This window comes from Triticum aestivum, chromosome 2A, assembly GCF_018294505.1.
Source record: "Triticum aestivum cultivar Chinese Spring chromosome 2A, IWGSC CS RefSeq v2.1, whole genome shotgun sequence".
Classification (NCBI taxonomy): Eukaryota; Viridiplantae; Streptophyta; class Magnoliopsida; order Poales; family Poaceae; genus Triticum; species Triticum aestivum.
Window position 1 is genome coordinate 202,448,320 of NC_057797.1, and position 72,089 is coordinate 202,520,408.

The 72,089-nt window shown below is 42.9% G+C and overlaps 1 long non-coding RNA gene across 3 annotated transcripts; it reads right to left on the bottom strand.

Annotated features, from left to right (window-relative positions):
- Positions 1-17,912: 17,912 nt before the first annotated feature.
- Positions 17,913-21,933, bottom strand: LOC123188353 (uncharacterized). 3 transcript variants are annotated; one of them, XR_006494584.1, is made up of 4 exons: positions 20,234-21,933; positions 19,582-19,778; positions 18,380-18,539; positions 17,913-18,275 (listed from the first exon to the last, which is right to left on the bottom strand). It is a non-coding gene; the product is annotated as an uncharacterized lncRNA (long non-coding RNA). The 3 variants fall into 3 exon arrangements; XR_006494585.1 differs by having other exon boundaries at positions 18,380-18,634; XR_006494583.1 differs by having other exon boundaries at positions 18,380-19,778.
- Between the last annotated feature and the right edge of the window lie 50,156 nt (positions 21,934-72,089).

Consider the following 72,089-nt stretch of genomic DNA (forward strand, 5'->3'; position numbering starts at 1 on the left):
TTATCACACCCGATCATCACGTGGTGTCTCGACACGACAAACTGTAGCAACGGTGCATACTCAGGGAAAACACTTATACCTTGAAATTTAGTGAGAGGTCATCTTATAATGCTACCGTCGAATTAAGAAACATAAGATGCATAAATGATAAACATCACATGCAATCAATATAAGTGATATGATATGGCCATCATCATCTTGTGCTTTCGATCTCCATCTCCAAAGCATCGTCATGATCACCATCGTCACACGCTTGACACCTTGATCTCCATCGAAGCATCGTTGTCGTCTCGTCAATTATTGCTTCTACGACTATCGCTACCACTTAGTGATAAAGTAAAGCAATTACATGGCGATTGCATTTCACACAATAAAGCGACAACCATATGGCTCCTGCCAGTTGCCGATAACTGTGTTACAAAACATGATCATCTCATACGATAAAATTTAGAATCATTTCTTGACCATATCACATCACAACATGCCCTACAAAAACAAGTTAGACGTCCTCTACTTTGTTGTTGCAAGTTTTACGTGGCTGCTATGGGCTGAGCAAGAACCGTTCTTACCTACGCATCAAAAACCACAACGCGGTATAGTGATTGCTTTTTGATTTTTAGAAAGAACCCTGTTCATTGTATCCAATTCAACTAAAGTTGGAGAAACTGACACCCACCAGCCACCTGTGTGCGAAGCACGTTGGTAGAACCAGTCTCGCGTAAGCTTACTCGTAATGTTGGTCTGAGCCGCTTCATCCAACAATACCGCTGAATCAAGAATCAACTAGTGATGGCAAGAAATATGTATGTACCCACGCGTGCAACTCCTTTGTGTTCTACTCGTGCATATAACATCTACGCATAAACCTGGCTCGGATGCCACTATTGGGGAACGCAGTAATTTAAAAAAAATCCTACGCACACGCAAGATCATGGTGATGCATAGCAACAAGAGGGAAGAGTGTTGTCCACGTACCCTCGTAGACCGTAAGCGGAAGCGTTATTACAACGCGGTTGATGTAGTCGTACGTCTTCACGATCGACCGATCCTAGCACCGAAGGTACGACACCTCTGCGATCTGCACACGTTCAGCTCGGTGACGTCCCACAAACTTACGATCCAATAGAGTGTCGAGGGAGAGCTTCATCAGCACGATGGCGTGATGACGGTGATGATGATGCTACCGGAACAGGGCTTCGCCTAAGCACCGCTATGATATCACCGAGGTGGATTATGATGGAGGGGGGCACCGCACACGGCTAAGAGATCAATGATCAACTTGTGTGTCCATGGGGTGCCCCCCTCCCCCGTATATAAAGGAGTGGAGGAGGGAAGGGGCCGGCCCTCTCTATGGTGCGTCCTAGGGGAGTCCTACTCCCACCGGGAGTAGGATTCCCCCCTTCCCTAGTTGGAGTAGGAGACGAAGGGAAGGAGGAGTAGGAAAGAAGGAAAGCCCCCCCCCCCCCAACCTATTCCAATTCGGCTTCCTGCCCAAGCTGGGCGCACCAGCCCCTTGTGGGCTGGTGTGCTTCCTTATTATGGCCCATAAGGCCCATAACTTCTCCCGGGGGGTTCCGGTAACCTCCCCGTACACCGAAAAAATGCTCGAACCACTCGAAACCATTCCGATGTCCAAATATAGGCTTCCAATATATCAATCTTTATCTCTTGACCATTTCGAGACTCCTCGTCATGCCCGTGATCACATCCCGGAATCCAAACAACCTTCGGTTCATCAAAACACATAAACTCATAATACCGATCGTCACCGAACGTTAAGCGTGTGGACCCTACGGGTTCGAGAATTATGTAGACATGACCGAGACTCACTTCCGGTCAATAACCAATAGCGGAACCTAGATGCTCATATTAGTTCCTACATATTCTACGAAGATCTTTATCGGTCAAACCGCATAACAACATACGTTGTTCCCTTTGTCATCGGTATGTTAATTGCCCGAGATTCGATCGTCGGTATCTCAATACCCAGTTCAATCTCGTTACCGGTAAGTCTCTTTACTCGTTTCGTAATGCATCATCCCACAACTAAGTCATTAGTCACAATGCTTGCAAGGCTTATAGTGATGTGCATTACCGAGAGGGCCCAGAGATACCTCTCCGATACTCGGAGTGATAAATCCTAATATCGATCTATGCCAACTCAACAAACACCATTGGAGACACCTGTAGAGTACCTTTATAATCACCCAGTTACGTTGTGATGTTTGGTAGCATACAAAGTGTTCCTCCGGTATTCGAGAGTTGCATGATCTCATAGTCATAGGAACATGTATAAGTTACGGATAAAGCAATAGCAACAAACTAAAGGATCATCGTGCTAAGCTAACAGATGGGTCAAGTCAATCACATCATTCTCTAATGATGTGATCCCATTAATCAAATCACAACTCATGTCTATGGCTAGGAAACTTAACCATCTTTGATTCAACGAGCTAGTCAAGTAGAGGCATACTAGTGACACTTAGTTTGTCTATGTATTCACACATGTACTAAGTTTCCGGTTAATACAATTCTAGCATGAATAATAAACATTTATCATGATATAAGGAAATAAATAATAACTTTATTATTGCTTCTAGGGCATATTTCCTTTACCCTTTGCTTTGCGATACTTTACAAAACCCGAAGTGAGATATATGTGTACCTTATTGAGTCATACACATGCTCACTATACCGGTTTCCTCGTTACCGGTTTTGTTCTTCTTTCTTGTTGACACGTTTCGGGCATCCTCGTGACGTTGTCACTTGTGTCTATCTAGATGATGAGAGGGCCCTAAGAATATCTCTTCATTGTCGGAGGAGCAAATTCCACTCTTGAGTTATCGTGTCCCTTGTCAAACTTTCCAATGCACCTATAAGTTGTCGTTATGATCACCTTTTCAATGCACCTATAAGTTGTCGTTATGATCATCGTGTTACAGATGACGTTTGAGCAATCCTATAGTACATCGTATGGTAAGAAGTGACTGTGACTTATGATGATATTATCTCAAAAGTATAACAAACAAGTTTGGGTTGACTCAATATGATCGTTCTTCTAACATCACATTCTCAAAGTTGTTTTGAGACTATCGTTATACTTAATGATATCTCAAGATCCAAAAAACGTGATCACGAACAACACTTGAGCTAGTCTTAGAGGTTAGACTAGAAATTTTATTTTACAGTTTATCATTCTACACATGCATACGAGTTTTCCACTGAATCACATATTCCAGGATCATAACAATTATAACATACTTCTTCCGTTCCTAAATATAAGTCTTTCTAGACATTTCAAATTGACTAAAACATACAGATGTATGTAGACATATTTTAGAGTGTAGATTCACTCATTTTGCTTCGTATGTAGTCACTTGTTGGAATCTCTAGAAATACTTACATTTGGAAACGGAGGGAGTAGAATATAAACTCTAAATTATGAACATGAAAAATATAATAATACAATACTATTACATCTAGGGCATAATTCCAACAGAGGCCCATGCGAGGCAACGCTCGTACTCCTTTCGTCGGGAATCCATTCCGTCCGTCCATATGACGCATGGATCCGGCACTAGGTGTGTCATCGCTGCCTCACCGGAGGCGGTGCGGTCCGTCTGGCGTTCGAGCAATGTGGCCGACGCGCAACCCCTCCGTTGGCGCGCCGAGGCCATGGACGCACCATGGGCGTCATCGACACAAACATGGCGTGGTGTGCCCGCCGTGCGAGGCAGCAGGCATGGGAGGACGCAGCGGTAGACATCAACGAGGCGGAGTTGCATTTTCCGACGCCCCGTATGGTGCACCAGTCCGGACACCGCAACCGCGTCGTGGTGGATGTCGCTGGCTCGTTTTAGGACGGATCCATCATCGACCTGACGTCCACCGTCACCGTCCGAGTTCCGGGCTCCGACGAGAAAGAGTAGGGCATGGGAGATGGCAGCGCCTTGAGTCCTGTGAGCCGACTCGTGTCTCATGTCTTACTCTACATTGCCGGCGACCGGACCAACACTCTGGGGAGCACATCCGGTCGTCGGACAGGGGCACGACAGAGCGGGACGAGCTCCGCTTAAATATTAGTTTATCTTCATGTAATAATATGAATTTGAGGTTTCTAATTTGAGATATCCGGTTGTAGAATCAAATATTTGAGACGTGACCGGTCACTGTCCGCCGGTGTTTGAGATGTCAAATTTGCCAAGTTCGGATGTAGATGCTCTTAGCATACAATTTTGTGTAGATATTTTCCCTTTCTCTTAATGAAAAACAGCGTTCCTGCTGGTTTCTTGAAAAAAAAAAGGTTCATGCACCAATCTGCTCTCTCAAACGGGAGGAAAAAGCACAGAAATATCTCCACAGGGCTGGCCGGATGGTCAGAAGATGGCAGGTCCGAGTGGCATCTCCGTCCACCTCCCGTGCGTCTCCCCAACCGATTCCATGTCGGACTCAAGAACCTTCCTCTGACCGGTGACCGGGCAAATAATTAGGAAGGAGGCCCCGACGAAACGAAACCATCCAAATAGCGACCTAATTAACGAAGAAAGATGCCAATCTGACAGGCCTGCAGATTTGATTAACCATTTCTCGCCCTGTGGCCAGCCGTGTTCAGATAGCAATGGGCGGACGTACGCTTTCTTAATGCTCGGCGCACAAGGCCAAGGAAATACTACAAGAATCGACTAGGAACTAGTACAATTGTATTTGTTGTACAGTACAGTTGCCGGGAGCAAATTAACCAACCCTAGTCTCGTTAGGATTAAGCTAACCACAAAGGGCAGTACTAGTAGTACTAGTACTAACCACTACCGGTACTAGTGCTAATCTAACGTTTACGGCTGGCTCACAGCTCCAAGCGCTGGCTCTTCCTTTGATTGCATCCTAATCGCACCATTGATAGGAGTAGTAGCTCTGGGGGCGTAGACCGAGCACTGCCGCTGGCGTGTGGGGTCAGCCAGGTGGTGGTACAGTCCTGACCCCACGTGTCAGTGACGGTTTTGATTGCTCACTTGTTCAGTAGGGAGCAGTTCTGGTGGCTTGGCCTGGCCCCCATCTCTCCTGTGGGAATAAACTTATTGGGTTTTGATTTGTTTCTAGGTAATGCCTCTGGGCTCAAGTTTCCTAATGATACGTCTTGAACATCAATCATTGAAATCCCCCTCACTAGTTTAATCAAGGACACTTTACCCCTATTCCAATCATACTCCGTGGCCTAGATGGTTTGCCTACTGGCTAACCTAACAAGAATCCAATATCCATCTACATACATACCATGGGGCGTATAGTTCTATTGATTGATATGATAACTAGCTATAACTAATCTCCCTAGAGTCGGTAGCTTGCATTGCATTGCAGACTATAAGGGCGGCTAGACGTTTTCATAGTCAACCGAGGCGTTTCGGAGCTCTGCCATGGAGACTTGTTTCTAATAAAATTCCACATACACATATGCATGTACAAACTAAATAACCCATTACAAATATTTTGAACCGGCTCCTCTGCCGTGCGGCGCGTGCCGTTAGGTCATTGACATGCAGGCCTACATGTCGGTGGTGGAACAACACCCTGCCATACGTCCGACGACCCTCGGCCGAAATATCTATGCCCTCGTTGCAATTTATGTGCAATTATCTGGTATGGATTGACAAGATTATTCTGGAGCCGGTTTAATCTCTCTGTCCACATTCATTAACCTGGTTCGAGAATAATCATACAACATAAAAGTAGTGTTTCATTTTTTAACACAGACGCAGAGGCTCATACTCCCTCCGTTTTCTTTATAATCTGTATATAACTCGATACAAATCTTATATGCGGAATAAAAAGGAACGGAGGGAGTACATTTCGAGTGCCTGGCTAAAGCACATAAAATAAATGCATGGACGGTCTGCGATTGCAGAACCACGAGGCACCTGATCCCCTAATTTCTGCAGTGATACGTGTACTACTTGGACATTGATCCCCTAATTTCAGCAGTGATACGCGATGCACTACTTGAAGGTATTATAGTTCCCCACATGTTCTCCTGTGACTGTTGAAAACAAACCTTTTTGTCTGACGCAACATGAAACACTTGGACAGATTAGATATGATTTACAACTTCCCTTAGGAGACACAAGATACATATCTTGCAATCTGTCCCAACTTACTTAGTACCAGCAATCTTAGCACTTTTAATGACTGTCCTTTCTCGTTTTTAATGTGTCACAAGCTTATTTCCTCCAGGGCAAACAGTCGTCATGTTTGGTGCAAATGTACAACTAAATCATTGCCTGTGTCTGTGTGCTCCTTTTCCAAAGAAAGCCATTATGTGCTCCTCTGCTTTTGGACTGTTATTGAGTGACTCTAATTAAAATCCAGAATGGCCTATTGCTTCTAGGCTTTAGTTTGGTGTTACGGGTTCAGGTTGTGGAGAAGCTCATGATCTAATTAAAATCAATAGTGGTCCTTTGTTGTATGTAAACTTGACATGCCAATTAGATATTCACCATACTAATGGGTGTATCTTGTGTAGATCATGAAAAAACATCTGCATCTTAATCCATCATGCTGTAAAAGAAAACGTAATCCATCAGAGTCACTAAAAGTCATACACTGCAAAAAGCACACAAGGCACCGATTGATAAGCTTGAAAAGCCAGAGCCCTAGCATGCCTTGAACTGGTTAGAAAAAAAGGGCAGATCCTTCACTAATTGTATTCTTGAATCAAACGTTTCGGATATCTGAAAGACAAAAATATATATAAAAAAATCCCCACAAAAAGAAAGGATAGGGTAACAAAAGTCACATGCTGGAGATGCACTGACTAGATACTCTTGTGATCCTGTCCTAGGTTAGACACTTTGTATTGCTGACATACTCTGGGAGAAACCCAAGATCTAGTCGCCTAATCGGCAAATGGCGATGCTATTTGCTTTGCTTGGCACTGGGTTCCCTCTTGTGGGCATCGTCTTGGAGGTGGATCCGGCCAGAGGACACATGGCTTATGGAGGTGGTGTGTGGCGGCTCGCGTAGCATTATCATGGGGGTGTGTGTGAGAGAGACCGTCGGTGGTGGGAAGCAGGAGCACTCTTCACATGCGAGGAACGTCAGATGAGCCAAAATGGTTGTTTCTTGTGGGATTAAAGAGACATATGTCTACCTGCTTTCAGGCATGCCGTTCCACTCGGTGTCGGCGAGGTTGACAGGTTTGCTCATGGAAGATTTGATCGATGCGTTGGTTTCGATGTGCACTCTCGTAGAGAGCGACGCTCGAGTGCCCAACATGTGTCACGTGGTGTCAGCCTATCTGGCATCTTGTATGTTATGTGGTGCTTTAGACCCAGTTTAGGTTTTCGCACCGTTTCCCTTCAATAAACCGAGCAACCCTTTTCTTTCTTCTTCATTTTGCACTAGTCTTTATATTGTGCTTTTCTTATTTGCGGTGTTCTTAGGGCATCCCCAACAGTGTTTTTCTAATCTGGCGTGGATGAAAGATTATTGGTCTGCGTGAAGGTCGTTTCTTGCCAAAGAAACGGCTTCGCACAGTTACGTAGGTATAAGAGTATGGTATGTGGGTCCACCGTGAATAAAAAAAGTTAGAGAGGAGAGTAGAAGTGAGTTAAAAATCAATTGGATATGCCCTTATAATATCTTTTTTAATCAATCATTTTGACAGTTCTCCTCCAAACATAACTTGTGTGTCTAAGTTGTATTGGATAGCTGGACCGATGTTTTCATAGAATAAAGAGCTTTATTGATCATATAGCAGGATTACATTCCTTCTATCATTATTGATAATGGCACTTATGTCGCAAGGAAGCACGAAATATAATTAATCCACAAATATCATTTCCTAGAGGAGTTACATTATTGCACGTCGAGATGTGCTAGTTCATTTGCTTCCCTCGCGTGAACACTATACGAAACTCCTCAAAATTCCTGCAAAGCCCTGGCTTTCTCGTTAAAGTGGTAGCAACCTCCGAGCGATCAAACCTGGACTGAGCTAGTCCTACCCCATCCTGCATCGAGCTGCTCCATCACTCACTTGCTCACCTAGTCACCTATGCAGCGGCGGAGCTATGTACAACAGGGGGAGGGGTTGTGGCGCCCCCGACCTTGGACCTAAGTGTGAAGAAAATTTTAAGGGGAGGGCTTACATGAGATTTTTTTTTAGCGTTTTGCACCCCCAAACACTCATGTTTTCGCCTCCATCTCCCCAGCATTATCTACGTATATCCGCCGGTGCACCCATGGCGGGTTGGCAAGTTTTGCTCATGGCAGATATGATGGATGTGTTGGTTTGGATGTGCACTCTCTCTTGTAAAAGGTTGTATACCGGAGGGGTGTCATTCACTCACAGAGTCGCCCAGTCACCCATGACATGCCAAATGCAGGCGTCTTCCTGTGAGCCTGTGACTCCGCATCGGGATCCCCGAGCTGGGCTTGACGGTCACGGCCTGCCATTTCTTCTTCCGGTGGCAGCAGCAGTTACTAGTCGGCTGCCGTGCTCCCGTCTGGCCTCCCGTTTCTAGGAAGCGGTACTACGTGATATGGAGCCTCCTGCCTGCTGCTGCTGGCCGTGTGGAGTGGAACAGTTTCGTCTCGGTGCCTGGCCGGCCATATGTATGTAGTCACATCCATCTAGCCTAGCTACGTGACGCGGATCTTCATTTGGGAGCTCCATCCCGTCGCGCACAGTACAGTTTGTCGTGCAGCCGCACCCGGCCATCTGGGCTGGGGGGCACAGTAGATTACTCGCAGCGATGGACCGACCATCTCGTCTGGCCGTGTAAAAATTCAGCATACGTCGTTTGGGGTTAAGCCGGGGAGGGGACGCACGTGGGGGGTCTGCCGGAGTTGATGATTAATTGGAGCTGGCCCGCCAGAGGTGTACGTGCATGCCGGCCGATGCGGACCCCGGCGGTGAGCCCAACTGTTGGGCGTCGTGCTCCCGCAGCAGGGCGGGCATGGGAGGAGCTTCTTTCCCCACTCTTTGGAGGTTTCAACCGGCGTTTGCTCCCGGCAGCTCACGTTCAGCCCAACCAGTGCGCTTCCAAACCGAAAATTGCGGACCGAATCTGGCTCTTCGTTTCTTAATTATATATATGTTGTCGCTGTGACAGGCCTCTGACACCAGCTGTTATTGCCGTGGTTAACTAGGATTTATATACGTGACTGCTCTGCTGCTTAAAACATAATATTCGCAATACCTGCACACCATTTTAGTCATCCATATTTGCTTTAGAGAAAACGAAAGCACTTTCTTGGGCTGGCTGGATGAGTTGATGTCAGGTCGTGCGTCTGCGTGCATGAGATGATCATTCCTACTAGTCCTTCCTAGCTAATTATGTACGAGGATTCATCACCTTACGTGGCGGCCGTCCAAGCTTGGGTTGTTGTGAAGTACTCCCTTCATTTCATAATATAAGAATATTTTTGATATTAATGTAATGTTAAAAACGTTCTTATATTTTGGGACAAAGGTAGTAGTTCTCACTTCAACTCACAAGCCATCATGCCGTCACGCTAGACAACGACATGTGATGCACCTTTCCTTTTTCTTTTTTTTTCTTGGACGGCCGGCGTACATATTCATTTATATATATGCACCTTCCTCCTGACTCACAGGCCCGGCCCTGATGGGGGGGGGGGGGGGGGGGGGGGGGGCGGCCGCCCCGGGCCTCCGAAATCCAGGGGCCCCTCCCCAGCCTACGGGCTTGCGTTAAGAAAACTATGGACCGTGGCCACGCGTGGATGACGACGGATGGTACCGGTGTCTTCCTACTTGACGAGAAATTGATTCCTTTCTATTCCATCATGTAGCCATCCCTAAATCATGCGCCATACCATACATGAGACATGAGTACGCCGCCATCATGTCCGCTATAATAAACCTACCGTCCTGCTCTTTTTCTCTTAATCCCGATCGCAAGAATGTCTAGCCAGTATTCAGTACGCGAGATTCAGACGATCGACAAGCACACGCACATCATCGCCGATCTGTCGAGCTCTAAATCCAGACGCAAATGAGTACTCATCGCTGAACCCCCGATCACCAACGCCGACCAATCGAAGGTATATTATATTGCCATTCTCTAATCCCTACTCCCCATACGTAGTATGTTACTGTTGGAAATATGAGCAAATTATTACGAGATTTAATCCGAATAAACAGAAAATAAATTATGACCACAGCAGCAGAGATTAAACTAATCATGCGAATTAGCATAGCAGATGAACATATCACATCTAGGGCACATACTAGAAACATGAATTCTACCACGATCTCGAACAGGAAGGATAGAATCACATACGGTGCAGCGGGTGCAGCACCGCCGGCGTTGACGTTGTCGCGCATGTCGTCGAGGATGAGGTTGCTGAGGTCGTGGAAGAAATTGTCGTTCGCGAAGTCGTCGCTGCCAGCAGTCGCGCGAGTGCGCTCCCCAAAAACCTGATCGCCCCTCTCCCGTACAGGATCACGAGAGGCAGGGTTCCGGAGGCCTGCTGTCCCTTCTCGCGATGCACGCCGGAAGGAGGGATGGAGAATACTTGCTTGGCGGCGCAATGATCTGGAACGGTGGTGAGAAACCATACGAAGCGGCGGCGGCTAGGGTAGACGTCTGCCTGAATATATAGTGCGGGCCGGGTAGGTCGTGGGAGTAAACCCCACGTCCGAGTCATCACGATCCAAAAGAATCAGAAACGGTTCACTAATTAACGCGTCCGTTAATTATTAATGACTCATTAATTTTCCCATGCAGCAAAAATATAGACAACGTGCATAGCTCTGTCCTCGGCTCGGCTCAATCCCGCAACCCGTCGTGACGAGGCGTGGCGTGGCGAGGCGAGCGAGGAGGAGGAGCGCGCGTGTAGGTCTCCTCTTCTCATGCTCATACAAGTGGTAGAAGAGCTCACCTTATAAAGAGGTGCAACTCTCTCTCAACTTCCGGGGTGGGACTAAACTTTAGCCTCACTCACTCCACTCACATGTGTGCATGAATGGGCCAAGAGAATTTCAGAATTTTAGTTGGGCTTTGGGCCAAAGGCCTACTAGCAAAATTTCAACAATCCCCCACAAAGTCTCATTGGCACATCTCATCATTTAGTTCCAAAACATTGTTTTATATATCGGTGCTTAGTGGAGACTGTGAAGTTGAACTTCCACTTAGAAATTTATGCTACACTAGATCACAACTTGAATAGTGGACTATGCCTTGAACTACAAGTTTTCTGTGAAACTAGTTTCACACAAATTCTTGACCGGTACTGGGCTGCCGCAAGGCTTCCCCACGGGTGGAGCGTATACGTCATACTCCAGGGCCTTTCATGAATTTATTAGAGAACACCTAATTCTCACAGACTGCGACGTTAACAGTCAAATTTATATAGATGTGTTCCTCAGAAGATGTTCTGCAGGACAACATCTCTGCTTACCCGAATAAGCCACTTGAAACACATTAAGATAAGTATCAACCTGCCATGCAGATCAGGAGAGTATTGCATCTTCACGGAGTGGGATAATTAATATAGGGATACTCTCCTCCCAGCTGACCAACAGCTTGTCTCCCACTTCTACTTCACGGGATCTTCGATCAAATAGAGTGGGTTACCACTATGGACAACTCATGCGGTGGGTCTCAAACCCATCTCCATCGATGCATTTTCTATCACATTACGTGATACACCCTTTGTGAAGGGATCTGCCAACTTTTTCGACGTTTGGATATAATCCAACGTAATAACTCCGGAGTTCCTCAATTTTCTGACAGATTTTAGTCTCCTCTTCACATGCCTTGAGGACTTCATATTATCCTTAGAACTGTTTATCTTGACAATCACAGTTTGATTATCACAGTTCATCAGGATAGGGGGTATTGGTTTTCAACCATAGATAAGTCCATCAAGAGTTCACGAAGCCATTCTGCTTCAACAGTGGCAGTGTCTAATGCTGTGAGTTCTGCTTCCATAGTTGACCTCGTTAACATGGTCTGCTTGCAAGACTTCCAGGAAATAGCGCCACCACCAAGTGTAAAAACATAACCACTTGTGGCCTTAATCTCATCAGCATCAGATATCCAGTTTGAGTCACTATAACCCTCCAGTACCCTTGGATACCCGGTGTAGTGAATCCCATAGCTCGCGGTGCCTTTCAAATAGCACATAACTCTCTCAAGCGCATGCCAATGATTATCTCCCGGTTTTGACACAAACCGACTCAGCTTGCTCACAGCAAAAGAGATGTCAGGCCTCGTGGCACTCGCCAAATACATAAGCGAGCCAATAATCTGAGAATACCTCAGTTGATCTCTAGCAATCCGTCGATTCTTTCGAAGCAACACACTAGCATCATATGGAGTTGGAGAAGGCATGCAGTCGCTATACCCAAAACGACTCAAGACCTTTTCCACATAATGAGACTGAAGCAGTGTGATCCCACCATTCTCATCTCTCAACAACTTGATGTTTAAGATAACATCAGCTACTCCTAGACCCTTCATCTCAAAACAGCGAGATAAGAAATCCTTAACCTCCTTGATTAAATCAAGTTTGGTTCCAAAGATCAATATGTCGTCGACATACAGACAAAGAATAACTCCTTCGCCCCCACCATAGCGATAGTACACGCACTTGTCACAATCGTTTACTACAAAGCCGGCAGCAGTTAACGTTTTTTCGAACTTCTCACGCCACTCCTTAGGAGCTTGTTTAAGGCCATATAAAGACTTTAATAATTTGCACACCTTTCCTTCCTGACCAGGTACTACAAAACCATCTGGCTGATCCATGTAAATTTCCTCCTTCAACTCTCCATTGAGGAAAGCCGTCTTAACGTCCATTTGATGAACGAGAAGACCATGTGAGGCAGCCAGTGATAGTAGCACCCGAATTGTGGTCAGTCTACCCACGGGTGAGTAAGTATCAAAGAAGTCTTCGCCTTCTTTCTGGGTATAACCCTTGGCCACAAGCCGTGCCTTGTACTTTTCAATCGTACCATCAGGTCTAAGCTTCTTCTTGAACATCCACTTACATCCTACAAGTTTGCACCCATAAGGACGGTCAGTGATCTCCCAGGTACCGTTAGCTAAGATGGAATCCATCTCGCTACGTACAGCTTCCTTCCAGTAGTCAGCATCAAGAGATGCATAGGCTTCTGAAATAGTCCTGGGTGTGTCATCCACGAGGTACACAATGAAATCATCATCAAAAGACTTTGCAGTCCTCTGTCTCTTACTCCTCACAGGAGTTCCATTGTTACCCTCAACAGGATTCTCAATGTGTTCCATCGCAATGGTGGGTTCAGGAATTACAGTGAATTCCTCACTAGATGGAGTAGGTATCTCCTGATTTGATGAACTCGACATATCCTTCATAGGAAATATGTCCTCAAAGAAAGTTGCATCATTTGATTCCATAATCGTACCAACATGCATGTCGGATACCTCTGATTTTATTATCAAAAATCTATAGCCGATGCTATGAAAAGCATAGCCCAGAAGAACACAATCCACGGTTTTTGGTCCAAGCTTGCGCTTCTTGGGAATTGGTATATTGACTTTTGCCAAACAACCCCAAGTACGTAGGTAAGAGAGTTTCAACCTTTTCCTTTCCCATTCCTCAAATGGAGTCATGGTCTTATGCTTTGTGGGAACTCGGTTTAGGACATGACACGCAGTCATTAGCGCCTCCCCCCACCATTCCTTGGATAGACCCGAAGTGTCTAACATGGTGTTAACCATATCAGTTAGAGTTCGGTTCTTTCTTTCGGCTACCCCATTTAACTGGGGTGAGTAGGGAGGCGTCCTCTCATGGATTATACCATGTTCCGCACAAAACAGATCAAATTCATTGGAAAAATACTCTCCACCACGATCGGACCTAAGCCGTTTAATTTTTCGATCAAGTTGGTTCTCTGCCTCAGCTTTCTAGTTTTTAAAGAAAGTCAAAGCCTCATCTTTTGATTTCAGAAGATACACATAACAATATCTAGTGGAGTCATCAATCAACGTCATGAAGTATCTCTTTCCACCTTTTGTCAACACGCCATTCATCTCACACAGATCAGAATGTATAAGCTCTAGTGGCGCCAAGTCTCTTGCCTTTGTAGTCTTATGAGACTTGCGAGGTTGCTTAGCTTGCACACATACTTGGCACTTGGAGTCTTTGACAGTAGAGATTTTCGGAATTAAATTCATATTGGCTAACCACGTCATGCAACCAAAGTTAATATGACAGAGTCGTGAATGCCAAATATCGGACTCATTATTGTGGCAAACATTATTAATAACTTTAGTGCAAATATCTGACAAAGATAGGCGGAACAAGCCTCCGCACTCATAGCCTTTTCCAACAAATTGTCCACACTTAGAAATTACAACTTTATTGGATTCGAAAACCAACTTAAAACCATCTCGACATAAACGGGAACCGCTAACGAGATTTTTATTGATGGACGACACATGATGAACGTTCTTCAGACGCACAGTCTTCCCCGAAGTAAACTTCAGATCGACCGTACCAACACCTCGAACGATGGCATGTGACCCATTTCCCATCAGCATGGGTGAAGTCCCTGTTGCCTGGTAAGAAGAAAACATGGAGGCGTCAGCACAAACATGTACATTGGCACCGGTGTCAATTAACCAATCAGGGGATTGAAATACTGAAAGGATGGTAGGAAAAATACCGTACCCTGGTTCTTTCATATCAGTATCACCGATGACAACATTAGCGGACTTGCCGCTCTTCTCATGTTCGCGCTCCTCAAAGCGGTTAGGACACTTCGGAGCCCATTGATTAGGATCACCGCAGACATGGCAAAGTCCCTTCCCCTTCTTATGAGAATTCTTCTTGAAGTTGGTAGAATGTGATGGCTTGTTCTTTCTATCAAACTTGCCTTTGCTCTGAGTTTTGTTCTTATTGTTTTTGAACTTGTTGGGCTGGGAGTTCTTCTTCTGTACCATGTGGGCACTAGAACCTCCCTCAGCAACTCGAGCACGTGTGTCCTTTGCTCTCGCCTTCTTTTCAACATCAAGAGTACCAATGAGATCCGCAACGGAAAACTCTTGTCTCTTGTGTTTCAGGGAAGTAGCAAAATTGTTTCACGAAGGTGGAAGCTTGGCAATGATGCCTCCGGCAACAAATTTGTCCGGCAACACACACTTGAAGTACTCAAGTTCTTTTGCAAGCGACTGTATCTCATGAGCCTGCTGTACAACAGGGCGCTCATCAGTCATCTTGTAGTCATAGAATTGTTCCATGACGTACAACTCGCTGCCGGCGTCCGAGGCACCAAACTTGGCCTCGAGCGCAGCCCACATGTTCTTGCCGTTGTCAAACGACATATATGAATCCACAATGGAGTCATTAAGAACACTCAGAAGAGCGCCTTTAAAGAGGGTATCGATCTTCTCAAAAGCTTCCAGCTGTGCTGGATTAAGATCGCCCTCAGGCTTGCTCTTGGTGGCATCATAGCAGCCCATGGTCTGAAACCAGTAGACTGCTCTCGTGCGCCACCTCTTATATTGCGCCCCTTTAAAGGCAGGCGGCTTCAGATGCGCAGCAAAACCACTCGGAGTAAATTGCCTATAATCAGGTTTTTGGATTGTTGGAAATATGAGCAAATTACTACGAGATTTAATCCGAATAAACAGAAAATAAATCATGACCACAACAGTAGAGATTAAACTAATCATGCGAACTAGCATAGCAGATGAACATATCACATCTAGGGCACATACTAGAAACATGAATTCTACCACGATCTCGAACAGGAAGGATAGAATCACATACGGTGCAGCGGGTGCAGCACCGCCGGCGTTGACGTTGTCGCCCATGCCGTCGAGGATGAGGTTGCCGAGGTCGGGGAAGAAGTCGTCGTTCGCGAAGTCGTCGCTGCCAGCAGTCGCGCGAGTGCGCTCCCCAAAAACCTGATCGCCCCTCTCCCGTACAGGATCACGAGAGGCGGGGTTCCGGAGGCCTGCTGTCCCTTCTCGCAGTGCACGCCGGAAGGAGGGATGGAGAATACTTGCTTGGCGGCGCAATGATCTGGAACGGTGGTGAGAAACCATACGAAGCGGCGGCGGCTAGGGTAGACGTCTGCATGACTATATAGTGCGGGTCGGGCAGGTCGTGGGAGTAAACCCCACGTCCGAGTCGTCACGATCCAAAAGAATCGGAAACGGTTCACTAATTAATGCGTCCGTTAATTATTAATTAATGACTCATTAATTTTCCCATGCAGCAAAAATATAGACAACGTGCATAGCTCTGTCCTCGGCTCGGCTCAATCCCGCAACCCGTCGTGACGAGGCGTGGCGTGGCGAGGCGAGCGAGGAGGAGGAGCGCGCGTGTAGGTCTCCTCTTCTCATGCTCATACAAGTGGTAGAAGAGCTCACCTTATAAAGAGGTGCAACTCTCTCTCAACTTCCGGGGTGGGACTAAACTTTAGCCTCACTCACTCCACTCACATGTGTGCATGAATGGGCCAAGAGAATTTCGGAATTTTAGTTGGGCTTTGGACCAAAGGTCTACTAGCAAAATACCCGCTGCACCGTATGTGATTCTATCCTTTCTGTTCGAGATCGTGGTAGAATTCATGTTTCTAGTATGTGCCCTAGATGTGATATGTTCATCTGCTATGCTAGTTCGCATGATTAGTTTAATCTCTGTTGCTGTGGTCATGATTTATTTTCTGTTTATTCGGATTAAATCTTGTAGTAATTTGCTCATATTTCCAACAGTTACTAGTTACTAGCATACATGATGCCTAGCTGTGGCATGGTTCAACCATTGATGCCATAGTGCATCTGACTGTCACATTGTCTGAAAGAATCTTTTGAAAGTTTAAATTCTTGAGGAACTATTTGAGGTGAACAATGACTTATTATAGAATTCAAACGGTTTGGCAACAATATGCATCGAGAAGAAGTTATTGGAAGAGACTGACTTGGACCCCATCATAAGTGACTTTGCGTCAAAAATGATAGAATTGTTTAAGGTAATGTGTATAATTATTTCGTATGCATACTATTTTTTGATGCATTTAAGTGTTTATAGGTAATTTTCATATATAAGTATATTTGTTAGTATTACTAGTTGAATGCCCGTGCGTTGCAACGGGATGATAAAAAGACATATAAAGACACATTAGACAGTTGTTCTAAATCAGAAATATGTGTCCAACTTGATTGCACATGATTTTCATTCCTAAGTGACAACAACTTCACCACTTGTTTTACCTTGTAGCGAAGACGGGGCAAACATTCGATGGCTTAATGTGGTTCAACCCATGAAAACATCACACTACTAATAAATGTTCCCTCTGTCCCATAATATAAGACATTTTGCAAACTAACATAATTTGTGAAAACGTCCTATATTGTGGGACGGAGGGAGTAGATTACTATTGAAATCAATGTGATGCTTTACATAGATTTGAAAATGTATAGAGAATGGGCCCGTGAAAACATCACAGAAGTAATAAATAGATTATATTGGAAACACATGTGATGCTTTACATAGATTTGAAGTTGTATAGTGAATGGGCCCGTGAAAACATCGCACAAGTAATAAAATAGGTTTTTAGTTGTATGAGAAATCGATAATATAACCAATTTGAAAAAGAGGGTATCATAAATTTGAACCATTTATAGAAGAGCAGCTAGCGTTATTATTTATTACAAATATCGGGACACAGAAGCATGAATCTTAAAAAAAAAAGGGCAACCTGGTGCATGTAGCTCCCGCTTGCGCAGGGTCCAGGGAAGGGTCCGACCACTTTGGGTCTATAGTACGCAGCCTTTCCCTACATTTCTGTAAGAGGCTGTTTCCAGGACTTGAACCCATGAATCTTAATTGTCTCAATTATATTTTGTGCTTGGAGTCTCAGTATCATAATTGAAGTTCCGAATCAAGTTAAATGAAAAAATAGCTTATGAATAACATTAAGTCCATAACTTCTAGAATTCATTGTCAGTGCTATGGGAATGACTCTAGAAAAGTTCAGTAAATATGGCTTAAACATAATAAATGAAGCGTACAAACATGCCAATGATTTCTTTGATATCAGATAAGGCACAAATAATGTTGCCCTAGAACATAAGTACATTCCATCTAAACGTGTGTGTTGACATACATGATACATGTCAAATGCTCCCTCGGTCCACAGAAGAACTGCTTTGTTTCTTGCTCTGGCTCAGCTCATGCGACCAGTCTTGAACTTTGCTGTACAAGTCAGACCAGAGCCTGAGCACTCATAAAACCAGAGCCTTTTTTAGCTCCTTGGCGTAGTATATCTTCACATTGTCATAAAGTGGCATGTGTAAACATAACATGAAGCATCAGGAGGATATTATGATAGTTCACAAGAATATAAGTTAAATGAGATGAGCAGGTTTACCTATGTCCAGCACAACTTGGCTTCTGAAAATTTTCTCCCACCAAAACACCGGAAAGCAAGTCACTGCTAGAGTATGGAATTTGCTTCTTAGAAGCATTAGATGTGTGTTCAGAAGCTCATGCAAAGAAGAGATCAATAAGAACCTGGGGAAAAGAATAGCCTGAGGAAAAGAAGAGCCATCAAATGAATTATACAAGTATCTCACTGGAATTGTTTCTTTTTCTGGCCACAGAAAACAACTCACTCTTGAATGTCCTACACGAAATGAAACTATTTACAAATATAACTTCAAGAAGCTAAGCTGCTAAGATGTATTGTAAGAGAATAAATGACATAACAGGCGTCCCTCATAGCTCAAACACATACGTAATTCAGAGATTTCTTCTTCCTCTGAGACAGCAGGAAAGAAAGAAATACACTATGTATTCTTCATGGAATAAAAAATGTCGAAAGCGACTAAGCTCGTTTCAGTTAGTGGGCATATGAAGAATATCTTTCGGTAAGAAATATGTGTTTACAAAATCAATTGTAAAAGAAAGTCATTATACAGAAAAATAACATTCCCTTGATAACTCCAGAAATTCAAAAGTTTATCAGGCAATTGAGATCAGTCATACAGAATCAAATGAACTGATGGTTAAGGAAAACACAAAAATGGAAGGCGCAAGAAACAAATCAAATGGTTTCATGAGAAAACCTTGGATATATTGCAACACATGGAAAAAAATTAGGAGATTAAGTTCTAAAAACAATTCTAGTCATAGGATAATTGGGTAGATTCAGCGAAAAGGAGAAAAAGAAACCAAGATACTAAACACATCCACTGCGAAGTATTGAAGTCTACAGGAAGAGCCAAGAACATATAAATGGTACTGGATGGTTGCATGAGAATCTGAGCATGTGTATCCCTGGTTTTAGAAAGCAAAAGTGTGCTACTTAATGCTACTCTTGTTCACTGTACATCAACCTAAACTAAACACTTTGACTTGAAAAGGACTTGAAACATGTCTACTTCATTTCTGAATTAGTTAGTCTTTAGTTTAGATTAGTGAGGTATCACAGAAATATTGTCTTGTGTCAGCATAAGTTCCATTGCACAGTAATTAAGTGATGTTGGCTATGTGTTCGTATTTCATCTTAAGACTGAAAGTACAGTTGTGTGTCGCTTCAACAGACATGCTGAAGAGGAAGATTGTAGTTACCAGTGCTGCCTTGTAGTACTTATAGATGTCCTCCATGTAGTTGACAACATCTGGTTCATTGTGGCCATCGAGCTTGTCGATATCATCCACGTAGGTTCTTGCCAATAACACGCAGTCAGACTTCAAATTTGTAATAATGGTGTCCTCCCATATCGCTGGTTTACAAGGGGAAAATACAACAATCTCGCTTCCATTTCCTAACAAAAAGAGTTGGCCAGATAAAATTTCATAAATAGTATCCTTAAAAAATAGATAACTAATTTTAATTCCACAGGAAATAATCCTTGTAGAATGCATACAAGCCATAATCCAGCCTATCATTTTATAATAATGTGTTCAGCAACTTTAGTTGTGCTGTTACTGACACATGTTTCAATTGGTGAATAAGAAACTTAATGAGACACCTGTTGTTTGAGGATGAAAGTGTTATTTCACTCCATGGAACAATTGCTTCAATTCTTTCAAAATGGAAGCATACATCAAAAGGCTTCAGAACACGAGAGGTCAACATACTCTAAATCAGTCTGTACAATTTAAAATCTACATTCAGTGTCTACCACCATGAAATTGCAGCTAGAAGCCAGCAAGTACGCTACAATGACTGAGAACTTGAACGATTGAGGGATAATGAAGAAAATTGTAAAGAACTAACCTCCAGTTGGAAGGGCACGAAGATGCCAGCTCCTTCTCTGCTATATCTTCCTTAATATCTATTCGAGTGACCATGTATGTTCCAAAGTTGAAGATAAAAGAAATTTAAAAATATGCAAATTGGCACACATATCCCTTCCACTGAACATATGCAACCCATATCTGTAAAAAAATAGAAATTTAGTACATGTTCATAAAGAATAAGTAACAACACATGGTGGTCTCAATATCCAGTGTCTCATGTTGGATACATTTTTAAATATGTGCAGTTTCACATCCGAGCAGAACAAAATTAATTGACAGATGTGATAGCTCTAAATAGCTAAAATGGCTCACAAAATCTTACAAAACAAAAACTATGAGATTTTCTTGACAGACTACTATGTATAGTTCTCCTGTGATACAATCCTGGACCACACAAATGCCTTGTATTAAACCTAAAAGGTAAATGCTCTAAATAGGATTGTAGGAGAAAAGAAGAATAAGTAGATCCGGGATGCAGTGGTGTGAATGCACAATGTATGTGGGATATAGAGCTCTTTGCTATATAGATAAAAACTCTAATGGTAAACCTCGTGAATCCTGATTCACTCAAGGTACACAAGTTGTAGGGCTAATAATGGGCTCGTCTAAAAGGGACATTTCACTATTTGTGTCCCCTTTTTTCATCCAAATGGTAAATTACAATGTTTTATGCAAATAATTTACAGAAGGATTTAAGAACACACAAATTAATTTCATTCTTGGAGAGGTGCAGACTGCAATAAAGGGAGCTGGCGTTTGTATGGCGTTAGTTTGCTGGTATAACCAGCTGGAGTTAATCATCAGTTTTACAGTAAAATTTTGGGCATAATAAGTGTTATCTCCAATAGATTGAAGATGATAGACATCAGAATCCTTACCGGACCGCGCTTTGCAATTCGAAACGAAAACCTCCACCCCGAGGATCTTGCAGACCCTTATTCAAGCCTGACACAACGCAGGTGCTAACCTGAGCCGATGCGTCCGTGCAACAAGTGGACCAGCGGAAGCATGAAGGCACCTAACGGACGAAGACCTGCAGGAGGTGGTGCGTGGGGGGATCCGGCGGCGTGGCTTTCGCCCGGAGCCGATGTGGCGGTGGGATGCGACCGCTCTCCCCTGAGCTGAGCGCGGCAACGTCCACTGGAGGCGTTGAAGGCTGCGGTCGGCAGCGCCGCTTGGGTGCACCGAGAACTGCTCATATTTGCAGAGAACAACGACCCAATATGCGATCGTGTCGGTGCCAAGGGATTATGAGGGAGGTGGTGGGAGAGGAGGAAGTCGCCTGAAGGGAAGAGGGCGAGCGGGTGTGGCCGAGGTCCATTACCACCTCCACCAGCGCGGGGAGATCCGGGTGGTCCTTCGCCCACCACCAGAGATCCCCGAGGAGAAGCTCCAGTGGCCTGCACAGCTCCTCCTTGAACCCCTCCGGCCCGGCGGACTTGCATTGCGCGGTGCGCACGGGAGCGTGGCCCCGGCGGCCGCAGCGGAGGGAGAGGTGGCGAGCGGTGGCTGGGCCACACGTCACGGAGGAGAAGCGGCGGGTGTAGGGAGAGGAGAGGGCGGGATGGGCTGAGGGAGAATCGGAGGTGGAGGTGGGGCGGCGGCAGCGGCAAGCGCGTGCCGGTGGAGGGAAAGAGTTCAGGATGGGGAGGAGCGAACAATTGTGTGGAGAGTGAAATCGTGCGTTGGGTTCGTGGGTTCCAACCGGCTCGTATTTTCTTTACAGTTTGACTAATTCATATCTAGATATTTTTTAAGGATGTCACATCTAAGCTCCCACAAATATATAGTGCAGCAACAAGAAATAAAAAAAACTAGGACAAAGAAAAACCACAAACAGAGTGATATGAGCTTAGATGTGACATAACTATGTCACATCTAGATATGTACTAGACAGACCTTTTCTTTAAAAGGAGGTGGGATCGTACGAGCGATTTTTTTAATGCGGGATTGAGGTCGAACCATCACGAAGTTCGATTCTCTTTTAATAGTAAAGATTTGTTGTTTATACTAAGGGCCCCGAGTTTTAATTTCACCCCGGGCCTCCAAAATCTCAGAACCGGCCCTGCTGACTCGTGAGGAAACACATACCGACGTACGTACGTTCCCTCCAGCAAAAAAAGAAAGAAAAGACGTGCGTACGTTCCTAGTAAATTTGACTTGAAACGCACACACAAATAAGCCTACCTCATGTAATTTGCTAGTACCATCAATACCGCACAGTTTTGCTCAAAAAAAAAACCGCACAGTGCAACTTAATTTTTTTCAGAAATGGAACTGATGGCTGCTGGTGACTGATCGGCAGCGCCGACAGATCTGAATCTTTTTTATCCTTTTTTGAAAATTATGAACAATTTTGAAATACTGAACATTTCTTAATAATGTAAACAATTTTTATATTCCAAAAAATAAAAAAAAATATTTCTTTACATTCGGAATATAAGGAAAACCACATTCGTTTTTTCAAATGTGAACACTTTACTGAAGTGCCGAACAATTTTCAAAAATTCTAAATATTTTCTGAAAAACAGGAAGATCTTTTTGAAAACATGAACAATTTTTTCCAAACGTTTTTAAAAACAAACAATTTCAAAAAAGACGATCAAAATTTGAAAAAATGAACAGTTTTTGAAAGTCCAAAGTATTTTCGAACTTTTCAAACAATTTCTAAAATTACAGATATTTTTTAAATTATGATTTTTTAAATACAAACATTTTCTTTGAAATTTCTGATTTTTTTTTAAAAACAAAATATAAACTTGAAAAATACATATATAAAGAAAAAGGATAAATCCTTACAAAACAAGGAAAAAAGACAAAATAAATGGTTGTACTACACATCGGCCGGTGGAAAGATCCGCCGGTTTACGAGCCGTGTGATCTGAAGCAATCTCCAGGTCAAGCGTCGTAGTCACTTTTGCAACACAAGTCGTGTTGTGAAAACACTTTTGCAACACATGTCTTGTTGCGGAAATATTTATAACAAAGGTTGTGTTACAAGGTTTTTTCTACAACAAAGGTCTTGTTGCAGATATTTTTGATTTTTTTTGAAACATATCTCTTGTTCAATTTTTTTGCAACGAATGTCTTGTTGCAAAAAGTCACCGCGTTGCATTGCTTGCGGGTCATGGCATCTAACAGAAGCTCGGTTTTGATGGGGAAGGAAGGAGGGGTGTTGCGCATCCGATGATGGTGGTGGTGGAGGCGATGCAGCATGGGGCCGGAGCGGCATAGTTGGGCGACAGCGGCGGGAGCGAAGCTTTGGCGTGCGCGCTCGAGCAACCATGGCCACTAATTGTGAGCGGACACATGGATACCGAGAGAGGTGACCTCGTCAGCGTGCTTGTCACCGGCTTCGGCCTCGTCCGCGTGCTATTGGCGACCTCGTAAGTGTGCTGCCTAGAGCGAGTAGCAATGGCGGTGGTCGAAGCAATGCATGGAGGTGTTGGCTTGACGAGGAGCTCGGGAGAGCGCAAGAGGATCCAGATCCAGATCCCGCAACACATCACTTGTTGCGGAGGGGGATTGCAACAACAACTAAGTTGCGCAAAACTAGTCGAGGCAATACGTTGCTCTTGAGCCATCCAATTAAAATCTGATCTGACGGCCATGAAGCCGATGCATGCAAGCATTGTTACCGATCGGGCGATTTGAATCATTCTCCCCACCCTCTCCCCTCAAAAGAAACCCACAAAAAATAAGACTTGAACCAGACCGGAATCTGCCGGAAGTTCCCAAAAGCAGGAACAAACAGGTGCAACTGTGTCTCGCCTTAAGCGAGATGGTAGGAACCCTCGCTTAAGGGGAGACCAAGATGGGCCGGCCCAGGAGCGAGGGAAGCCACAAACTCCTTTTTTCCTTTTTTTACGTTTTATGTTTCATTTTTGCTTTATTTTTTCATACTTTAAAATATTGAAAATATATATATTACAAAAAACACTGTATAAAAAAATTGAAAAAAATGTTCACCAAGCATTTGAAAAATGTTGAATATGTATAAAGAAAAAATGTTAAAAAATGGGGAAATGATTATTGTCGGCCGGCTGATTCAGCGTGGGGCGTCCGCCACCACTAGCGCTTGACGGGTGTCCCCTATGGGCCCGTGCACCGCTCTACACTTTCCTTCCTTATCCCATCCAGATCCCCTTTTCTCTCTATTTCTCTCCATCATCTCTCCTGCGTGGTCATGGGTGGACAGCCACACTCATGCATGGAGAGGTCGCCTGCACTACGTGAGGTGCTGCACCTCGCCGGGCCGTCAGCTGCGTCCACTACGACCACCGACGCTGTAGGGCCGTTGGTTGCAGCGGAGCACCCAAGCTTGGCACAGTCCTGCTGATCTCCTCCATGCAGTTTCCAATCACCACTGGGCAACTGCGGCGACGACGACTAGCGAGGGGATGCTGCTGTGACTTGCGTCGGCAACGGCGGGAGGCATTTCTGCAGCATCATCTTCACTGCAAAAATTTCTACAACATCAACTATGTTGCAAAAGTTTCTTCCGCAACATCATCTATGTTGCAAAAAGGCGAAGACAAAAAAACCCCGCAACATGACCTATATTGCAAAAAAAATCTGCAACATGACCTCTGTTGTAAATATTCCTACAACATTACCTCTGTTGCAAAACTAAAGAACGTCGCTCGGCCGCTCGATGGCAGATGATCTGACGGCTCGCGACTTGGCGGCTCTTCCAAAAGGATCCGTCGGCTGACATGTAGCATTGCCCTGAAAATGAGTATAATTTTTTTGATCATGTATTTAAAAATGTTAATCAAGCATTTGAATTTTTTTTGAACAAGTATTTCAAAATTGTTGATCAAGCATTTGAAATTTGTTAAATGTGTATAGAAAAAATGTTGACAATGTATTAAAAATGATGAATTTTTTTATTTTGTATATAAAAATGTTAATCAATCATTTGAGAAATGTTGATCAAGTATTCAAAAAATGTTAATTGTGTATATAAAAAATGTTGAACATTGATTAAAAAACAATGAATTATTTTTATGGTCTATATAAATATGTTAACCAAGCATTTTATAAAATGTTCAAGAATTATTTGAAAAATGTTGATCGGGCATTTGAAAAATGTTAAATGTCTAGACAAATTTTTTGGACCATGTATTAAAAAAATGATGATTTTTATGATGTATATAAAAATGTTGAAAAGTATTTGAAAAATGTTGATCAAGCATTTGAACAATGTTAACTGTGTATAGAAAAAATGTTAACCATGTATTGTAAAATGATGATTTTTTTAATCATGTATTTTAAAAGTGTTAATCAAGCATTTAGAAAATGTTAAATGCGTATTGAAATAATGTCGACCATGTGTTAAACAAATGTTGATATTGCATTCATAATACATTAATTAAGCATTTAAAGAAATCCCAAATGTGCATAGGAAAACTGTTGACCATGTATTAGAAAAAGTTAATCTTATATTTGAAAAATGTTAATCAAGCATTTGAAAAAATTTAAAGTCTGTATAAGAAAAATGTTGTCGATTTATTCAAATATGTTAAACATGTATTTGATTTTCTTAAATATGTATGGAAAACATGTTGACCATGTATTGAAAACTATTAAATTTCTACTGGAAAATGTAAACTTCTATTAGAAAAATGTTGCTGATATATACAAAAATGTAGAATGAACATGAAATAAACAAAGAAAATGCCAAAAGTAAAAATATAAAAATAAATTAAAAGTAAAAAAACAAAGAAACAAATACAAAAATGATGAAACAAATCAGAGAAGAAAAAATAAAAGAATGAAAAAATTGGAGAAGAAAATATAAATAAAATAGATAACAAAAAAGAATGAAACAAATCGGAGTAAAAAATGAAAAGAGTGAGAAAATCGGAGAAGAATAAAGAAATGAAAGAAAAGAAAATGGAAAAATAAAGGAAAAACAGAGAAGACTGGAGAGAAAAAACGAAGAAGGGTACGATTTTTCGTTAGAGTTGGGAAGGGCTAACTGCTGCGCAGGCGGACTGCGGTAGAGGGGATAGGTTTGCTAACCCTAGAACCCCACCGACCCCTTACATATAGCGCCGGAGGGATGGGTATGCAGGCCGCCTATAACTTTTTGATGGATCGGGTTCGTTTAGCGGACCTATTCGGGCTGAAAAAACAGGATCCTGCAAAACGGACTACATTTCACGGGTCGACAAGCTTTTGAGGGATCTACTAGAGATGCTCTAAGGGGTAATTCTTGCAAATGTCACTCCCCCCTTCACATGTGCTTACAGGTGGCACACTACATGCGCGCCACTTCGTACTTTCACCATTGGATTTCTCGTGTCGAGATCTTTGAAACTAGAACCGTGTAGGTTTCGATGAACTTTTTTTTTCAAAAGAATGGGTTGAAATCGAAAGAAAAAACCCACGCCAGAAACACTTTTTCCCCACCTTTCCCCCTTTCTAGGAAACATAGTTGTGCTTCTCACCGAAGTAAATTTGTGTCTCCACGAGAAGCAAATTTGTGTTTCTCATGGAAGCAAAAAAAATCACATTTTTTCCTTTCTGAGAAGCACGGTTGTGTACTTTTCACGGAAGCAAAATTGTGCTTCTCATGGAAGCAAATAGGTGCTTCTTATGCAAGCCAAAAAAATTGGCATTTTTATTGTGCTTCTCGCAAAAGTAATTTGTACAGAGGAAACTATATATGCATCTAATGGAAGCATTTTATTTTATGTTTTTTCCCGCAGAAGTAAATATGTGCCTCCACAAGAAGCAATATGTGCTTCATTAGAAGCAAATCTGTGCTTTTCATGAAAAAAATACATCCTTTTCTCCTTTTCGAGAAGCACGGCTGAATCAAATATGTGACTCCACGAAAAGCAAATCTATGCTTCTCGTGGAAGCACAAAATTTTTTCGTGCAATTTTTTTGCATGAAAACCAGGCGACAATCAAAAAGCAAAGAAACCTCAAAAAGCCCCATCTAAAATCTGAAAACACATAGAAAATAAAATCCCGAGGAGCGCCCAACACGCGACATGTGGCGGCGCCTGAACAGCCCACTTTGTGTGCTCTTAGCCCACAAGAGTGACCGTTGTGGTGCTCTCGCAAGGGGTAACCCTCGACTAGTTGTTCTTGAATCCGTGTCTTTGTTTCGTTCATACCGAGACAGAGGTATGCTTGCCTAAGGGAGCGTGCAAAGTGGTTCGGCCCACTAGTGTTAGTTTACTGTTTTGTTCGTTTTTTTTTCATTTGAAATATTCTTAAATATATAATTTGAATAATAATTGAGTTAATTGGCTTAAAGAGGTTAAAAAATGTGCACTGTGAATATGTCATAATGTAGTTTAGAAAGTTTGTTTTCATAATTTTAATAAATGTTCATAACATTCAAGAAAATTGTTTGTGACATTTAAAATACACACCCATTTTCAAAAATATATTTGACATTTCAAAAATATTATACAATGTAAAAACATTGTTCATGTAATCAATTTTCCCCTACCTTTCAAACAAATTTATGTTATTACATTTGAAATAATGTTCATGATTTTAAAAAATATGTCTTGATATTTTATAAAATATTTGCACAATGTAAAAAATGTTCCCATTGTTCTAAGAAATAGTTTTGTAACATTCAAAAATTGTTTCAACATGTATTTAAAACATGTTTAACACATATTTGGAAAAATGTTCAAAATACGTAAAATCTTGATCATGTATTTCAAAAACATTAAACATGTAATTATTTTAGGTGCACTAAAAATTATAGTGTTTATGAGATAAAATAGACATCAAAACATATATTATAAAAATGTTAAATTTTATGAAATAATGTGTTTGAGTACTTTTTGGACCAGAAGACACCTAGGAAACTAACAGCGAGGGCAAATTTAGGACAGTATGACTGTCAGACCAACGGATGAAGGATGGCAACATCTGATTAATCAGATGAGCAATTCAAGATAGGCACAAAAAGGATTTGATTTAGCAATAACTTAATCCACATTTAAACTTGGCCAAAGAAGTAAGTACTTCAGAGTATAGTAGTCTTTAATGATTTTTTGATGACCCAACTCGGTGGCATTTAATCAAGAGCTTGCTTCTCTTCTGTCATCCCTTCTCCCTCCTTAAACTAAGTAAAGATATAATACTTTAGTTTTTATAGTCTGCTTATATCACCTTATTGTACTTACTCTTATTCGGTTTGATCTCAGGAATGAATTCAATGCAAATAAAAGGTCCAAAACTGATCGAAACAAATTAATGCTGGCCTTGGTTTCTCTCCTCGAAACGAATTAATCCTCATGTATTTATATCCTTATTACCAAGGCACAACGTCATAGCAGATCGATCACAGCAAACGATTCCTCCGTCTGTCTCCCCGGAAACGTTCGATCCTCTCGGCCATCCTCAGGGACAGTTAGCAATGGCGTACAGCCTGAAGATGGCCTGTGTCGCCATCGCTCTCGCCGCCACCGCGCTCCTCTTCACCATCCCACGATCTCAAGGTATAACACGCGTAGCGGCTCGACATGCGCGCGAGCAAATATTTGCATTTTTTCTGTTGCGATCGCTGATTGTTTTTTCTGCCGTGATTGATGACCAGCATGGGATGCGGACATGGTGCCGGTGGGGGCGCCGGAGCACGCGTTGACGGCGATCCCGGGCGGCGGCGCAGGGACGTTGGCAGCGGGGGCGCCGGTGTGCCTCCAGTGCCGGTGCTGCTCCAGGTCGAACTCGGGCAGCTGCCAGATCACCAGCTGCTGCTCCACCTTCAACTGCGACCCCACCGGCAAGTGCAACGTCGTGCAACAGAAGTGCGGCTGCAACGGCTGCTAACCGGCCGGTCATCACCGTGCTAGCTGCCTCCGTGCCAATTTTTTCTATGGAGGAGCCAAATGTTTTCTTTGAAAAATAAAATCTCCCGTCTATTTTGTGTACTGCCAAATGAAATTGTTCCATCGTCGTGTTCGCGGGCCACAAATGCAGAGATATTACTATGTTATTACTGGGCCTAATAGAGGCCCACTATGTTATTGCAAGAAGGGGCAATTAAATTAGGCCACATTCTTCAGCCCGTGAAGTCTGTTGAAACCTCCCCGTGAATTTAGTATTATCGTTTTCAAACTCGCTTTAAAAAGGGCGGATTTTGATTTTTTTTTGCCACGATTTACTTCACACTTTGACAATTAGCCACTCGTTACTTTGTGTTTGCTTATTTGCCACTGGTTAGTTTGGACTTGGATGTTTTGCCCCTGTCACGAGGGACCCGTGTGGAAATCACCAGATTGCCCATGCCCGTCCAATTCACCAAGGAGATGAGCTCGTCTCCTCGCTCGTTCCCAATCCGTCTCTTGTCCGTCGCTACTGGTCCTCGACGGAAGACGGCGGCGGCTCGTCCCGGCGGTTCCCCGTGGTCCTCGCGTGCTTGTCATGATGCAGGTGATGCTGTTTGCCACCGCCGGTCCCGCATGCTCGTGCATTGCCGTCGCTCTGTTATGCCGCCGCTGCTTCTTCATGCCTTCCCGTACTATTGCTGCTGTTCGTGGCCGGCCCATACTGCTGCTGTTGTTCGTGGCCATGTGTGCTACTGCTGCTTACTGGTGGTCGGCGGAAGGCGCGGTGGAGGCGCTCGCTGCTGCCTGACTCCACTTGGGCGCCGTCGTGTTCGGCCTTAGCGTGTACGTACATGGGCGCCGCCGTCTTTGCTGCTGCTCCCCACCACTGCATGTTGCTGCTGCCTATCGGCTAGCTCGAGCCGGCATGCCCGCTGCGTGTAGAGGAGCGTCGCCGTCGACTGCCGTGCGAACATGGGATGAGGATTGAGTTCGTCCCGTGCGTCGAGTTCGTGGCAAACATGCACATAAGGGTATATTTGTCCACTGTATTGTGCATATAATATGCTTGTCATTTGCAATTATTGTTTGTGTGTGAAAAAGTGGCAAAAGATCAATTACAATCTAAGCAGTGGCAAATTGTCAAAGTTCAAAGTAAGTAGTGACTGAAAATCAAATCGCCCCTTTAAAAAAGGCATGTGATTCTGTTTTGCCGGCCGTTCTGATTTTCTCTCCCAAGTCCAAATGGTGCTCCTAGATCCATAATATATGCATCTCCACCATCGCGCCATTGTTGGCCCTTGGTCAGATCACCTTCCTGTCTCGACTAACATACCAGTTTCATGTAGTCTATTTTGATTGCATTGTTGTGCTTTTACATATTAAATCCGAGTTACACATGTTCGACTCAAATACCTAACTTCCAATATACACCAAGTCGAGTTGTAACGCTATACACATATTTGACACCAACTCTAACATCAAGCTAGGAGTAGAGTTACCTAAAAAAAGCTATAAGTACGAGAGTCTAAATATAAAAGCTTTGCCTAATGTTATTGCAGAGGTAATGGGGCACAATCTTCTCATGGAGCTTGACATGTATGGACACAAAATAACATGTTTGCATTTCCATAATCCGGGAGCCACCTAATTATCAACCAATCCTATTTTTCAGGCAAGAACCACATTTTGTAAGATAAAAGAGTTATACACGTGGCTTTGGTATTTTGTTTCATCATCTCTCGAGTCCAGGTAGCCGATGGATTCACCCAACCATTTTATTGGACTTTTTGAAGACTTCAATTGGTTGGGTTCTAGGAGCTATTTTAGAAAAACTTTTAGTTAGTTTTTCTGTTGAAATATCTTTGTTTGGATTAAAAAATCACTTGTAATTCACCACGATAATTAGAGGATCTCTTAGCACGGTATCTCTCACCCCATATTTAGGTATATTTAGTTATTGAAAATAAGAACAAGAGATAACTTATTCTACATGTATTTTTATTGACATCTCTAAATTATGTGACAAGATTAAGATAATGTTGTCTTATAGACCACGGTACAAGCCCATATGTCCTTAGAGAACCACAGTTAGTTAGCAGTTCTGACTGTAATATAGTATCCGGTTGTATAGATTAGAGTGGATCCGTTTAAACCAGCTATATTATAACTCAAGTTTGTACCATGTTTTCATGAATACACCATGGAGAGGTGTACCAGTAACATGGAAGAAGAGCAAGACGACAGATACAACTGATACAACGCCTTGTGGCACACCACACACATCTACCACAGTTACAAACGGTGCACAACTCGCCTAGTCCAACTCAAGCCATGAATGGCAAATAGGAAGGACACAGAGCCCGAGGCCGCCTCACAATCGATGCCGAACACGTCAGAAGCATGACGAAAACTCTAGGTCACACTAGCTCAATGTACCCTGCACGCTTGCGCCTAAGAGGCCGACAAGTGAGTGGGAGACAACCGAACTAGAGGAAGAAGTCACCCAACAGGTCTCGACGGCGATGTACATTGGCCCATGTGCCAACGGTAACCAACACCAAACACCACACCGCCCAAGCTTCGCGAGATCGACGAAGTAACCAACACCAGCCTCCACTGTGCTATAGCCCTGGGCACCTAGACATGACTTCCAAGGAAGGGATGACGCCGCAACAACGTCGCTGACGGGTCCGACGAACCGGACCTAAGGTTTACCCTGGTGCCTAATGGGACAATCAAGATCAAGAGAGTGAATTGAAAAAACCACCACATTTGGGGCATCATTTGCAAGAAACCACGAGGTCACTAATCATTTGCAAAAACCACAACGCATTTAGTAAACTTTTTGCAGTTTGCACTGATAGGACGATTTGATGCGTTTGAACGCGTTTCCGGCAGTTGGAGCCCGATTTCCCCCTACGTGGCATAACGGCTGGGAGACGGCGCCGTCTGCTCGAGACAACTTCGTCGGCTCGCGTCGGACAGACCGACTGTGCCGCCCGTCTCCATAGTTCTAGCTCTCTGCTCTATTTCTCTCTCGCGCTCTCAACCTTCCTCGGCCTCCTTTCCTCTCCGCTCGTCGACAGCCGCCATGGTGTCTTGGAGCAACAGCGAGAGCAGTGAGGACTCTGACGTGCAGTTCATCTCTTCCTACGCCTCCCCTATTAAGCACTACAAGAAATATGTCAACTTGTGACCTTCTGTTAGTGACCCTGGAAGAATTGGTCATAGATCTATGACCATTTCAGACCAATTGGTCAAAAGTTGTTCTGGGGCTCCAAAACCTAAACTATAACGACCATTTTGGTCAGAAAGGTCGTAATTTCCTTACACGAAATGGTCATAAAGCAGATAGCACTGGTTTGCTGCCTTATTTCTAACTGATCATGACCAATATAGATGGTCATAACCTTGTAAATTGTGGTGGGTTGCTATGACTAGGCGCCACCTCATCAGTTTTGCCTATGTGTCATGTCCATGTGGCAGTTTTGCCCTAGGTTGTGAAGCAACCTATATTTCTGTCATTTCCAAAATTCCCAAAAAAATCTCATAATTCTTTGGGTCATATCTTCATCAAATATGTAAAGATCCTTCCTTGCCTAGTTCAAAACTAATTCAACAATATTCATTTTCCTATTCTGTTCACGACAGCACTTTATGAAGGAAGTGCTATTTATGTATTCTTGATTGCCCTCAGAATTTTTGGGCACTCTTTCCTATCCAAATCATTACCGCATGACAAAATTCAGCTCCACTTGCCTAGCAAATCTTCCTCGACAAATTTCCAAAGTTTTTGTCTACCTAGAAGCATTGTGAAGGAAGTACCTTTTTTATATATCGAAATGACATGAAATTTATACAGTTCCTTCATATGCCCAAATTATCACCCTGCTCCAAATTGCAGCTCAGTCAAATCATCTATGTGAGCCCAGGTTCAATTTATATTTTATGGCCAAATTGGCATGTTGCAAAGCAAGTGTTATCTAGACCCCTCCTATTACCCTCAAACTTTTCGGTCACTCTTCCATACCCAAAGCATTGCCACATGATAATATTCAGCTCAATTTTCCTAGTAAATCTTTCTCAGGAAATTTTCAAAGTTTCTACCTCGAGAGAAGCTTTGTGAAGTAAGTACTAGCTAGGCTTACCCAAATGATCTGAAAATTTACCAGTGCATGACCATACCTATGTAACTTACCTACACCAATTTTTAGCTCATTTCATTCATCCAATCTCTCTCACTAGTTTCCTCAAGTTTCTGTCCATAGAAGAGAATTGTGAAGGAAGTACCACTTTGGCATTTCCAAATAGTATCCATTTTCTACAGTGGTTTCCTATGCCCAAATAACCATCCTCCACCTAATGCCAGCTCAATCCGTTCATTATTTTGAGCCGAGCTTCAACATTCGTAGTTATGTCCAGTGTGGTAGTTCGCAAAGCAAGTACCACCTAGGCTCCTCCTTTTGAGCTGAAAATTTGTGAAGACGGTCTTCTTAGTAACTGATTATCCTCAGCCAAAACTCACGCCCATTAGCCATGTACATTTCCCGTACCGCTAATCAAACACTTGGCTGTTAATTCATGTTTGAGCATCGATCGGTCTCCTCGTGAGAATCTTATGTTGTAATTTTCTTCCTAGCACCAACCTGGGGAGTGACCAACCCACTAGACATGCCTAGGCCGCCCAGAACGCATGGCAACGCCATGGTCACGCGGTGACCACGCGGCGGGCATGCGAGTTTACGCGCTCTAGAGTTGGGGCCCTCGGCCACTGCCCAAACCTCTACGTATCGCCACCAAACCATGTATTTATAATTAAATATGTCCTTATGTAACTAGAAATGATTTTTGGAAAAATAAATAGCAAACTATGAGGCAGCTGCAGTTCAAATTTGACCCGCTTCCTACTGAATCGGTGGAAATTTATCTTTTTCACGAGAGGTGGATCAAAAAAATTTACACCCAACCATTTTGTCAATTGTGCATTAAATATGTCCTAGTATTTTATAAAAATGATTTGGTCCAATTTTGCAACAATTATTTGGTAGTTCCTTCACAAAAAAACCTCCTTTTGGGCACTCGAAAAATGGAAAATGGTTTTTTCGTCCAACGAAAATGAAAACTTCCTTAGGCAACATTGTTTTCCATTCCAATATGCACCCTTGTGCACAATATGAGATCATTTGAACAAACTATGCCATGAATGTGGCCATAAGATTGATCATTTGGCTTGAAAGCCATTGCCCTTCAGACATGATAGCTCATTTGTGAGAACACTTTTTTAAAATAATTATCGTATTACAAGTTTATTATTTTTCCCGGAAACTTAATCACATATAATGAGACAATGCGAAGGTTTTCCAATTTTTTGATTTTTTTTTGAATTTTTTATGCCCGTTTCAAAATGTGGTCAAAACGGCGGGCTTGACCATTCCTAGGTAGCGGTTGAATCTTGAATTTTTTTTGGTGTTTCTCTGATTAAATATATACTTATGTACCTATAAATGATTTTTGGAAAAAATAAAGAGCAAACTATGAGGTAGCTACAGTTCAAATTTGACCCGCTTCCAACTGAATCGACGGAAATTTGTCTTTTTCATGAGAGGTGGATCAAAAAAATTTACACCCAACCATTTTATCAATTGTGCATTAAATATGGCCTAGTATTTTATAAAAATGATTTGGTCCAATTTTGCAATAATTATTTGGTAGTTCCTTCACAAAAAACCTCCTTTTGGGCACTCGAAAATGGAAAATGGTTTTTTCGTCCAACGAAAATGAAAACTTCCTTAGGCAACATTGTTTGCCATTCCAATATGCACCCTTGTGCACAATATGAGATCATTTGAACAAACTATGCCATGAATGTGGTCATAAGATTGATCATTTGGCTTGAAAGCCATTGACCTTCACACATGATAGCTCATTTCTGAGAACACTTTTTTAAAATAATTATCTTATTACAAGTTTATTATTTTTCCTGGAAACTTAATCACATATAATGAAACAATGTGAAGGTTTTCCAATTTTTTGATTTTTTTGAATTTTTTATGCCCGTTTCAAAATGTGGTCAAAACGGCGGGCTTGACCGTTCCTAGGTAGCGATTGAATCTTGGAATTTTTTTGCTGTTTCTCTGATTAAATAGATACTTATGTACCTATAAATGATTTTTGGAAAAAATAAAGAGCAAACTACGAGGTAGCTACAGTTTAAATTTGACCCGCTTCCAACTGAATTGGCGGGAATTTGTATTTTTCACCAAAGGTGGATAAAAACTTTTTACACCCAACCATTTGGTCAATTGTGCATTAAATATGTCCTAGTATTTTAGAAAATTGACTTGGTACAATTTTGCAACAAATATATGGTAGGTCCTTCACAAAAAACTCATTTTGGGCACTTGAAAAAAATGAAAAATGAATTTTTCGTCCAAAGAAAATGAAAACTTCCTTAGGCAACATTGTTTGTCATTCCAATATGCACCCTTGTGCAAAATATGAGATCATTTAAACAAACTATGCCATTCCAAAATGCACCCTTGTGCAAAAAACACAAGAGAAACAAATAGAAAAACACAACTACATAAGCTTAAAAAAGTATTTGATGTGCTCCACATGTGCTATGATTGTGAATTATAAAATTGATGTGCTCCAAATTTGCAACAAATATTTGCTAGGTTATTTATAAAAATATCATTTTGGACACTCGAAAAATGAGTCTCTTACAAAAAAGCTCATATCTTAGAACACTTTTTTTAATGATATTAACAATATTCAAAGTTTGTTATTTTTACTGAAAAGTAGGTCACACTTGGTGACACAATGCGAAGGTTTTTTATTTCTATATTTTTATAAATTTCTTAGGTCGTCAAATGGCAGACATGATTCAAAATCTTATTTTCAATCGATTACGACCAATTTAAATGGTCTTAACATCATCAAAGAGGATACTCTGTTTTGATTGGTCTAAAATCAGCTCACACGGATCATGCCTTAAGCACCGTCGGATGCGCCCCGATCCAACGGCAGCCCACACCCCCCTCGTCGCTCTCACCCCGTATCCCTCTCACCCACGAAACCCTAGTCCCCTTCTCCCAATCGCCGCCGCCGCCTTCTCCCTCCCAGATCCAATCCAAGTCAGAGCCCGTCGGCCACCTCCATCTCCATTCCTGCGCGCGTCGGCCACCTTCCTGCGGCGGAGCTCGACCCCGTCAGTCTCCCCCGAAACGAAACCCACCACCGCCGCCTTTGTCTGCCCAACCAACCACAACCCACCGGCGACCTCCTCCCACTCTTCCTCTCCCTCGCCGCCGGTGCCCCCTCGCCTCCCCTCCCTTCCTCTTGTCTCCCTACTAGGCCCCAGATCGACTCGGCCTTCTCCTTCTCAGGCCACGACCAGATCCGCTCCGACGTTCCCGCATCAGCGCCGTCATGGACCTTCCTCCTCCTTCTCCACGACCACGCTGCGGCAGAGGAATCCTCCTCCTCCCACTGCCACCGCCACTGCGCCCTCCTCCTTCCACCTCCACATCCATGCATCCATCCCTTCCTCCCTCCTCGTGCCCGAAACCCTAGCCCGCGGGCGGGCATGTCGACCGAGCTCAGGATCCGCAGCATCCTCTTCTCCTCCAAGAGTAAGAACAGGAACGTCCGCAAGGGTATGCGATGAATCCCTTCTCTTCTTCTGGCCTTCTTCATCTCCGCATCTGATTCGTGCGTGCGGCCGTCTATGCAGTCATTTTGCTCCCTCCGATCTGCTCTGCTTGCGTGAAGGGGCCCGGCCAAGGAAAAGTTGCTGCTTCAGCTTTTTCCTCCTCCCCGATGTGTGTAGGTGGTAAGCCATCTCCATCTCCCTCCTCCTCTCTCACCCCCATCTCGTCTCTGTAGGCAAGCAGTCTACATGTTAGCAGGCACAGGAGTCAATCAAAACACCTTTTTGATTCATATATACATGTTCTGAGAGGAGAACCGTGTTAAGGAATATATCATCGTGTGTGATGCATATTTCCTTCCCAACTGAATTCCGAGGTTGTATTCATTTCCTCGAAGAAATGTTTGAACCTTTTGCTGTAAATTTGTAGATTGATTTTAGTTGCCACAACATTTTCTATTGCTTGCCTGAATGAAATCAGTAGTCACTATTCAGATAACTGAATAATTAGACACTCTTGTGTGTAGTCTCTGTTGGAAATATATACTGTGCTTGACAGAATGGCAAATGAATAATAATTAGGAAACATTTATTTGCTAGGGATGAAATTGTAGTCCCAATCTCTGATTCACTGCAAATTGTAGTCCTAATCTCTGCAATTGTTTATAAATGGATGAAATTCTAGTGTATCAATACAATAATCTCTTAAGGTTGCTTACATTTTGGTTCAGAGCACGGACGACATCCGATGTTCAGACCATAAATTGACTACTGTGTAACATTATGGTCGATGCCTTTTCTTTTCTAATCATCCCTGGTTCCATTATATCAGAATGAAACCAGAGTAGTACAAAGTCCAGCTAAATTAGTTACTATGAAGCATTATCGAATGTTGTTCTTCCCTGCTCTTACTGGCGTCCTTTTAATTCCATATGTGTTTTTGTAGTTGAAGGAGTTCAATCTGGGCAGCCAGAGGCGTACGAGTTCTAGGACATGCGCCGCCCATCGTTAACCTCCAGGTCATCAAGAACGCCTGGGACGGCAAGAGCTACCTCCTCATGCAGGTACCAATACATCTTCATACACACGCACGCATTGGTTAATCTGCAGATTGATTGATTAGCAATGGTGCGGCGTTTTCTGCAGAGCACGTCCAAGATGGCGAGCAGGACAAGGTACTGCATGGGGAGGATCAAGTCTTTCGTTGTCCCCCTCGCCAACTACTCCCTCGACAGCACCGCCTCTCCAGGTACACGTATACCAAGCAGAGTATGCAAGTACTTGTACACCGTACCACGTATGCAGCTTCCAGAGTAATTTCCTTGTTTCCACGTCTGCTTGCAGTGTCCCAAGTATACACGTTTATTCTAGTTATATGCTTGCAAGGTTAGATCATAGTCTGACAGTTTGTTTGCACAGTATGCTGTCATTTAGCTGCAGTTAATCAGCTTATGTACTAGGCGTTCCTGAAACCTTAGGCCATAAGCAACGAGTGACATGATGATGTATCCCTCCTACATCCTAGCTCTCTATGGAGTAGGGCTGTTGTTCCACCGTTGCGAGCTGACTTGATGTGTTCTGTTTTGGAGTATGTAATGTTACTCTCTTTTTGGCCAGCTGGGTGCTTTTCTAGTTCAACATAACATCTTTGGCTTGAGTTCTCTTTTCATTATTTGTATAATTGAAAATTGGAAATTCTGCCCTCTGCCATTTTGGACCCTGGTGATTCACTGGGAATTTTCCATGCCCCTTGGAATCTAACACGTCCTTCTCCACATCTTAAACTAACAAGCATGGGTTATGAGTTTAGCTATGAAGTTCTTTTTGTTTGTCGTGTGTTGTAAAATTCCTGGTTGTTTATTCCTGTTGGCTAAGTATATGGTATGACAATTTTTGTAGGTGAACGTTCCGAAGACCAAGAAGACCTACTGCAAGAACAAGGAGTGCAAGAAGCACACCCTCCACAAGGTTACCTAGTACAAGAAAGGCAAGGATAGCCTTTCTGCATGTTTATTTGGATCCACTGAACCTTTGCACGGCTAATCTCTCAAGTTTGTATATACATAGACAGGTTTTTTTGAAAGTGTGACTCCATAGTATTGAGAAGTAATCATGTTTCCTTTAGTTTTCTGATGTGAAAGTTTCTTGAAAGTAGAGCTTTTCTTAACTAATCAAGAACTCGACTCTTTTCCCCTGATATCGTCGTTGCCCAGTCCAAGTCCGTTTGTGCTTGTAATAACGGAGTATTTGTACTTGTTTACAATGTTTTTAGGCACTGGTATGAAAGCTGCCCTTGACACGAACATAGTATACCACAGTATATATACTACCAAATATAATTTAGCATCTTGTTTTCGTCAATTGATGTGTTCCTGCTTCCTGTTGTCAAGCCCAAACCAACTAAATTACCTAGTATCTCTGTTCGTCTCTTCATATCGAAGCTCATCAAACTTGTCAGCTCTATGCTTTCATCTTGATTTGTACATCATCCTGAAATATATAATCATGCTTTCATTCTGATTTGTACACCATCCTGGATGGTCTGCCCAAACGATGCTCATAGCATTTCTGTTAGCCTGCGTTACAACTCATTTTTTTATTTAAAGAACAACCAAGTGGCACAGTGGTTCTACTTCTCATAAATTGACAGAAAGGTTCTAGCATGTTTTCATTTGCAAGTAAAACTCGACCTTCTTTTAGTTGAGTGAATATGTTTCAGATATGGAACGTTTTACAGTACATTTCTTTCCTTCTAAATGTGAATTCATGTACATCATCAAGCATTTCACATTTGCTGTAGCACTATGTAATGGTGTACTTCTTTTAGAAATTCTTCTCCTTACGTTTATAAATTCTACATATGGTTTCTCATCACTTGGTATATATATAGCACGTTTTGGGCAACGAATTATTCAGCGTTCTATGTTAAAGCTTTCAACCTTGAAATCACATATTTGTTTGGGCATGTGCTATATGTACCATTTTAGAAGTAGTCCACATATTTCTGTCCTGCTATAGTCTTTTTTAAACTTCTTATGAGATTGAAGTATTCGTTCTGATTTCTGGTTTGCTGATTGTTGTAGACAGATGTTTGAAACCTCTTAACCATGGACGACAACTACTTGAGAAGGACCATCATCACCCATCAAGTACGCCATTGAGGTAATTCACCAGTCCCTCCAGCACCAACTATCTATTTTCTCTAGTATGCTTAGGTTTTTCATGCTGTTGTGGTAGCCCCATTGCTGTTGCGTTGAATCTCATGCCACCACTGGTGCGCCTGTGGCTTGATGTGCTGTGATCTTTATCTGTGTAGGTTTTGTTTGATGATATGCTTAGATTATGATCATAAGCATGGTGGTTTGATGATGCTGAGGCCAGCTGTTAAACCATGATATAGTTGCTGGAACTAAGCTTAATATTCATGTGTGTATGTGTGTGTGTGTCGAGTAAAGTTGTGGTTTGTGCTACTCCTTTATAACGTGATGAAACAAAGAATGTCCTTTACTCCTTTTTTGAATGGAATGTTCATAATATATTGTCTCCAGTTTCTAATTTTTATCAGCTGATTCATGTAACAGGGCGTCCGTGGAAGGCCCAGTCCTGACTCTCCAGTGAGCCGACATTTGATCGCTATTGAAGGAGCTACATGTAGAAGAAGAAAATACTTGTAGAGCTTGTAACTGATTCCCATAGTTGTAGAGCTTGTATCAACTAAGCTTGTATTACGTGTAACTTGTAGAACTTGTAAATGCTACAGCTTGTAGGACGTGTCATTTGTAGAGCTTGTAAATAAGCTTGTATATGCTACAGCTTGTAGGACGTGTCATTTGTAGAGCTTGTATTGAATCTGGCTATTGTTATTTGAAGTATCTTGTGTGTTTTTTCCTTGCCAATTTAACTACTGGTTATTTTCTTATTGTCAAATTGAAATATGAAGAATCCGGGCCTAATAGCTAGGACCCACTTATCAGAACCTGACAAGTGGGACCTGTTTGACTAGTGGACCCATTTTATAAAAAAAACTAAAACTGTTGTACAAAAAGGCCATGACCCATGAAATAAAAAGGCTGAATTGTTGGGCTTGGCCCATGAAGTCTGACCAAAAATTGACAGGAAAAAATATATAGAAAGGCTGAATTAATGGGCTCGGCCCATATAAACACCGAATTGGACCGGGCTGAATCTTGTGCCACGTCAGATTGCCACGCTGGATGCCTACGTGGCCTGGGGAGGTTGCTAGTGACCAAAACGCCACAGTAGACGTATTTTGGTCATAAACGTCTACGACCATTCCAGAAGAAAGGTCGCTATAGTCAGTTTATGACGGCCAACTTTTGACCTTATGTTTTTGGTCACAAAAAGGTCACAAATGGAAATTTGTGACCATTCAGTGACCAATAGTGGTGGTCACAAGTTGACATATTTCTTGTAGTGAAAGTCAGTTGGTTCGACCAGGACTGGATTTATGGTTTCGATTTGGGCATTTGGGATTTAGGTTTGTGTGGCTTCAACTCTATTTGAACCAGTTATTTTGGCTTGCCCAGATCCCAGCTACAATCGATGACCCGTTGTACACTGGTGTTGCTGACAATTTGAGGGTGATGTGCGAGCATGTCAAGCTAGGGAAGAAATGTGTTGCATTCGAGGGGATGAGCACTGGAGAAGGTTCATTGCTTGTGCCCTAGAAGTAAGTTAGCAAATTAGTTGCAAAGTATCAGTTAACCTCTCCTATGCAGTATAGCAATTTTGTTCTAGGGTTTACCGTACGTTGTTCATAGGGACTGTTCATTGTTCATAGATATTGTTCATTGTTCATAGTCACAGTTCATGTTAGGGACGAACATGCTCACAATAATTGTTGTTTAGTGTCAGTTGACTTGATCTAACCGAATCTGCACCTTAACTGTAACTTTAACTTAACTGAATATGTAACCTGTGGCAACATATTTGAACTATTTTTTTGTATTGCAGGGAGTTAATAATTATGGATTAGTGCAGTGGATAGATTAGGAGTGGCCAGATCATCTACATAATGCCCTCCACAAACCGTGGCTTATGTATGAGGATAGCAACCATGCCAATAGGATGGCATGCCTGGAACATTCATGTACTATGCACAATCTAACACAACAAAAAAAACCAGTTGCATGAGACTTATGAGAAGATTTTTGAAGATGTGAACAACCTCTTGGCTTCCCAGGATAATTTGCCACACGTAAATGATCAAGATGATGCTGAGAGCAGCATGGAAAAGGATGTTGAGATCAAAAAATTGAAGGCAGTTGTTGACCAGTTGAAGTTCGTTCATGTTGCTCAAGGCAATGTCATTAGGAATTTGAAGTTCAATCATCTGCAAGGGAAGGAAAAGATGAGCTCTAATAAGAGGACTTCGGAGTTTAGCTTTGCTGACCAGAAGAAAGAGAAGGAGAAGCTGGATCTTTACATTGCTGAGTTGATTAAAGAGAAGGATAAGTTGAGCATTGAGAAGAGTGCTTTGTAGTGTTGTGTTCCTGACCTGAAGAAAGCAGGTGAAAATAACAAGAGGAAGCTGAAGGAGATCAAGGGTATTTGTGATGTCTGATAACCCACAAGTATAGGGGATCACAACAGTTTTTGAGGGTAGAGTATTCAACCCAAATTTATAGATTCGACACAAGGGGAGCCAAAGAATATTTGAAGGTATTAGCAGCTGAGTTTTCAATTCAACCACACCAAGAGATTAATTATCTGCAGCAAAGTGATCACTAGCACAGTAATATGATAGTTTTGATAGTAGTGACAGCAGCAACAGCAACAGTAACAGTGATAGCAGTAATTTGTAGCAAGTGTAACAGTGATGATAACAATAGTAACGCAGCAAGATCAATATAAATAAATTCGTAGGCATTGGATCGGTGACTTGTTCGATGATATTCATCATGTGACAGTTATAACCTAGGGCGATACGGCACTAGCTCCAGTTCATCGATATAATGTATGCACGTATTCCGTAAATAGTCATACGTGCTTTATTAAAAGAACTTGCATGACATCTTTTATCCTACCCTCCCGTGGCAGCGGAGACCATAATGGAAACTAAGGGATATTAAGGCCTCCTTTTAATAGAGAACCGGAACAAAGCATTAACACATAGTGAATACATGAACTCCTCAAACTACGGTCATCACCGAGAGTGGGCCCGGTTGTTGTCAATCCGGGGTTGTCGGATCATAACCGTAGTAAGCGACAATAACTTGCAAGATTGGATCTAAAACATGGATATAATGATGAATTCATAAACGGTTCAGATCTGGGTTCATGGCACAGGGGCCCAAAGTGACAAGCATTAAGCATAGAAAATTTATAGCAACATCAATCTAAGAACATAGTGGATACTAGGGATCAAGCCCTAACAAAACTAACTCGATTACATGATGAATTTCATCCAACTCCTCACCGACCAGCGAGCCTACGAAGGAATTGCTCACTCCCGGTGGGGAGCATCATGGAATTGGCGATGGAGAAGCGTTGGTGATGACGAAAAACGAAGATCCCCCTCTTCGGAGCCCCAAACGGACTCTAGATCCGCCCTCCCGAGGAAGAACAGGGCTTGGCGGCGGCTCTATCTCATAGATCGCGATAATTCTTTCTCCCTGATTTTTTTCTGGAAATATGTGATTTTGTAGTATCAAGGGTGAGGGAGTCCTGGATTAGGGGGTGTCCGGATAGCCGGACTATAACCTTTGGCCGGACTCTTGGACTATGAAGATACAAGATTGAAGACTTCGTCCCGTGTCCAGATGGGACTTTCCTTGGCGTGGAAGGCAAGCTTGGCACTACGGATATGTAGATCTCCTCCCATTGTAACCGACTCTGTGTAACCCTAGCCCTCTCCGGTGTCTATATACCGGAGGGTTTTAGTCCATAGGACGAACAACAATCATACCATAGGCTAGCTTCTAGGGTTTAGCCTCTCCGATCTCGTGGTAGATCTACTCTTGTACTGCCCATATCATCAATATTAATCAAGCAGGAGTATGGTTTTACCTCCATCGAGAGGGCCCGAACCTGGGTGAAAACATCACGCCCCTTGTCTCCTGTTACCATCCGCCTAGACGCATAGTTCAGGACCCCCTACCCGAGATTCGCCGGTTTTGACACCGACATTGGTGCTTTCATTGAGAGTTCCTCTGTGCCATCGCCATCAGGAAGGATGCCTCATCCCATCTTTAAAGATGGCACTGTTGCTCAGGGAGCTTTGGCTGTCGGCCAAACTCTCCAGCTAGGTGGTTTTCTTATGACCGCCTGTTCGGCCGCTGGGCCGGCGATGACTTCTCGGGTCTTCAAAAGCAATCTTCACGTCAACTCGGAACTCGCCGAGCAGTTAGATCCAATGGAGCTCTCTTCCCTAAACGAGCTCTTGGATCGCATCGCCGCCTTGGGAGTCGCTACGGATTACGATTGAATTGGTCCTAAACCCGATCTGAGAGAGATTAACTCTCCCCAGGCCACCCATCACGTTGCAGTTTTGGAGGAACAATGCGGCGATCCTTCGTCTATCTTAAGGACTAGCTATGTCCCGATTCTAGATCCCTCCATGCCGGATACCCGCGGAGGGGAGGACGTCACTCAAGCCCTGAACCTAGAGTCACGCAGCGGGCTAGATTCATTGGACAACATCCAAGAATCCAAGTTTCCGAGTTCGAAAACTCCTTGGCCCTCAAGTCTCAGATTGGGTGAAGTTTCAGATTTAATTCCACCCACCCACCCAAACATAAGCGATCTATCCCAAATTAGGCAAGAGCCCGAAGAAACAGTACACCATTACTTGGCCAGATTCCTCCTGGTCATGAACAGGATAAAGGACTGCCACGAGGAAGACGCAATTTCATTCTTCTGCAATAATTGCACGGACAAGGGAATCCTCAATGCCATAAGTTGCCGTGAAATTACACGCTTTGCCGACTTGGCGTCCATAGTACGAAAGTACTGTGTGATGGAAAGCGCCTGGAAAACCGAAATAAAATTTTGTGACAATCCGGCCCTGAATACAAACCCAGTCTGAAGTAAAAGGGTGCATCATCGCCAGACACCCGAGTTAAACACCAAAAAGCAAAAACCCTCTACAGGGCATGGAGCCGTACTAGAGGGATGGCTCAATGGACCCTGTAAAATTCACAGCACAGAGGGCGCCACACCAACTCATAGCCTTAGAGCATGTTGGATACTCCGGCAGGTGGCCAAAAGTAGGCGAAGATCTTCTAACCCCAGAAGCCACAGAGCACCAGCCCAGAGATACCAGTACAGTATTAACAGTCTTCGAGACTTTTGCATCAAATAATATGCGAAAACGAACACTCCGCAGCCTTGCCGAAGTCTACCATGTGGCAACAATAAACCCATGGAGTGACACGACTATTACTTTTAATGCCAGTGACGAACCTAAATTCCGAACAGCTCGAGCACCAGTCGCATTGGTCCTCAGTCCAATAGTGGACGGCTTTCGACTCACCAAGGTACTCATGGACGGTGGCAGTGGATTGAACCTCATTTATGAGTAAACCCTTCGAAAAATGGAAATAGACTGGAACCGCATTGAGCGAAGCAGCACAACCTTTTGAGGAATAATCCCTAGTTGGGAAGCGCGCTGTATAGGAAAAATCACACTAGATGTGGTGTTCGGCACGCCGGATAATTACAGGTCCGAAGAGGTCACGTTCCAAGTGGCCCCGTTCAGTAGCGGATACCACGCTCTATTAGGGCGGGAGGCATTTACAATCTTCCAAGCCATACCCCATTACGGGTACATGAAGCTCAAAATGCCCGGGCCCAACGGAATCATCACTCTTGCTAGTGATCCGGACATAGCACTCCGCGCCGAAAATAAGACAGCCGCACTGGCCCTCGATGCACTATCCGAAGCCCTAGCGGCCGAGGAACTGACTGTGCTGCGCTCCACGGTAAACAGGGACGACGTGATACTCGATAAAAGATCCAAGTCCACCTCCTTTAAGCCGGCGGACGAAATAGTCAAATTCCAAGTCCATCCGACGGACCCTACAAAAACGGCTTCCATCGGGGCACAATTAAACACTGATGTAGACGCCGCACTACGAGAATTCCTACGAAAAAACTGGGACATTTTTGCCTGGCACCCTTCAGACATGCCAGGAATCCCACACAGGCTGGCCGAGCACAGCCTAAATATCCTAAAGGGATTCAAGCCAGTCAAACATGCTCTTCGGTGTTTCTCTGAACCTAAGAGACAAGCCATGGGAGAGGAGCTAGCCAAACTATTGGAGGCCGGATTCATCAGAGATATAAAACATCCGGACTGACTAGCAAACCTGGTGATGGTACCAAAGAAGGACAAATCCTGGCGCTTGTGCGTCGATTTTAAGGACCTCAACAAGGCCTGCCCAAAGGATCCCTTCCCCCTACCCCGCATCGATCAAATTATTGACGCTACCGTAGGACACGATTCATTGTGTTTCCTTGACGCATACTCTGGCTACCATCAAATTAAGATGGCAGAGTCAGACCAAGCCGCAATGGCATTCATCACCCCATACGGCCCATTCTGCTTCAACACAATGCCCTTCGGGCTCAAAAATGCCGGCGCAACATATCAGCGCATGATTCAGACATGTCTGGCAAACCAGATTGGCAAAACAGTGGAGGCATACGTAGATGACATGGTCATCAAAACGAAGCATGTCAAAACTCTAGTAGACGACTTGAGGCTCACATTCGATAACCTCCGAACATACGACATCAAGCTCAACCCAGAAAAATGCGTTTTTGGCATACCAGCCGGAAAGCTCTTGGGCTTCATTGTATCCGGTAGAGGAATTGAAGCAAATCCAGCCAAGATCTGAGCTCTGTCACAATTGGATATCCCAAAGGACCTCAAACAAATACAAAAACTAACCGGATGCGTGGCGGCTTTAAGCCGCTTTATCTCCCGCTTGGGAGAAAAGGCATTGCCCCTTTATCGCCTCCTCCGACGCACCGAACACTTCAAGTGGACGGATGCCGCCACGGCCGGACTCGACGAAATAAAAGCCATATTGGCAACAAACCCAGTCCTGGCCGCGCCAAACATTGGCGAACCAATGCTATTATACATTGCAGCAACTCATCAAGTTGTAAGCGCAGTGCTCGTCGTCGAACGAGAAACGGACGGACACAAATTCCCCCTTAAAAAGCCGGTTTACTATGTGTCCACCGTCCTTACTCCATGCAAGTCACGGTACCCGCATTATCAAAAGATAGCGTACGCGGTATTTATGGCATCCCGGAAGCTGCGACACTACTTTCAAGAGTGTTCGATAATGGTAGCCTCGGAAGTACCACTCAATGATATTATAAACAACCGCGACGCGACATGCCGGATTGCCAAATGGGCCATTGAGCTCCTCCCGTTCGACATAACTTACAAGCCACGGCGAGCTATTAAGTCGCAAGTTTTGGCCGACTTCGTCGCCGAATGGACGGAAACCGAACTCCCTAAAGAGTATGGCACATATTCCAACTGGATCATGCACTTCGACGGCTCCAAAATGTTGGCTGGTCTGGGGGCTGGCGTCGTTTTGATGTCCCCTACAGGAGATATAGTTCAATACGTACTCCAGATAATGTATACGGACTCCAACAACGCAGCCGAATATGAGGCCCTTCTACATGGTCTCCGGATGGCAGTATCCATGGGCATTCAACGCCTAGAGGTGCGCGGGGATTCGAACCTTGCGATATCCCAAATAAATGGAGACTTTGATGCCAAGGATCCAAAAATGGCAGCTTACCGCAACGCCGTCCTAAAAATGTCAGCTCGGTTCGAAGGGCTCGAATTTCACCATATAGCCCGGGAAAACAATCAGGTGGCAGATGTCTTGGCACGCATTGGCGCAAAACGTGATGCAGTCCCCCCCAACATCTTCTTGGAGAGGCTGTTCAGGCCATCCATAGCATGGGAAGGGGAACTCGGTAGTAACAGCCCCGACCCAACCGCACTGCCCGACACCGAACATTCTGACATAATTGGAGGCTCTACCAACGAAGTAACATCCTCAGCCCACGTAATAATGGCAGTCATCGCCCCGTGGACAGAACCATTCCTAGCCTACCTAACTAGGCAGGAACTTCCCGAGGACCAAAACGAGGCACGCTGCATAGTGCAGCGATCCAAAGCCTATAAAGTCCATGAGGGAGAGCTTTATAAGAAAAGCACCACCGGAGTCCTTCAAAGGTGCATCTCCGAAGAGGAGGGGCGGAATCTTCTGGCTGAAATTCATGCCGGACTCGGCGGTCACCACGCTGCAGCCCGGGCCCTTGTAAGCAAGGCCTTCCGTACATGATTCTATTGGCCGACGGCCCAGGCAGACGCTCAGGACTTAGTCCAACGATGTGTAGGTTGCCAGCTCTTTGCTAACCAAAGCCATATGCCACCTACTGCCCTCCAAACTATACCCATCGCCTGGCCCTTCGTGGTCTGTGGACTTGACATGGTTGGACCCCTTAAAGGAGGAACCCACAAGCAAAAATACTTACTGGTCATGGTGGATAAGTTCACCAAATGGATAGAGGCCAAGCCTGTTAAGACGGCCGAATCCGGACCGGTGATAGACTTCATATCCGGGGTCGTACACCATTACGGCGTCCCCCACAGCATCATCACTGATAACGGCACGAACTTTACGGCCGACGAGGTAAAACTCTGGTGCAAAAACATGGGCATCAAGCTCGACTAGGCTTCAGTCTATCACCCACAAACTAACGGTTAAGTCGAGCGAGCAAATGGTCTAATCATGAGCGGCATCAAACCCAGATTAGTGCGGTCCCTCAAGGAATCTAACACGCATTGGGTAGAGGAGCTCGACTCCGTACTCTGGGGGCTGCGGACCACGCTGAATCGCACCACCGGATACACACCATTCTTTATGGTATACGGCGCAGAGGCGGTTCTACCCTGCGACATAATTCATGACTCACCTTGAGTGCGCATGTACGAAGAAAGGGAAGCCGAGCTCGATCGGCAGGATAGTTTGGACGCCTTGGAGGAGGAGCATGACGTGGCAAAATCCTGTTCCGCATTCTATCAACAGCAGGCTCGAAGATACCAAAGCAGAGAAGTACGGGCCAAAACTTACAATGTTGGCGAGTTAGTTCTACGCCTGCCAGATAAGAAAAAGGACAAACTGAAGCCCAAATGAGAAGGTCCCTTCATTATTGACCAAGTCCTGACTGGTGGAGCATACCGTCTGCGGGATGCATCGGATAATTGACTCGAGCCGAACCCATGGAGCGCCTCCCGACTCCGAAGATTCTACGCCTAGCGCCGGACTCTGTGTTCGTCTCCTTCCTCTGTCCATTTTTTATACACTATCTGTCTTGGATCTCTATCCTTCTCCCTTTCTTTTCTCTCACAGCCTTTAAAGGCCAATTTGTGTCTTGTTTGCACACAACGGACACGCTATTCGCGTTCATTATACCTGGGGGCTTCTTTAACAGAAGCTTATTCATACGGGCTTCATGCCCAACACATGTGTTATCCTTCCACATGTACCCTTTATTCACCATTATATGCATCGATATGACTTAAGTTTTGGCCAAGATGGGTTGCCTGGCTCTTGTATTTATGCCTTACGTTCCCGTTAATTCGGCTAAGGCATAAGGGGAGCACCTCTGCGATTGTTACTGCCGGGTCAGCCGGATGTGTACCTCAGACTGGGTGAAGCCGAAAGCTAGCGTTCTTAAGAGAATATTCGGTCGGTGAACTAAAGATGATTTCTCACTTATTTACTTATGCGCCCCTAGATGTTTTTCCTGCGTCTCTTTCCGCAGTCCGGACATGCACTTTAGGGCATGCCTCCCAGGGAAAGGAACCCCTAACGGAACTATTCTCCCTGGAAGATGTTTCTTACTAACCATGTAATATAACATAACTAGTTGGGCACTTGTCTGTTCAAGCACTAATGACCCCTACGCCTGGTCTCCATGCATGCCCCGGTTCTTACATAACCGAGAGGATATTCGGACACACTCCGGACCGTCGGGTCCCAAGGTTGAAGCGAAAAGGTCCGCCATGATAAACGATCTACAATCCGGCTAGAAGGCATTATACATGTCATCTTAAATTACGTAGTCAATTTGACTGGTTAAATTCCTCTTCAATACCATCCAACAGGCTGTCTAGTTTACAGTCCTGTTGGGAATACTTTGCGGCCAATTCTACTTGGCCGTACACTAAGCTCATAGGGATCTCCTTCCCATCGGGCCCCACAGGTCCGACCTCGGCCATGTGGTTTGGGTCAGCCTTCATGTAGCGCGTCTTCACCATGGCCCAGGCCTCCCTGGCGCCTTGACGGCAGGCCGATATCTTCCATAATCGGAAGCGCCGCCGCGATGGCCACAAGGCCTGGGCGACGCCTTGCATCACCTGCCGAACTCGTTCGTGCAGTTGTGAGAGCTCGAGAAGAAGGTCACCCATAGAACCGGGCATTTCCTCTGCAGGACGACCTGTTAGCATACCTACAAACATAACTCTGTTAGTCGACTTCCTCGCCGAACTCTTTTTCAAAGTTCGTTCAAGCACTTACTAAATATGCCACGTCGAAGCCGCCGATTCTCCTTAACGGAGTCCGACAGTTGGGCATGAACATCTTTTAGTTCCACGCCCAGCTGGGTGTTGGCATCTTGGAGATCATTCTTCTCCTGCCTCACCTTTGTAAGCACGCTCTCCCTAGCCTTTAGCTGGCGTAGGAGTTGCTGCTTATCCGGATCTAATCCGGCGCCATCTGCAATTTTATTGTCAGACTTGCATACACGTCACACTTCACATGATACTTATCAATTGAGGCATATAATACCATAGGGGGTCTTCTTGGGCTCCCCTGCTGCGGCTAGTGCAGCCTGAAGTTGGGCTTTGCACTCTTCCAGCTCCTGGGACAGTTGGGTATTCTTTTCTGTAAGAACCTCCTTAAATCAGTTATTCTAACTGTTTCAAGTCTCGGGGGCTACTGGTATATATAATCACCAACTTTTCTCACCCGTATGTCCTTTTCATACTTCTCTATGGCTCTGGTTAGACCATTTTGAGCAGCACGAAGGTACGCATCTCCCGAGTTGAAGGCCTCCAACGCCTCCTGGGAGAAACAAGCGTCGAATTGTCCGGCGACGCCTGTGGTTCATGGCACTCTCCACCTCGGAATTGGTGGTAGGCAGCCTGTCTGCATCCTCTGTCGGAGGGGCGTCCGGGGCGCGCCTCGTGTTCGCCTCCGCTTCCGGACCCAGCTTTGGAGCCTGGCTGGTGGAGGCACGATTGGCAACCTCTCCGGATATAGTCCGGCGAGCGCTCTTTTTCCTAAAGAGAGCACGGGCATTAGTATTCCTCTGAGAATGATATCTTGGAATAAGATGGCGCCCCATACCGTTGCGCCGGCGTCTCAATCCGGACCACACTTCTTTTCAGCCTGCTGGGCCTCGCGGCCCCTTGTTGGCTAGTCGCCGCAGGCTCGGTCTTCTGCCTTGAGGTCCTCCCCTGCAAAACACCGTTGGTATATGGTAACCGAAAATACGCAAAAACGGATCCCTTTTTCAAAGTGTTGGGACTTCGGTCTCAGTTACCTGTGAGGCTGGAAGTAGCCCAGGGTAATCGGCTGTAATGGCCACCAAGGCATTGTCGATGCTCAATTGGTAAAATACCCCATCAATCAGCTCCACAGATATGTCCGGATCCTCTTGGGAGGCCGGGTCGAGGGACCGTTCCGGATCCTCGGGTTGTGGAGGAGGGCTGTTTATCTCCTTTACGGCCCGACGCAGTTCCTGCGTCGAAATCACAATATAGGATACTTAACTATGGGAATATGGAACGGATGGGCAAGTAGAAGTGTCCGCTTACCCAGCTTGGAGGATTGTACATAGAAAATCCGCCCAGTGGATTGACGCGGAGAAATTCCTCCTCTTCTCCCTTGTACAAAGCGGACAAGACCTTCATTAGGACGACCGATTGCGGCCCCTTACGGCCGCAGCGGGTGGCATCATCCTCCCCGTTGAAATCCCACATGGGGTGGCCTCTATACTGAAGCGGCTGCACCCCCCGCATAATGCATGTGGCCATGACCTCGATCATGGTCAGTCCGGAATGAGCTAACAACCTTATCCGGCTCATCCGGTAAAGGACGTCCTTGTCATTTTCCTTCTGGGGGCTCCATGGACGCCAGCTTAGGCGCTTCTTCATGGGAGCATTATCGAACTCAGGGAGGCCGATCCGAATAGGATCCGGCAGGGGGACGTCTTCTATATAAAACCATTCTGAGGGCCAGTCTTCGGACGCCTTCTTCGGGGTTCCGGATAGATACCCGATCCCGGCGATGCGCCACACTTCGGCTCCGCCCACTTGATATACTGACCCCTTCTGAGAATGGGGCGCGAGGCAGAACAACTTCTTCCACAGCGCGAAATGAGCCTCGCAGCCCAAAAATAGCTTGCAAAGGGCTACGAAGCCCGCGATATGCAATATGGAGGTAGGCGTAAGGTTGTGCAACTAGAGGCCGTAGAACTCCAGGAGCCCCGGAGAAACGGATGAATTGGAAATCCGAGCCCTCTTATCAAATAAGGGACAAGGCATACCCGCTCTCCTTTGGAGGGATTAGGGACGCTCTCCGCTTGTTCTCCGCCATTATATGTGGCAAGTCCGGCTCGAACCGGGACCATGTAGGCATGGGGGAGAAATCCCTTGGTTTGGAGCGTCACTAGCTCGCTGTGCGGGATGGAACATCTCTCCCAATCTCCAGGCTGGGGGCTAGGAGGGCGAGAGGAGGAGCTGCAACGACCAGCCATGATGGAATGGATCTCTGTCGGATGCTCTCCGATGAATGCTCGCGGAGGGAAGATGGTGTGATTTGGATCTAAATCCTCGTCTCTTTAATAGGTAGCTCATTTACGCAGCTAGGGGGGTAAATGTAAAAACACCCTGGCTTTTCGCATTCATTTGACACGTGGAAAAAGGCCATTATTGGGCGCGGAAGCCAAGAAGCGCAATATTCACGAGAAGTCGGACACTATTCAACATATACACATAATTTGGAGAAGAACCCGCCTTGCAATGACGAAGACAATCTGCGCGCCAGACTCGTCGCCATTGAAGCCTGGTTTGGGGGCTACTGAGGGAGTCCTGGATTAGGGGGTGTCCGGATAGCCGGACAATAACCTTTGGCCGGACTCTTGGACTATGAAGATACAAGATTGAAGACTTCGTCCCGTGTCCGGATGGGACTTTCCTTGGCGTGGAAGGCAATCTTGGCAATATGGATATGTAGATCTCCTCCCATTGTAACCGACTCTGTGTAACCCTAGCCCTCTCCGGTGTCTATATAAACCGGAGGGTTTTAGTCCATAGGACGAACAACAATCATACCATAGGCTAGCTTTTAGGGTTTAGCCTCTCTGATCTCATCGTAGATCTACTCTTGTACTGCCCATATCATCAATATTAATCAAGCAGGAGTAGGGTTTTACCTTCATCGAGAGGGCCCGAACCTGGGTAAAAACATCGTGCCCCTTGTCTCCTATTACCATCCGCCTAGACGCACAGTTCGGGACCCCCTACCCGAGATCCGCCGGTTTTGACACCGACAAAGGGGGTCGTCAGCGGGGCCACCAGGTGGGTACAACCTACCTGAGCGTGCCCTGGTGGGTTGTGCCCACCTAGGGGCCCCTCTTTGGTGGGTCTTGGCTCCCGAAATTCTTATTATTGATATAAAAAATCCTCGCAAAGTTTCGTTCCATTCCGAGAACTTTCATTTCTGCACAAAAACAACACCATGGTAGTTCTGCTGAAAACAACGTCAGTCTGGGGTTAGTTTCATCCAAATCATGCAAATTAGAGTCCAAAATAAGAGGAAAAGCGTGAGAAAAAGTAGATACGTTGGAGATGTATCAACTCCACCAAGCTTAAACCTTTGCTTGTCCTCAAGCAATTCAGTTGATAAACTGAAAGTGTGAAAGAAAAAAATTTATGAACTCTTCTGCTCTTGTTTGCATAAACAAGCTTAAACATCACCTAGGTTTTCAGCCCACATTATAACTAATCATGTCAACAATAACTCTTAAAGATTATAATGATTCATATCAATGACATAATCAGCTAGCGAGCAATAATAAGATATCTCGAACAACAACATGTTGTCAAAACAACGATGATATAATATGACAATAGTGGTATCTCGCTAGCCCTTTCTGAATCATGACAGTTGTGCTCTACTCAGTTTCTGGTGCTTGTTTTTAGAAGGTGGTGACACAACATTAGCTACACACAATGCATAAATCATGACAGCTGTGCTCTACTTAGTTTCTGGTGCTTATTTTCAAAAGGTGGTGACACAACATAAAAGTAAATAGATAGTCCCTTCATAGAGGAAAGCAGTGATTTGCAAAGGTGCCAGAGCTCAATTTTTAAAATAGAGATAAATGATATTTTGAGACATGCACCGTTCTCATTCACTTCACGACCATCAGTTATCAACATCTTCCATGCTAAGCACGCTAGTGGCGGTTCCCAAGTGATAAAAGTAAAGGTTTTGACTCTGTTGGGAGTTTTTGTTTGATTATTTCAGAGATGAACTCTTTTTCATGTTTGCAGTTTGGGACTGGGCATCCCTATTACCGCTCATTCCCTCGTGTGATGGCAAGTGAATAAACACTCGACCTGAGGATAACCCGCTTAGCACGGAATATATCGACCACCTCCTGTCGTTCCATGAACGATCCAGGCACACAAAAAGGATAATTTTTTTAGAAGTTTTTAGAGGTGGCACATGCAAATTTACTTAGGACGACAGGGTAATACCGTATATTGGTAGGTATGGTGGACTCATCTGGAATAACTTTGGGTTCAAGGTTTTTGATGTACAAGCAGAATTCCCACTTAGTACAGGCGAAGGCTAGCAATTAAGATTGAGAAGCGGCCAGCTAGAGAGCAACAACGATCATAACCATGCATTATGCATAAGTAACATTGGACACTAGCATGAGTAGGATATGAGCACCATGAACATAAATATTCTAGAGGTTATGTTGGTTTTGATTCAACTACATGCATGAACATGTACCAAGTTAAGCCACTCGAACATTCAGAGGAGGATACCATATCATCATACTACATCACAATCATTTTAACGCTATGTTGATATCCAAGATAAATCATTATTAACTCCCAGCTACTTATGCATGGCATGAGAAACTATAATCTCTAATTGTCATTGCAAACATGTTTAATCATAATGGGCTGAAGCCTGGATACTAGGTTAAACATATTTACACAAACAGAACAAGTCGAGTTCATACCAGTTTCTCTTTGCCACGACCTGTTCATCGAATGTCGTCATTATTGCCTTTCACTTGCACGATCGAATGATATGGAAATAATAATAGTGCAAGAGTGCCGTGGACTAAGCTGGAATCTGCAAACATTTTATTCAATAGGAGAAGACAAGGTAAAATGTGCTCTTTATTAGTTTAACATTTATTCATATGAGAGCCACTCAACATTTTCATCGTGGTCTTCTCCTTGGTACAACTCGAAATAAAAAGAAAATAGATTCAGAGAAAGACACTGAAATATTTTTGGTGTTTTTGGTTTTCTTCAACAAGCAAATAAGAAGGGAAAAGCAAAAACAAGAAAAACTATTTACACGGGAAAGCTCCCAACAAGCAAAAGAAGAACAAGGAAATCTTTTTGGATTTTCTTTTAATACTACTACTAAGCATGCATAGAAAGTAAATTACTACAACTAATTTTTTTTGATTTTTCTAAAGTTTTTCAAACACACAAGAAGAAAGCACAAAAATAAATCTAAGCATGGATGATACAATGAAAAGTGTGAACACCGACAAATACAATAAGTGGACATGAATGTAAAGTCGGTGGGGACACGTACTCCCCCAAGCTTAGGCTATTGGCCTAAGTTGGTAATCGATCAGTAGCCTGTAGGGTAGTAGGGAACCTGAGGAGCGGGCATCCACTCATCCCACTGCTGAGGTACCTGTGCAGCCTCTGCAACATCGTGAGCGTTCCAGTAGGCGATGATGTCTGCAGGCATAATCCTATATCTGCCCCTAGCAACAGAATCAAACAAAGCAGGTGCATGCAAATATGTGTCCACAACATGTGATTGATTAAACAATAAATTATAAGTGAAGTTATCAGCCCTTCCCTTGAGAATCTTATGTTCCTTTAAGGCATCAAAATCTAAATACCGAGTGGGTAGGATAGGATCAAAGGGCAAAGGTGAAACACCCACCCCTCGTGCTAGACGGGTGGCATAAATTCCACCATAGAACCAGCCACTTTTGGCATTATGCTGAAGTCTACGTGCAATAATCACTCCAAGGTTATAATTCCTTTCACTAGTGAGAGCGGTGTGAATGAGGCTCAAATCTGGCGAACAAAGTATGCTACAGTCTTGTTTGCCTACTATGCATTTCCCGTTAAATAATGCAAAGTACTGAATTGCGGGAGAGTGAATGCTCTTTATTCTTCCTTGTCTCACTCCTCTATTTTCACCGTAACAAAGGCTAGTCAAGAAAGACTCATACTCAGCCTTTGGTGGCTCATCAAGCGAACCCCAAAATGGGAGTTTGCAATGGTAAGCAAAGTTCTCCAGTGGAATAGTAAATGGATTATCATAAAGCATAAACGACACCCTAGACTCACGTGGAACATATTTAAATCTTTTAACAAATGATTCAGTGAGAAGTTCGTGTTGTTCACACTTATCTGAAAGGTAGGGACCGAGACTGGCATTGTGAACATATTGCTCAAATTCCTCCTTGATGCCCACACACACCATGTAGTCATCGCAAGGCCATAAGCATGTTTTGTTTGCGGCATCTCGCGTGGAACTTTCACTTGGTTCAACATAGGACCGACGAGTAGAAGTGTCACTAGAAGATGCCGCCAAGGATCGTCTCCTCGAAAAACTCCATCCAAATAGGTTCATCATGTCCGCGTACAATTCTCTGAAAATAAATTTTTTTGGGTGGCAAAAATTTGTCAACAAAACTTCACAAAATTGATAGCAACTACTCATAGGGATACCTAGAGGCCATATCAAGCATTCAAATTGCTTAGAACACTAAGAATTGAACATGCAAGCACATCTACAGCAGCACCAAGAGTAACTAATTATTCAAAGTATAAACCACTAAAACAAAAACTAATTGGACAAATGGTGGAGTCACATACCAAGCAACAATCCCCCGAAACAGTTTCAGAAATGGAGCTTCGAGCAAAGAGATCGAAATCCGCGGGTTTGAGCTCAAGAACACGGGAGAGAGAGCGCAATGGGGATTTTTTTTCTGGAGGTGAGTGATGATGTGGGCTAAAGAGATAAGTGAGGGGGCCCACGTGGGGACCACAACCCACTAGTTCGCGCCTGCGGGTCCTGGCGCGCCCAGGTGGGTTGTGCCCACCTCGTGCACCTCCCTCTGATATTATTTGCACCAAAGATTCTTAAATATTCAGAAAAATCATATAAAATTTTCAGGGCATTCTGAGAACTTTTATTTTTTGGTCATTTTTTTATTGCACGGAAAATTCAGAAAACAGACAAAACATGGCATTTTATTTTATTTAACTAATAAAAATAGTAAACAAAAAAGTAGGGACAGAAGGTAATTATTACTAAATTCATCAACTTCATATCGCTCAAAAATGATTCATTAATAAGGTTGATCAGGTGTTATTAACAACCACTTTCGGTTAGCATGAAACCGAAGAACTTTCGTAAATCACTAAGTTACCTCAATGGGGATATGCATTTCCCCAACAATAGGCATTTCATATTTATTTTTGACAGTAGGTAAAGGTATTTGAAAACTTCCAATAGTGATTGTCGGAGATTTTTCAATAACATTAATACCATTCACTTGGAATTGTTTCTCCGGAAAGTGCACCGTATGCTCATTACCATTGATATGAAAAGTGACCTTGCTTTTATTGCGATCAATAACAGCCCGTGCAATATTCAAGAAGGGTCTACCAAGGATAATCGACATGTTGTCGTCCTCGAGCATCTCAAGTATAACAAAGTCAGTCAAAATAGTAATATTAGCAACAACAACGGGCACATCCTCACAGATACCGATAGGTATGGCAGTTGATTTGTCAGCCATTTGCAAAGATATTTCAGTAGGTGTGAGTTTATTCAGGTCAAGTCTTTTATATAAAGAGAAAGGCATAACACTAACACCAGCTCCTAAATCACACAAAGCAGTTTTCACATAATTCTTTTTGATATAGCAAGGTATAGTTGGTATTCCCGAATCTCCATGTTTTTTAGGTACTCCATCTTTGAAAGTATAATTAGCAAGCATAGTGGAGATTTCAGCTTCCGATATTTTTCTCTTATTTGTGACGATGTCTTTCATATATTTTGCATAGGGAGGCATTTTCAAGATATTAGTCAAGCGAGTACGCAAAAAGACTAGCCTCAACATTTCAGCAAAGCGTTCAAATTCTTCATCATCTTTCTTTTTAGTTGACTTGGGTGGAAAAGGCATAGGTTTTTGAACCCACAGTTCTCTTTCTTTACCGTGTTTCCTAGCCACAAAATCTCTTTTTATCATACCTTTTATTTAGGTTGTGGGTTATCAAGATCAACATGTGGTTCTATCTCAACATCATTGTCTGGTTCTTTTTCATTACTTGGTTGAGTGTCTTCATGAACCTCACCATTGTCTTTTTCATTATCACTAGGTGAGTGTTCATTACCAGATTGAGTTTCAGCATCTGAGATAGAAGTTTCATTTTCATTATTAGGAGGTTTTTCCATTTCAGGTTCACTAGAAGTATGCAAAGTCCTATCATTTTTCTTTTTCTTTTTCTTTCTAGAAGGACTAGGTGCACTAGTGTTAGCTCTTTGTGAATCTTGTTCAATTCTTTTTGGGTGTCCCTCGGGATAAAGTGGTTCCTGAGTCATTTTACCTCCTCTAGTTGCAACTCTAACAGCAAAGTCATGCATATTATGATTCATTTCATCAAGCAATTCTCTTTGTGATTTAGCAACTTGTTCTAACTAGGTTTGTACCATAGAAGCATGTTTTACCACACCTCTAACATCATTTGATATTCTAAATAACAAGTCACTCAAGCGAGCAATCATATCAGAATTGTATTTCAATTGTTTCATAACATTTGCATTGAAGTGGTCTTGTTTTCTAATATAGTTTTCAAACTCATAAAGGCATTGACTAGGATGCATATTGTGAGGATTATCATTTTCATTGAACTTCATAAGAGAATTTACCTCTACCACCTTAGGCAGTGGTGGTGTATTAAGCCCATGTATTTCTTCAATAGGAGGTAAAATTTTAACATCCTCAGCTTTAATGCCTTTTTCCTTCATAGATTTCTTTGCCTCTTGCATATCTTCAGGACTGAGATATAATATACCCCTCTTCTTTGGAGTGGGTTTAGCCGGTGGTTCAAGAATAGTCCAATCATCATAATTTTTCAGTACATTATTCAACAATTCTTCAGCTTGAGCAATAGTTTGTTCCCTGAAAACACAACTAGCACAACTATCTAGGAAGTCCCTAGAAGCATCGGTTAGTCCATTATAGAAGATATCAAGTATTTGATTTTTCATAAGAGGATGATCAGGCAAAGCATTAAGTAACTGAAATAGCCTCGCCCAATCTTTTGGGAGACTCTCTTCTTTAGTTTGCACAAAGTTAAATATTTCCTGTAAGGCAGCTTGTTCTTATGAGCAGGAAAATATTTTTCAAAGAAGTAATAAATCATATCCTGGGGACTACGCACACAACCAGGAGCAAGAGTATTGTACCAAGCTTTAGCATCACCCCTTAAATAGAAAGGAAATAATTTGAGAACAAAGTAGTAGCGAGTTTTCTCATCATGAGTAAAAAAGGGTGGCTATGTCATTCAACTTAGTAAGATGTGCCACAACAGTTTCAGTTTCATAACCATGGAAAGGATCACATTCAACCAAAGTAATTAACTCTAGGTTGGCAGAGAATTCATAATCCTTATCATCAATAAAGATAGGTGAAGTAGCAAACTTAGGGTCACACTTCATTCTAGCATTTAGAGATTTTTCTTTATACTTTTGTAGTAACTTCTCTAGATCATCTCTATCATTGCAAGCCAGAATATCTCTAGTTGTTTCTTCACTCATAACATAACCTTCCGGTACCTTAGGCAATTCATATCTAGGAAGGCTAATTCTAGCAGGTGTTTCAAAAGTTTCAGTTTCAAGCTCATCATCAGATTCAACAACATCATGTTGTATTACTCTAGCAATTTGTTCATCAAGAAAATCACCAAGTGGCACATCATCATCATCAAGCAAGGTACTAGCATCATCATAAGCATTATTAATAGTAGAAGTAGCATCATCAATAACTTGCGACATATTCGAATCCATAGCATGTGGTGGTGTTGCAAGTTTACTCATAACAGAAGGTGAATCCAAAGCAGAACTGGATGGCAGTTTCTTACCTCCCCTCGTACTTGAGGGAAATATCTTAGGCTTAGGATCCTTCAGATTCTTCATAGTGATAATATGATAATAATCCCAAGTGACTCAACAAATATAGCTATGCTCCCCAGCAATGGCGCCAGAAGTATAGGGGATCGCAACCGTTTTGGAGGGTAGAGTATTCAACCCAAATTTATAGATTCGACACGAGGGGAGCCAAAAATATTTGAAGGTATTAGCAGTTGAGTTGTCAATTCAACCACACCTGGAGATTAATTATCTACAGCAAAGTGATCAGTAGCACAGTAATATGATAGTTTTGATAGTAGTGACAGCAACAATGGCAACGGTAACAGTGCTAGCAGTAATTTGTAGCAAGTGTAATAGTGATGATAGCAATAGTAACGCAGCAAGATCAATATAAATAAATTCATAGGCATTGGATCGGTGACTTGTTGGATGATATTCATCATGTGATAGTTATAACCTAGGGCGATACGGCACTAGCTCCAGTTCATCGATATAATGTAGGCATGTATTCCGTAAATAGTCATACGTGCTTTATTAAAAGAACTTGCATGACATCTTTTGTTCTACCCTCCCGTGGCAGCGGGGTCCATAATGGAAACTATGGGATATTAAGGTCTCCTTTTAATAAAGAAGCGGAACAAAGCATTAACACATAGTGAATACATGAACTCCTCAAACTACGGTCATCACCGAGAGTGGGCCTGGTTGTTGTCACTCCGGGGTTGTCGGATCATAACCGTAGTAAGTGACTATAACTTGCAAGATCGGATATAAAACATGGATATAATGATGAATTCATAAATGGTTCAGATCTGAGTTCATGGCACCCGGGCCCAAAGTGACAAGCATTAAGCATAGCAAAGTCATAGCAACATCAATCTAAGAACATAGTGGATACTAGGGATCAAGCCCTAACAAAACTAACTCAATTACATGATGAATCTCATCCAACTCCTCACCGACCAGCGAGCCTACGAATGAATTTACTCACTCCCGGTGGGGAGCATCATGGAATTGGCGATGGAGAAGGGTTGGTGATGACGAAGAACGAAGATCCCCCTCTCCGGAGCCCCAAACGGACTCTAGATCTGCCCTCCCGAGGAAGAACAGGGCTTGGCGGCGGCTCAGTCTCGTGGATCGCGATAATTCTTTCTCCCTGTTTTTTCTGGAAATATGTGATTTTATAGTATCAGGAGAGTCGTCAGCGGGGCCACCAGGTGGGTATAACCCACCTGGGCGTGCCAGGAGAGGGAGGCGCGCCCTGGTGGGTTGTGCCCACCCAGGGGCCCCTCTGTGGTGGGTCTTGGCTCTAGAAATTCTTATTATTGATATAAAAAATCCTCGCAAAGTTTCGTTCCATTCCGAGAACTTTAATTTCTGCACAAAAACAACACCATGGTAGTTCTACTGAAAACAACGTCAGCCCGGGGTTAGTTTCATCCAAATCATGCAAATTAGAGTCCAAAAGAAGAGGAAAAGCTTGAGAAAAAGTAGATACATTGGAGACGTATCACTGTCATATGACCATGTGGGTCATTGTGTTTAGTTACTATCTTTGAACTATGGTTTGTAGTGTGTAAGTTTGAATCTGTTGAACTATATGTTACTTTTGTAGCATTGAACTATGTCTTGTCATGTGGTAAGTTTGAATTTGGTGAACTAAGTTACTAGCTTTGAACTAGGTCATGTAATGTGTTAAGTTTGGATCCTTTAATGAAGGTCTATTTGTAGTGTTATTTTTTATGCTGGTTTGTGATGAAATTTGTGTTTGAAGCCCTAGTTGCTTCATTTAGGGGTTGGTCAACGCCGAGCCACCCTAAGTGACCCACTTGCTTCATTTAGGGGTTGGTCAACGCTGAAGAGCCTTGATGACCCACAAGTATAGGGGATTAGTCATAGTCCTTTCGATAAGTAAGAGTGTCGAACCCAATGAGGAGCAGAAGGAAATGACAAGTGGTTTTCAACAAGGTATTCTCTACAAGCACTGAAATTGTCGGTAACCAATAGTTTGATAGCAAGATAATTTGTAACGAGCAACTAATAGTAACGGTTGATGACCCACAAGTATAGGGGATCTATCGTAGTCCTTTCGATAAGTAAGAGTGTCGAACCCAATGAGGAGCAGAAGGAAATGATAAGTAATTTTCAGCAAGGTATTCTCTGCAAGTACTGAAATAAGTGGTAACAGATAGTTTTGTGATAGGATAATTTGTAACGAGCAACAAGTAACAAAGGTAAATAAAGTGCAGCAAGGTGGACCAATCCTTTTTGTAGCAAAGGACAAGCCTGGACAAACTCTTATATAAGGAAAAGCACTCCCGAGGACACATGGGAATATCGTCAAGCTAGTTTTCATCACGTTCATATGATTCGCGTTCGGTACTTTGATAATTTTATATGTGGGTGGACCGGTGCTTGGGTGCTGTTCTTACTTGAACAAGCATCCCACTTATGATTAACCTCTATTGCAAGCATCCGCAACTACCACAAAAGTATTAAGGTAAACCTAACCATAGCATGAAACATATGGATCCAAATCAACCCCTTACGAAGCAATGCATAAACTAGGGTTTAAGCTTCTGTCACTCTAGCAACCCATCATCTACTTATTACTTCCCAATGCCTTCCTCTAGGCCCAAATAATGGTGAAGTGTTATGTAGTCGACGTTCACATAACACCACTAGAGGCTAGACAACATACATCTCATCAAAATATCGAACAAATACCAAATTCACATGACTACTAATAGCAAGACTTCTCCCATGTCCTCAGGAACAAATGTAACTACTCACAAATCATATTCATGTTCATAATCAGAGGGGTAATAATATGCATAAAGGATCTGAACATATGATCTTCCACCAAATAAACCAACTAGCATCAACTACAAGGAGTAATCAACACTACTAGCAACCTACTAGTACCAATCCCGGACTTGGACAAAGGAATTGGATACAAGAGATGAACTAGGGTTTTGAGAAGACATGGTGCTGGGGAAGATGTTGATGGAGATTGCCCTCTCCCGATGAGAGGAGCGTTGGTGATGACAATGGCGATGATTTCCCCCTCCCGGAGGGAAGTGTCCCCGGCAGAACAGCTCTGCCGGAGCCCTAGATTGGTTCCGCCAAGGTTCCGCCTCGTGGCGGCGGAGTTTCGTCCCGAAAGGTTGCTTATGATTTTTTCCTCATCGAAAGACCTCATATAGCAGAAGATGGGCATCGGAGAGCCAACAGGGGGCCCACGAGGTAGGGGGGCGCGCCCTGGGGTGTAGGGCGCGCCCCCACCCTCGTGGACAGGTGGGCCCCCCTCTGGTGAACTTCTTCTGCTGGATATTTTTTATTATTTCCAAAAATGACTTTCATGGAGTTTCAGGACTTTTGGAGTTGTGCAGAATATGTCTCTAATATTTGCTCCTTTTCCAGCCCAGAATTCCAGCTGCCGGCATTCTCCCTCCTTATGTAAACCTTGTAAAATAAGAGAGAATAGGCATAAGTATCGTGACATAACATGTAATAACAGCCCATAATGCAATAAATATCGATATAAAAGCATGATGCAAAATGGACGTATCAACTCCCCCAAGCTTAGACCTTGCTTGTCCTCAAGCGAAAGCCGATAACGATAAATATGTCCCCATGTTTAGAGGTAGAGGTGTCGATAAAAATAAAATACGGACATGAAGGCATCATGATTATTCTCATAACAGCAACATATATAGATTTTGTCATATGATTTCTTATGCTCAAGTAATAATCCATTCACAAGGCAGAGTACGAATCATAAACTTTATTGAGAACCAACAAACTATAATCTCAGCCATTGAAGCAATTGCAATTTATCATAACATCAGAAAGAGTCTATGTCAGGGCTTAAAAGCAAGTACACATACTCGACTATCATTTAGTCTCTCATAATTGCTAACACTCACGCGATACTTGTGGTTATGGAGTTTTAATCGGACATAGAGAAAGATAGGGGCTTATAGTTTTGCCTCCCAACCTTTTACCTCAAGGGTAATGTCAACAATAATAACTCATGCTCCCCTACATCCAATTAGATATATCTATCAGGATCTTTCCAACATACAATGCTTGCCAAAGGATAAAATGAAAAAGGAAAGGTGAAGATCACCAAGACTCTTGCATAAGGTAGAAGATAATAGTAAAAGATAGGCCCTTCGCAGAGGGAAGCAGAGGTTTTCATGCCCTTTTATGGTTGGATGCACAAAATCTTAATGCGAAAGAATGTCACTTTATATTGCCCCTTGTGATATGAACCTTTATTATGCAGTCCATCGCTTTTATTACTTCGACATCACAAGATCGTATAAAGCTTATTTCTCCCACACCAATCAATCATACATATTTAGAGCAATTTTTATTGCTTTGCACCGATGACAACTTAGTTGAAGGATCTTACTCAATCCATAGATAGATATGGTGGACTCTCATGGCAGAACTGGGTTTAAGGGTATTTGGAAGCACAAGTAGTATCTCTACTTGGTGCTGAGAATTTGGCTAGCATGAGGGGGAAAGGCAAGCTCAACATGTTGGATGATCCATGACAACATACTTTATCTCAGATATAAGAAAACATAACCCATTACGTTGTCTTCCTTGTCCAACATCAACTCTTTAGCATGTCATATTTTAATGAGTGCTAGCAGTCATAAAAGATGTCAATAATAGTATATTTATATGTGAAACCTCTCTTTCCTTATTACTTCCTATTAATTGCAATGATGACCAAAGCTATGTCTGCCAACTCCCAACAACTTTTAATCATCATACTCTTTTATGTGAAGTCATTACTCTCAATAAGATCAATATGAACTCTTTGTTTCTTTTTATTCCTTTTCTCTTTTCTTTTCTTTCCTTTTATTCACTCAAGATCATGGCAAAACAATCAAGCCCTTGACTCAACACTAATCTTTATTATATAGTTCACGGACTCGATTACATAGAGAGATCATAAATCAAAACTCAAAACTAGATCATGCCACAAACTTTATTCTACTAGATCAAGATACTACTAATAGGATCGAACTAAGAAAAACGGTAAAGATAGGAGATGTGGTTGTGATACGATACCGGGGCACCTCCCCAAAGCTTGGCAGTTGCCAAGGGGAGTGCCCATGCCCATGTGATTATGTCTCCTTCGCTGGTGAAGAGGGTGGAGGTGTTGTTAATGATGCGGGCTTGTTGTCCATCTTCCAAGGCATAGGCTCACCATTATAGAAGGATGATCGAGTCTCCGGGATCCTCAAATCTGCAGCCAAACTCATCCTTTTGAATCTATATTCATACTCACAGTTTTGGTTTTGCAGGTCATGGATTTGGGCTTGAAGGTGCTCGATCTTCTCATGAAGCTTGAAGATGGCCTCCCCGATATTGTCGGCATCCAGCTTGTGGTTGCTAGTGAACTCCACGACCATCATGTGGTTGGAGTTGAGTCCACGTTCCACCATCCCTTGGCACTTGAAAACTTGTTGCTCCACTGCTTCGAGCCTTGTCTCCATGCTTCCGGTCCCCTTTGGTCCCTCAACATCGCGGATGTGCAGCAACCCATCACGCATCTCAATGGTTTGAGGGTGTCGCAGCACCTCCGCGAGGTAAGGGTTGATGACCTTCTCGAAGAACTTGTCCTTGGAGGCACTTGGGGACGTCATTGATAATCTAGATCTGTCAGAAAAACAGCTCGAAACAAGAACAGAGGATAATTGCGTGATACGGTGGTCAAAACCTTCGGGAGAATATATAATGAATTTTTACCGACAAAAATACGTATCGTGCAAGAAAACGGAGTCCGGAAGACACACGAGGCGCCCACAAGGTAGGGGGGCGCGCCCAGGGGGGTAGGGCGCGCCCTCCACCCTCGCGGGGCCCTCGTGTCCTTCCCGGACTGCTACTTATTTTTCTATTTTTCTAAATATTCCAGAACGGAGAAATATTGCCTTAAAAATTGTTTTGGAGTCGGTTTACTTACCGTACCACATACCTATTCCTTATTAGAGTCTGAAACGTTCTGGAAAGTGTCCCTTATGTATTCCTCCGGGGTTATGGTTTCAATAACATTGGTTTCAACATTTATAGGATTGCCTGAGATATAATGTTTAATTCTTTGGTTGTTCACCACCTTCGGGTTTGTGCCTACGAAGTTGTTGATTCTTATGGCACCGGAACGATAGACCTACTCGATAACGTAGGGGCCTTCCCATTTAGAGAGAAGTTTTCCTGCAAAAAATCTTAAACGAGAGTTGTATAGCAATACATAATCACCTACGTTAACTCACGCTTTTGTATCCTTTTATCATGCCATCTTTTAACTTTTTCTTTAAACAACTTGGCATTTTCATAAGCTTGGGTTCTCCATTCATCAAGTGAGCTAATATCAAATAACCTCTTCTCTCCGGCAAGTTTGAAATCATAGTTGAGTTCTTTAATAGCCCAATATGCCTTATGTTCTAGTTCGAGAGGTAAGTGACATGCTTTTCCATAAACCATTTTATATGGAGACATACCCATAGGGTTTTTATATGCAGTTCTATAGGCCCATAATGCATCATCAAGTTTCTTGGAACAATTCTTTCTAGACCTATTGACAGTCTTTTGCAAAATTAATTTGAGTTCTCTGTTACTCAACTCTACTTGACCACTAGACTGTGGATGATAAGGAGATGCAATTTTATGATTAAGATCATACTTAGCAAGCATTTTACAGAAATCACCATGAATAAAATGTGAACCACCATCAGTCATTAAATATCTAGGGACTCCAAACCTCGGAAAAATAACTTCCTTAAGGATTTTAATAGAAGTCTTATGATCAACACTACAAGTTGGAATAGCTTCTACCCACTTAGTAACATAATCAACATCAACTAAAATATGTGTATATCCATTAGAGGCAGGAAAAGGTCCCATATAATCAAAGCCCCAAACATCAAATGGTTCAATAACAAGTGAATAATTCATAGGCATTTCTTGACGTCTACTAATATTACCAATTCTTTGACATTCATCACATGACAAGACAAACTTACGGGCATCCTTGAAGAGAGTAGGCCAATAAAAACCGGATTGCAATACCTTATGTGTAGTTCTATCTCCCGCGTAGTGTCCTCCATAAGCTTTGGAGTGGCACTTGTGTAGGATCTGTTCCTGTTCATGCTCAGGTACACAACATCTAATAACACCATCTACTCCTTCTTTATAAAGATGTGGGTCATCCCAAAAGTAATGTCTCAAATCAAAGAAAAACTTTTTCTTTTGCTGGTATGTGAACTAGGTGGTATGAATTTAGCAACAATATAATTAGCATAATCAGCATACCATGGAGTACTACGAGAAGTATTTATGACATTTAATTGCTCATCAGGAAAGCTATCATCAATAGGTAGTGGGTCATCAAGAACATTTTCTAACCTAGACTAGTTGTCTGCAACGGGGTTCTCAGCTCCCTTTCTATCAACAATATGCAAATCAAATTCTTGTAGCAAGAGAACCCATCTAATAAGTCTAGGTTTAGCATCTTTCTTTTCCATCAGGTATTTAATAGCAGCATGATCAGTGTGAATAGTTACTTTAGAATCAACAATATAAGGTCTGAACTTATCACAAGCAAATACAATTGCTAACAGTTCCTTTTGAGTAGTAGCATAATTTCTTTGAGCATTGTCTATAGTCTTACTAGCATAATGGATAACATTTAATTTTTTATCAACTCTTTGCCCTAGAACATCACCTACAGCATAATCACTAGCATCACACATAATTTCAAAGGGTATATTCCAATCAGGTGGCTGAACAATAGGTGCAGAGATCAAAGCTTTCTTAAGTATTTCAAATGCTTCTACACAATCATCATCAAAGACAAATGGTATATCTTTTTGTAATAAATTAGTCAGAGGCTGAGAAATTTTTGAGAAGTCCTTAATGAACCTCCTATAAAATCCGGCGTGACCGAAGAAACTTCTTATACCTTTGATGTCCTTGGGACATGGCATCTTTTCAATAGCATCAACCTTGGCTTTATCGACTTCAATACCTCTTTCAGAAACTTTATGCCCCAATAAAATACCTACATTAACCATAAAGTGGCACTTTTCCCAATTCAAGATAAGATTAGTTTCTTCACATCTCTGCAAAACTCGATCAAGATTGCTCAAGCAATCATCAAAAGAAGATCCATAGACGGAAAAGTCGTCCATGAAAACCTCACAAATCTGTTCACAAAAGTCAGAGAATATAGCCATCATGCATCTTTGAAAGGTAGCAGGTGCATTACATAAACCAAAAGGCATACGTCTATAAGAAAAAGTACCAAAAGGGCATGTAAAGGTAGTCTTTGATTGATCTTTAGCCGACACATGTATTTGAGAGAAACCAGAATAACCATCTAGAAAGCAGTAGTGTGTATGTTTGCATAATGTTTCTAACATTTGATCGATAAAAGGTAAGGGGTAATGATCCTTTTTAGTAGCCTTATTTAATTTGCGGAAATCAATTACCATCCTATAACATGTAACAATTCTTTGTGGAATAAATTCATCTTTATCATTAGGAACAACAGTAATACCTTCCTTCTTAGGGACACAATGAACAGGACTTACCCACTGACTATCAGCAACGGGATAAATTATACCTGCCTTCAGAAGCTTTAGTATTTCTTTTCTTACCACTTCTTTCATTTTAGGATTCAGACATCGTTGAGGATCACGAACTGGTTTGGCATCTTCTTCCAAATTTATTTTATGTTGACATAGAGTGGGACTAATGCCCTTAAGATCATCAAGAGTATATCCAATAGCAGCACGGTGCTTCTTCAGAGTTTTCAATAATCTTTCTTCTTCATGCTCTGAAAGGTTAGCACTAATAATAACAGGATATGTCTTCTTTTCATCAAGATAAGCATATTTAAGATTATCAGGAAACAGTTTAAGATCAAACACGGGATCACCCTTGGGTGGAGGAGGATCCCCTAAGATTTCAACAGGTAAATTGTGTTTCAGAATAGGTTCCTGCTTGAAGAATACTTCATCATTTCCCTTCTTTCATTCATAAACATACCATTTTCATGGTCTAGCAAATATTGTTCTAAAGGATCACTAGGAGGTATGGCAATAGAAGCAAGACCAATAATTTCATCCTTACTAGGTAATTCTTCTTCACGATGTTGTTTACTAAATTTAGAGAAATTAAACTCATGAATCATATCATCCAAGCCAATAGTAACAACATTCTTTTCGCAGTCTATCTTAGCATTGACAGTGTTCAAGAAGGGTCTACCATATATAATGGGACAAAAGCTATCTTGTGGGGAACCAAGAACAAGAAAATCAGCAGGATATTTAGTTTTCCCACACAAAACTTCAACATCTCTAACAATTCCATTGCTGATATAGTATCTCTATTGGCAAGTTTAATTGTGACATCAATATCTTCTAACTCAGCAGGTGCAATTTCATGCTTAATTTCTTCATATAAGGTAATGTGTATAACACTAGGACTAGCACCCATATCACATAAGCCATGATAACAATGATCTCCTATTTTAACAGAAATAACATGCACGGCTACCACAGGTCTATGTTTATCGTTAGCACAAGGTTTAGCAATTCTGGCAGTTTCACTGCACAATTGAATAACATGCCCATCAATATTATCAGCCAAGAGATCTTTAAGAATAGCAATATTAGGTTCAACTTTAACTTTCTCAGGAGGTGTATAAGTTCTAATATTGCTTTTACGAACCACAGTTGAAGCTTTAGCATGATCCTTTATTCTAACAGGAAAAGGTGGTTTCTCAACATAAGAAGTAGAAACAACAGGATCATTATAACTGACAATCTTTTCTTCAACTTTAATAGGTGCAGCTACTTTTACTTCTATGGGAGGATGATATTTAAACCACTTCTCCTTGGGGAGATCAACATAAGTAGCAAAAGATTCACAGAAAGAAGCTACTATCTCAGAGTCAAGTCCATATTTAGTGCTGAATTTACGGAAAATATCGGTATCCATAAAAGACTTAACACAATCAAACTTAGGTGTCATACCTGACTCCTTACCTTCGTCGAGATACCAATCTTAAGAGTTGCGTTTAATTAGATCCAATAAATTCCATTTGAGTTCAATAGTCTTTATCATAAAAGAGCCAGCACAAGAAGTATCGAGCATGGATTGATTATTATGAGAAAGCCGAGCATAAATTTTTTGAAGAATTATTTCTCTTGAGAGCTCATGATTGGGGCATGAAATATAACATTGATTTAAGCCTCCCCCAAGCTTGAGCGATGCTTTCTCCTTCGCGAGGCCAAAATTTATATATATAATTGCGATCACGATGAACAAGATGCATAGGATAACACTTTTGATGAAATTCCAACTTCATTCGTTTATAGTTCCATGATCCCGTATCATCACATAGCATATACCATGTCGATGCATCTCCCTTCAAAGATAAAGGGAAGACCTTCTTCTTAACAACATCATCGGGTATACCTACAAGCTTAAATAATCCACAAACTTCATCTACAAAGAGTAGATGTTCATCTGGATGCTTTGTTCCACCTCCTGTAAAAGGGTTATCAAGCAGTTTTTCAAACATACCCGAAGGAACTTCAAAGGGAATAATTTCATTTTCAGTAGGTTCAGTAGGTTGAGGAGCAATTCTTTGCTCTACTGGTCGGGGTGAAAATACCCCGAACAAGCCCCTCATAGGATTACTTTCCATAGTAACAAGTGACAGTAAATTTCAGCACACTATATAATTTATTTTCCTTACCAAATTCCACCTACCAAAGGCGATTCACTCCCCGGCAACGGCGCAAAAAAGAGTCTTGATGACCCACAAGTATAGCGGATCTATCGTAGTCCTTTCGATAAGTAAGAGTGTCAAACCCAACGAGGAGCAGAAGGAAATGATAAGCAGTTTTCAGCAAGGTATTCTCTGCAAGTACTGAAATACGTGGTAACAGATAGTTTTGTGATAGGATAATTTGTAACGAGCAACAAGTAACAAAGGTAAATAAAGTGCAGCAAGGTGGCCCAATCCTTTTTGTAGCAAAGGACAGGCCTAGACAAACTCTTATATAAGGAAAAGCGCTCCCGAGGACACATGGGAATATCGTCAAGCTAGTTTTCATCATGTTCATATGATTCGCGTTCGGTACTTTGATAATTTGATATGTGGGTGGACCGGTGCTTGGGTGTTGTTCTTACTTGAACAAGCATCCCACTTATGATTAACCTCTATTGCAAGCATCCGCAACTACAACAAAAGTATTAAGGTAAACCTAACCATAGCATGAAACATATGGATCCAAATCAGCCCCTTACGAAGCAATGCATAAACTAGGGTTTAAGCTTCTGTCACTCTAGCAACCCATCATCTACTTCTTACTTCCCAATGCCTTCCTCTAGGCCCAAATAATGGTGAAGTGTTATGTAGTCGACGTTCACATAACACCACTAGAGGCTAGACAACATACATCTCATCAAAATATCGAACGAATACCAAATTCACATGACTACTAATAGCAAGACTTCTCCCATGTCCTCAAGAACAAACGTAACTACTCACAAAGCATATTCATGTTCATAATCAGAGGGGTAATAATATGCATAAATGATCTGAACATATGATCTTCCACCAAATAAACCAACTAGCATCAACTACAAGGAGTAATCAACACTACTAGCAACCTACTAGCTAGTACCAATCCCGGACTTGGACAAAGGAATTGGATACAAGAGATGAACTAGGGTTTTGAGAAGAGATGGTGCTGGTGAAGATGTTGATGGAGATTGCCCTGTCCCGATGAGAGGAGCATTGGTGATGACGATGGCGATGATTTCC